Source organism: Xenopus laevis, chromosome 4L (genome assembly GCF_017654675.1).
Source record: "Xenopus laevis strain J_2021 chromosome 4L, Xenopus_laevis_v10.1, whole genome shotgun sequence".
Taxonomy (NCBI): Eukaryota; Metazoa; Chordata; class Amphibia; order Anura; family Pipidae; genus Xenopus; species Xenopus laevis.
Window position 1 is genome coordinate 82,686,471 of NC_054377.1, and position 72,089 is coordinate 82,758,559.

The window sequence follows — 72,089 nt, forward strand, 5'->3', positions numbered from 1 at the left end:
AAACTTCAGAGCCCTATATTCAAAGGTGCAGAGTACCTCAAAGAAGGATATTGACCAATACCTGGAAGACCGTGCCTTTCCCAAGGCTTGACAGAGACCAGAGGGCATTTCTAGATAATTCCATCTCTGAATTAGAAATTAGGGACACTATTCTCAGAAGACCCCAGGGCCTGATGGCTCCCTTCCTACCTCATTTTACTCAGCAATTATTATATTGATCCCGAAAGAGGGGAAGTATCCTGACTGCTGGGATTCATACCACCCTATCTCCCTTATTAATATGGATGTGAACATTTTGGCCAAACTCTTGGCAATGCAGCTTAATATAGTCATTACCTCTCTAATGCACAGTGACCAAACTGGGTTTCTGCCTAATAAAACAACTACAGTTAACATCCAGAGGCTCTAAACTCATATCCAATTGGTTACTCAAAGAGGGTATGATGGCTTGATAGCCTCTTTGGATATCACAAAAGCCTTTGACTCTGGCAAGAGTGGGTCCTAATTTTATTACCTGGATTCGTCTGATGTACAAACAGCCAATGGCCCAGATACTGGTGAATGAGACCCGTATCCATTTATGCTTGAAAGAGGTACAAGACAGGGCTGCCCCCTATCACCCTAACTTTTTGCCCTGGCAATAGAGCCGCTGGCTCTTAAAATCCCCAGTATGCCAGAGATTAAAGGATTAAGGGAATATCTATAGGTGGGATCGTGGAAAAAATTGCTCTGTATGCGGCTGATGTAATCCTGTTTCTGGCAGATAGAGATAGATCCTTAGAATTGGCCCTGGAAGTGTTGAATGAATTTGGGGCATTGAGTGGTTTATACATTAATAAATCTAAATCCACACTTTTCTCTTGAGTGGACTCACCCCGAAAGAGCAAATACATGGGCTGCACGTGGTCTCTTAATTTAAATACCTAGGCATCACTATTGCACATGACCAGTCACAATGTATTATAGATAATCTGGAACCAATTACACTAAAATTTAAAAGAGCAAGTACCCAATTGGTTAAGCTACCACTGACTCAGGGCACTTAAACCTATTTAAAATGATATTCTTGCCCAAATGTATATACCCCTTCCTACATTCTCTAGTTCCTGTTACAGAAAGTTTCTTTAAAAATTAAATTTGAGTATCACTTCTTTTATATGGGCCAATAAGATGCCACGTATGTCCTGGAAACTGCTGGTAGTGCCAGTAGAGAAAGGCGATCTAGCACTCCCTAAACTAAAGAATTATTACTTGGCCAGCCAAAGTTCATATATGCACACTTGGTTCCATCAAGACCTAGACACTTCATTGACCACCCTAAAAGCATCCACTATTGGATCATTAAAAGCCCTTTGTAATGCTCCATATAGGCGTATTAAAGATTCCCCGCATATCCCAGAGGTGATGGTACTTTCAATCAAAGTATGGACAAAAAGGTGCAAACCAGTGGTCCTGCCTCCCTTACAAGTGTATCCTAAACTTCCATTATGGAAGAACTCTAATCTTCCACATCTGAAGGATTTACCAGACTTTCAGTACTAGCCAACCTTGGGTATTAGACATATTACTGACCTAATCATTGATGGCTCATTTCCATCACTAAATCAACTAAGAAATATATTACACAACCCAACAATTCAATTCTACAGATATTTGCAACTAAGACACGCCTTTAAAGCTCAATTCCCTGAACATTATGTGGGCTAGCTTGAAAATTGAATCTAGACTTTGGAACTCTAACCCCAAAAAGTTACTCTCTGACTTATACAGGGCTCTGCTAGATCCAAGTACAGACCCTTTCACCCAAATCTACCCCAAATGGACAAAATATATTCAAGAATTAGACCCAGAGAAGTGGGAAGAGGCTACTGATAGTATTTATGGTTTTCTAATATCCACCCGGAATAAAATGATACAATTCAAGGCAGCCCATCAATTATATATTACCCCTTTAAGACTGAAACGAATGGGCAGGGCAGAAGAAGGACAATGTCTCAGATGCAAAACCCCCAATGCAGGATTTTTTCATGATCTGGGAATGTGACGTTATTTCTAGTTATTAGTCTGCAATTATAAGGTATCTGAATCAGAATCTGGATGTTCCAGGGATGAAGTCTCCGATGGTGTGCCTGCTGGGTGTGGTGGATGAGATGGTACCCTTAAATAAAACCAGGAATCTCATAAGGGCCACATTATTCTATGCTAAAAAAATTGGTGATAATTAAGTGGATGAATCCCTACCCCCCCACAGACAAACTATAGAAGTAATTAATAAATCAAACTGACCTATGTAGCAAGAGGCTCACCCGCAAAATTTGATAAAATTTGGACGACCTGGCTTGAGGCCAATCCGGAAGTCTGACTGCCTGACTCCCCAAAATAGGGGTGGTCACTCCACCACCCAGCATGGTTCATGGTACTTATGAATGTAGTGTACATGATATAAGGACTTCAATGCATAATCATTATGTTGTGTTAATGTTTATTGCTGTTGTAAAAGAAAATCATAAATAAACATCTTTAAAAAAAAAAAAAAAAGTCTGAATGGTTATAAAAAGGTCCAATAGGATTAGCACAGCTCCCATTTACTTTTACACCTCAACTGCTTTTACTTATTGATTATATATTTATTGTATTACAGTTTTTCATGGTTTTTACACTTGAATCAATAAAAAACTGAAATTTGATATGATTTGAAAATATGATTTGTAAATAAATCAGCCCCTTAAATTATTATTGCACCATTTTTTTTGAAAATTCATGAGATCCAGTTCAACAGTTATCCTTGACGCTGACATTACAATTTTGCAAACACCCTTCATATACAAGCTAAGAAGACTGCAAAAGGGATCAGTATAAAAATCCAAAGTTTTGCTCAGTCTTTGGGGATAAAGTTTTAACCTACAAGCAATAAACCCAGATAAACTACTCTTCATGGCTTACTGACTTATGGTGTTTGCTCCAAAACAAAAGAAAACAAATGAGGTTAAACTGTTGACCTCTGTTTTTGCAATTATTCTGTCATTATATATTTTGGGCAAGTAAATGTGTTGTTCTCATTTGGGGAAAATGCGATTTCCTTTTGTGTTTCCTTTTCATACATCCAAAACAGCTGTTTAGATGGTGCAAGGATTTATATACACTACTTCTGGAAAAGATGAAGGGAAAATGAAAATTACAGCATACTATATATCTAACCCTTTTGAGGCTTGCTGTTCACGACTAACCAGCCAAACCAAAAAAAATGTGTATTTTTTTATCAAGAAATCTCTATTATAATCCATAGGCATATATGATATGAGAAAAGTTAAAATAGTGTATTAAAGCAACAACACTGGGTTACAGGGTTACAACTAGTTTACAATACCATAAAGTTTGGTACTCCCCTACATTTTCTATTCCTTAGTTACTAGGCAAAGGTTCATGGGGTATATTTACCAAAGAGTGAAATTAAAGATCGCCACAGTCTGCTAGAGTGAAATTACCACACTCTCCATTCATTTCTATGGGATTTTGAAAGGCGTATTTATCAAAGGATGAACTTTCACTTTTACTCATTGATAAATACTGTTTTAAAAACCCCATCGAAATTAATGGAGAGTGGCATAATTTCACTCTAGAGGACTGTGGTGATCACTAACTTTACTCTATAATAAATATTCCCCCATGTACTAATTTCTCTTATTTACATATCTAAATCACTGGATCTTAATGATAGTAACCACTTCCTGTCACACAGTAATATAGTAATTGGAATGGGGTGGCACTTCATCTGCTGACCTAGTTGGATGTGTCTAGGGAGCCTGGTATCAACAAGGCCCAGTAAAGCTGTTTTACCCTAGAGGGACAACCCTTCTAATGAAATTCAGGAAACAGGGCCTCTTGAACAAGGAACATCTTTTGTATCAGTACATTTTAGAAATGTAAGGTAGTTAGGAAAAGCTAGAAAGAGCAGCATGTGCATCCAACAAGGATTGAGAACTGAATGCAGCTCTCCTTTAGGCTCTGCTAGCCTAAAGTGAAGGGACAGCAGAGCTGAAGAGGGATTCAGGTTGTGTTCTACTTCCTGATCCATTTCTGCTGTAGGGGATCCAGACAACTTGGCTAAGAACTAGTGATGGGCGGATTTATTCGCCAGGCGCAAATTTGCGGCGAATTTGTGCGATTTGCCGCCAGCGAATAAATTTGCGAAACGCCCGCGAAAATTCGCGGAAAAAACGGGCGCCGGCGTCAAAAACGGGCGTCTGCGTCAAAAAAACGGACGCCGGTGTCAAAAACGAGACGCCGGCGCAGTTTCGCTAATTTTTCGCCGTTTCGCGCAAGTTCGCCCATCACTACTAAGAACACCTAGACAGGCGATCCTTAAACCTACAAGGCCATCTCCACAGTGGTTTCACAGAACCCTGCTCTACCTATGACTGCATACTCTATCTTTATTTTTACACAAAGTAGTATAGTTTCACAACACTCTCACCTTCATTCTTCTACTTTGGGAAAGCCAATCCTGGGCGAAAGAGTCAAATGGGACCTGTGTTCTATCTTAACTACCTGGGAAGGCCTATTCTAGTCAAGATAGGGTTACATCACTGTATAATATGTAAAATAAATTCACTGTTAAATGAGTTGGTGTGTATTTTCCATTATGCTTACCCATGGTACTGTATTTGAAACAGTCTCATCCATTAACTGAATGTAAATAATTGCTTTGAGACATTTTACCCAAAAGTGCTTATTGTTGCAGTAGAAGTTGCTGACCCGAGCCACAAGACACTATTCCATTTTTTTCTAGACACTTTAGCTTAATGCAAAAACAAGAGAGTCTGTATAGCTGATTTTGACATATTGTTGAGATCCATTCTAAATGAAATCAGCTGGTCTCTCACATAACATATTCTCCACTTCTGCAAATAATATAATTGTTTGCTTTCAAAAGTCATGTTTCAGATGAATAAAAAGGAGAAATGGAACAAGATTTATATAAAATGAAGCCTCACAGAGATATTAATTGGATTCATATGACTCGCATCTGGAGGAAATAAAATTGTTTACCATGCAGAACATTTGAGATTAAGCAACAAACAGTATCTTGTTTTACAGTTGAACAGCAAAATAGCTTTAAACCCTTGGATGACACAACTCATTTTTGGCAGTAAACTGGTTAATTACATATATACTTTTTGTAAATTGTTAGTTGGAAGATAGCAATGTTGTTAGTTGAAAGAAGCATGATTCAAATTAGAAGTAATAATGATTCAGATTTAGAATAATATATATAATACATTAACAACTTACCTTCCAGGATAACATGGAAGGGCAGGGGTTCCTATGATGGTCTGGTACAAAGTAGAGATAGAACACTTGCTGTGGTATATCTCAGTAATGCAATTCAAAGGAAAAAATAAGCAAAACAAAAGAACAAAGCAATGCCACATGTTAACTCTTGCTTGTGGTGCACCACATTTTCATGAAAGTTCAGGCCTGATTGGTTTGCACGGTTTATTTTGGTGACCACAAATTTGTAATCAGGGTTTTTGTGGGTATGAAATCCTTTAGTGCTTTTGTTTATAAACCATAAAGGAACAGTTCAGCATAAAAATAAAAACTGGGTAAATGTGCACACAAGTAAACAAGATGAATATTCAATGTAAGAAAACATGTCATCGCCATCTCATTGTTTCACATGAATTTCACTACTTAGATGTGTCTGAATGAAATGCTGGAAAACCTCTTGGTTACTGAAAGTATAATACTAAAATGTCAGTGATATCAAGGATTAATGATTATTACAAAAAAGACAAACCAGTTTGTATTGGAATCAGGCGTGCACATATCTAAGGCTAGCCAAAGTACAATATTCATATTACCAAATTCAGAGGCTTTGTAATTAATCTTTTATGCTACCCGAGAGTCAAAAACAAGCCATGTGTAGGCCAGGAGTGCATTCTATTCTCAATAAAACAAGCCACCCATTTACATCAAATACCAGTTCCAAGTCCTATGTTATGCGGGTTCATAGAAGATTTCCATAGAAAATCATTCAGTCACCAGCAAACCATGAAATTTCACATCTGGAAACAACCAAAGCTCACACCATCATTATTCACTGGGTTCATGGGCCTTCTTTGAAAAAAAAAAAATGGAGAAAATTGATGTGTTGATTCACTTGTATATTAAAGTATGTTTGAACATGAGAAGTTTATTACCTTTTTACTGAAACTCGTTAAAAAAAAAGTGCTTATGAAGCTTTAATAATTGACTTCCTTAAATGGATCCAGCTCATGTTTCTTGTTTTGGCTTGGTATATTGTATATCACTGACTATTGGATGATACACTTATATTAAAATACTTATATTAATACATTAAAGCAAACAAAAAGTCCATATAAATAGCATTTTAATATCAGAATATACAGTAAGGACTATACAGTATATGTCCAAACTGATCATTTTGCATGCTCTTTTGTTTATGTTACCCTAGATATCTATTTTTCATTAAAACGCAACGGGATCTGCTTTAAAGGAGAAGGAAATTCCCTGGGCGCAAAAACCCTCCCCCCTCCCCTATGTTGCCCCCCCCTCCTGGCCTACCTGTCCCACCAGGCAAATGCCCCTAACTCGTTACTCACCTCTCTGCGCAGGTCCTGTCCACGGAGCTCACAGGCGCCATCTTCTCCCAAGTGGTCTTCTTCCTGCTTTGACGTTTTTGGCGCATGCGCAGTAGGAGCATTTACCGGGTAGGGATCTACTGCGCCTGCGCCGAATGTCACGAAGTGAAATCGGAAAACTTTGTGACATTCAGCGCATGCGCAGTAGATCTGTACCCGGTAAATGCTCGTACTGCGCATGTGCCAAAAACGCCGGTCAAAGCAGGAAGAAGACCGCTTGGGAGAAGATGGCGCCTGTGAGCTCCGTGGACAGGACCTGCGCAGAGAGGTGAGTAACAAGTTAGGGGCATTTGCCCGGGGGGACAGGTAGGCCAGGGTGGAGGAGGGAGGGGGGCAACACAGGGGAGGGGGGAGGGATTTTTGCACCCAGGGTGTTATCCAGAAATCTCCGAATTATGGGACAGCCATCTTCTACAGACTCAATTTTAATCATATAATTCAAAATATTAAAAGCTATTTTTATACGTTTTCTCTGTAATAATAAAACAGTACCTTGTACTTGATCCCAACTAAGCTATAATTATCCTTATTGGAGGCAAAACAATCCTATTGGGTTTCTTTAATGTTTAAATGATTTTTTTAACAGACTTAGGGCAGATTTATTAAGGTTTAAGTTGTTTTTTCCACAAAGATTCTAGTTTTTGAATTATATTTTTTTGGTCAAAACTTGGGTAAAAAAAACTGGAATATTCAATATTTACTGTATTATCCCCCTGACTCTGGAAATAGCTCAAATCCAAAAATACACCATCTAAAACCTAACGCAGTCATGTAGGAGTCAATGACAGAGGTCCCCTGAAACATTTGAGGATGTTAACAGCCTGTTTGATACTCTAGTTTTTTTTGTGACACATTTGAAGCAGCTTTGTATAACTGGGGGACATTGTCAATATTCTACTCTGGGAAAAATATGTTACCCACATTATTGCACCTACTTGAGCTTTACCATGCTGATTCAGGCTTCACCTTGGCAAGCAATGCTTCACATATTTATACAGTTTAAAGGAAATCCCAATGAAATCATCAACAGTGCAATCATAACTTCCCTATAAGACAATATGTTTTATTTATAGAACTTCCTCAGTAATAACAATCATGTAAGGTACAGATGAAGCCACTTGGATTTGTGAGTTAAATGCGTCATGACTCAGAGTTAATTGAAGAAACTGTGTTATCTAAAGTTATCTTAACTCATTTAATGCATTTAACCTTTTCATTAGCATACCAAAGCACCATTGTTCACAATGGTGAATGCTTTAATTAGATGGGATGTTGTGTCACAGTTTTCTGTGTTAAATGAGATAAATGGGATATCTGTGTTTAGTTATTCTGTGTCAAACAGACAAACCAAAGTGGCTGCATCTGTAGGAGATTTCTCAGATTAAGCTAAGAAACACAAATCTGCACACATGATGAACTACATGTAAAACTGGAAACATATTTAAGCACATTTTATTTATATTACTGAATAGGAACCCTACTATCATTTGAATTATTATTGAGAGTCAATAGACTTATAGGTTTGCTTTTAGTTTTTAGGTGATCTTCCAAAACATGCTTAGATATATTACTGTGTGGCACAGTAGGGTTCTCTCAGTACTCCAGTTTCTCACCCGACTCCAAAAATATAATGTTATAATAATGTTGATTATGTTCGTGCAAATGCATTAGTGAACTTTGATTCTAAATTCTACTATATATATATATATATATATATATATATATATATATATATATATATATATATGATTTTTTTCAGGGTTTTTTTTCACATGATAAATGGAGCAACAAATAAAGACTGTAGGTGCTCAGTTTGTTTACTTTGTCACTAATTCTCCTTGCCACCTCAAAATATATCACAATTTGGACATTACCAAATGACTCTGGAAATAGCTCAAATCCAAAAATACATCTATTTTGGACTATAAGAAAATCTATCTATATAGACCAATTCAAATTCTAGCCGTGTGGTACATATTCAAGCTGTCACATAAATGCATTTTTCCTTTTTATTTAGGTAGGTGCTATCATTAGGAAAATGGTAATTAATCCTTGGGGAAGAAGAACTAAACAGCACCAGCCATGGGTTTCCATTTCATTTTCCATTTAATGAAATTTAAACAATATCAGAAATGAAAAAAAAAAATCATTTTAGTAGGTTTCCCTACATAAAATACTCATTTTGAATGCAGTTAAATAACAGCATGCATTGCTAGGAAGAAGCCAAGAAACACATTGAAAAAATGTACCTCTTTGAAAAGGATACACCACATCCTGAACTTAGTGGGCACAAGTTCCAGTTTACATCACAAATTTACCCTAACTATTCTCTGCTTGATGCATGTGCTCTTATATAGGCTAAATGTGTGATACATGAAAGGTTTTTGATATTTAATAAACAGCTTGTTTCCTTCCTGAAAAATATCAGCAGGTGTTAAATGGAGGACCTACTGTGTCTTGGATATAGCATTAACCACTGAAGGGAATGCTAATTGGGTACAACTCATGGGCCTTTATAAAATGCAACAAATATATTTTCCACTCAAAAAAAGAAAAAAAGAATACAATCACAGCTCATCTGCCATTGTTTTCTTGTTTCTTCTTGGCTTTTATAATTGTGCTTATTCTTTTAATTAGATTCATTCCAAAAATATCTTGTATAACCATCCAAGAAATGTAACAATTGTAAGGTAAAACATTTATCAAGTTCAACCATTCACAGAACTACTTTTGCATTATTGTATTTGTTTAATGAAATATAAAAAGTGAAATAAATTCTCACTTGTTTACTTCTATAAATGTTACTGCCCCCCCCCCGCTTGCAAATATTTCCTTTTTAAGGCTCGAAGGCTCGCTGAACCTCAGATTGCACACAGTTTATGATAAGTATACATAGCTATTATGTATCATCACAGCCCCTTTTGGGACATTCAAGAAATTACCAAGTGGAGATAGATTAATGAACTTCTCACCATGTTTTATTAGTGAGTTATTCTGTACCATCACTGTAGGTTTACAGTAATGGCATAGCTTGGCAATTTCATTATCATAAATATGTAAATACAATCCCTGTTTTTATAAAAAAAAATGAAACATTTGCACACAATAAATTAGAAACATTCAGAGGAAGCCTCCTACTGGAATCCTAATAAGATGCCCAAACCACCTTAACTGAAGAAGCATAGCTCTAACTCAGAAGAAGCATAGCTTTACTCCTCATCCAAACCACCATAACTGACTCCTCTAACTATGAAGAAGCATAGCTTTACTCCTCATCCCTCTTAATCACTGAACTCCTCATACAGGAGTGAGCCAAGCAACAATACAGAGAAACTTAGGGGGGTGATTTATTAAAGTCCGAATGCCAAAATCTTTTTCACAATTTTTGTGAAAAAAACCAAGATTTTTTGGGGATTTATTATACCCCGGGGACCTGCTGAGGTTGTATATAAAAGTCAGTGGGAGAGGTCCCTATCCTGTTTGGAGGTTTCTGTGGTCTTTGCTGAAAATCTGACTATTTCTTAAAAATCAGAAAAATTTGTGAAAAAACGCTGAAAACTTTCTACCATTCGGTTGTTTGCTTGATTTTAACGAGTTTTCCCCCAATCCGATTAAATCGTGCTTTTTTGTAATACTAAATAAGGTCCAATCTTGGATTCTAGTTTGCTCTGACTTTTCAGAAAAAATGGGATTTTGATAAATAAGACCCTAGTTTCTGCTGCTGCATACCAAAAACTCATAGCCACAGCAACATAGACTGACCAGTAATTTAACATGACCTCCAGTAAAGATGCACTAATCTTCATTCCTGCCACTTTGCACCTGGCAGTTAATTATGTAGCAGCGAGTTGGAGGTTATGATCAGATAAGGGCAAAACAATGATATCATTCACATTCCAACTTTCCATACTTCACACCATCCAACTGAGTTGGTTTTGTAAAATTACCTGTAACTTACAATATCCATTTTCTTTCCATAAAAAGATTTGCGAAATGTTCTTATCTCAACAAGTAAACCCCAATGATGTACTTATGATATTATTATTATTAGCTTCACAATCAGAACTACATGAGAATCATTAAATTAAAACACTAATTAATTGACTGCAGTGTCTTTAAACCATAAATAAATCCCTTTTTCATTAATTATTACAGATCTTTGATTAAAATGTCCCTTTAAATTGTGATCTTATACTGTATGCTCTGAAAAAAGAGATTGATATTTATCTGTAATGGATAAACAAGTTAGTATGAAAATAAGATTAACCTGAAACTGCTAGAGATGTATAGTATCAATTGTTCAATTAGTCTACCCATGGCAAAACAACTTTAACTTATTGCATGTGACTATTTCTTAATGACCTATAATTACATCAGCCAACATTCATATGCAGAATGATTTCAGTGTTTTTATTACAGCAGGCAAATTTTCTATGTAACTTGCAATTTACTTTTGCTTCAGAAGCCAAAATGTGCATCAAACAATCTATTTTTTATCGCTACTAAAGATCATCATTTCACCGTAATGGCATCTGCATGGAAAAATACATGTAAAATAGTACATTATACGTAATTGCATGCAGACTGGTATATGCGTTCAGTAACACAAATTCTGTCAGAAATTCTTGACTCTCGTATAAAAGCTTGCTATTTATTAACTAAAGTAAATTGCCCTTTACTAATTGTTGTGTCAAGAGACTGGACATAAACCATTTCTACACATGCCAATTTACTCTTTCCAGCTGAGTGAGCCTGCAAGAAAAATATAAACTGATCTGTTGGTGACAATGTCAAAGGCATTTCTAAGTGAATGAACCAGACTGAGGGACTCATTGACAAATAAAAAATCCTTCAATGCTGGGTACTGCCAGAAAAAATAACTACTTATTTTGAAGCAAAGGCAGTGATTAGGTTCCCATTGGGTACTTCCAAGAGCTGCTATGCAGCACTTTCCCTTAGTGAATAGAGGAGTGACATAGTTTCTAAAATATAGCAGTAACTGAGATAGTTTGACAATAACCTGCTCATTGCTTGAATACCAGTGATAGTACCAGACCAGGGGTTATATTCAACTACTCCTTTGTATCTAACCTATTTTGAACCCTCTTAAAAACATAGCAAAATCTTTCCCTTAGATTTAAGGCTAACCTTCCCATTCAAGAGCACTCCTTCAAGAGCACTCCTTCATAACCTTTGTGTTGTTTAACAGCACACATTACACTAGCTGGGATGATGCCATTAAGGGGGTTATTTACTAAATCTCAGTTTTTTATGAAAACAAAGTTGACCAAACTGACTTCCACAAATCAACAGGAGCAGATTTCTCCCTAGGGCTCCCGGAGGCCAGTGTCCTTTGGCGCCCGCTCCCTCCCACAGGATGGTGTGCATGCACATCCTTTTGTGCTGGAGCACTAATCGTCTTCACTGTGAAAACGCCATTTTTTTTTAATTATCGGACGTAAACCCATACTTTATAGGATTATCCAGCACAGATCACAATGTCAAGAAATAACTTCAGGGGCTTCTGCCATTGACTTTTACTTAACCTCGACAATTTTTGGATTGTTAGCAGTTTTGGGTCATAATAAATCTCTAAAAATTCAAATTTGTTTTTTCATGAAAAATTCATGTTTTCCTGCAAAAAGCTAAATTCAAGGTTTAATAAATGGGCCCCTACATATGCTGTGCTGAGTTACCATGCATATGCATTTTACAAGATTTTTCACACTATGCCATTGTAATATATTTTGGCAGTCTGTTTGCTATAAACAACTTAAAGCCCATTTACTTAGCAAGTAAAAAGTACAATATTCATTCCTAGAATTACAGCATAATTGTGGTGAAAGATACGCAAAGATTTGCACCTTTTTCATGAATTTTGTGCAAATTGGCTCAACCTGAGATTGCTGGGAAAGGGATGGAATTCAGGTAGATCAATGACAAAGAATGGCATACTTCACCTGAATATACCAAAAGGTGTTAAGTACAGGGGTCCCTTGCTCCTCATGCACTGTAAAGTGCAACTGGTATATACGCTATTGTGCATACCATTTAAATTCATGCAATTCGCTGCCTATTTTTGCTCCTAGCAATGTGACTGCTTTTTATAAATGAGCCATTTTGTCTCTAATTAGAATAAATGTTTAATACACTGATAACCTTTTGTAGGAAGCAGTAATCGTACCAATTAAACATGATTACACTGGGCAGGTTTTTTCCAGAGGAACTTCTGACCTGGACTGAACTGAGTAAATTCAAAGTATAAACACTTCAAAGCTACTACAGCTAAGGTCTGGGTGCTTGGCTGTATGCTATGAAGCAGATTTCATTACACATACTGTATACATTCAATATAATCAATTTGCATCAAGATAATGGACTTTGCTATCATTGTTGCTATCATTGCTCAAGAGAAAATTTAAATAGAACTGATGATCCTGTTGGTTATATATTGCAGTAATGTACAACAAACCTCGCTAGATACAGTATTTGTGAATATTTCCCAAAGCTTTTGGATTTACAGAGCAGCTCATTGTTCTCCTAGAGGATGATGTCAAAAGTAAAATATATAAAGAGATAATTAAACATCTGACTGTTCCAAATAACTTGGAGGGATGAAATGATAATTAGTTAGATTCTGATTAACTGATTGATTAAGCTTGCTATTGCAATGTCTAAGGGAGGCTTTGCCATTTATCAAGAATAATGTATGCATGATTTGTGGTCACTAATGTCTTCTGCCACTTACATGTAAACGTTAGTGACTTATGCTGCTCATTCTAAAACAGATCATTGACCTTTGACTGTTGCCAGAGAAAGAGGAGCGATTCAACTCTGCAAACCTTTTCCAGAAACACAAAACCAATGAACTGAATAAAGTGGCAAAAAAAACAATGACTTTGGGAAAATATTTATTGTATTTGGAAAAATTTTCCTACCACACTTTTAAATAAAAAAAAAACATTGTTAATACTCCTTTTTCTGTAACAGAAGTCCCATCCATACCAAATTACCCACAAATAAATGCACAGACACCAATTTTCTTGGGTGAGAATCAGCCACAGTTTTACTGAACACAATACAATACCTTGCCGATCCATGATTATGATGAACTAAATATGTAAACAATGATTAACCCTACTATGGATGCCAGTCACTAAACAGTGGACATGTAAACAGTGGACATGTAAAAATGTGGATATTTTCCAGAATACTAGCAAGGATACTGCCATAGCTGTGACCTTACTGAAATTCTACAAACAAAAAAATAAGGCACAAGAGAGATAAGAAGCATGGGTGGTGAGACACTGGACAAAAGACAAAGCTATACATTGTGCAAGTTGGAACAAAAAGGGGGATCAGAAAGGAAAGTAGGTCTTTTAAAGAGGAAATGGGCAAAAAGGAGGCGCAACACCTTTTGGTTATTTGGCCAATCCAGGCAGCTAGCAGGAAAGCATCAGAGTATGGCACTACTAGCACCACTAAACTTCAAATATTTCACCTTCATTATAACACAGGAGTTTTCAGATGATTAGAGAGTTCTCTTGAATGAGTTATTTGCTCTACCAATAATTGTACTCAGATACTAGTAGCTAGTGATGGGCGAATTTATTCGCCAGGCGCAAATTCATGGTGAATTTTGGCGTTTCACCGCTGGCGAATAAATTCGGAAATTTGCCACGAAAATTCACTGGCGTCAAAGTTTCAATGCTGGGGTCAAAGATTTTTCAACGCTGGGGGCGGTTCCGGTGCCAATTTTGATGCCAGCGATGATAAACGGACACCCATTGACTTTAATGGGTGCCTGCGTTACCTTTGACGCTGGCGCCCATTCTGACACCAACGAATTGTCGCAGGCGTCAAAACCCCTGATTCACAAATTTTTCGCCAGTTTCGTGAAAATCATGAAATTTGTGGCACAGCGAAAAAGGGACAAATTCGCCCATCACTACTAGTAGCTAAATGTATTTACAAACCCATTGATAATACTATTCAAATGCTGCATTGATCCATATTTCATAAAACAAGAATCGTTTTGGACTTTTTAAATGTTTAAAAGTTTTTTAGCAGACAGGCTACTGCCACACATGTATATTAGTCACCCACAAGGCTGCTTCTGACAACATGGGAAAAACAAAGTGATGCATATGTTTTACCAGCAATTTACATTATTGCCAGCAACAAACCATTTGCAGGAAGCTAATCCCCCACAGCAGAGGAGATTATGGGCAACTTATATTCATGTGTGCCAGTAATACACTATATATGTCAGCCTTATATTGTTATATGTATATACAGTATCTTGTGCGTTGGTCCTTAAGATCAGGTGACTGACAACAGTACAGAGCATGTGCAGTTAATCAGCAGAAAAGAATATGTGGAGCTACTGGAGTATCTTGAGAGGCACATATCTTCCCTGCTAAAGGTCTGTGGTTGTCTTGGGCTGGTAAAGAAGCCCAAAACATAATGCAAAACATTCCTGACTTTAGTTAAGCTTTAATTCTCCTTTGCAACATTTTGAAGTGCAGAGTGTCGGACTGGCCCACCTGGATACCAGGAAAACTCCAGATGGGCCCAGGTGTCAGTGGGCCTCTTGCTTCTAATAATTTGGCCTATTTTCATTCCCTATTTCTTTATGGGAACAAAGAGGTTTAATAGTGGAAGAATAGAGTATAGTATAAAAAAAGACTGGGAGAATAAAGAGGTTGAGTGAGGAGAAGAAGTATAATAGTTTGGAAAGTGGGCCCTCAGCCTAAGGGTTTCTGGTGGGCCCCTGGCATCCCAGTCTGACACTGGAAGTGCAATCCTTTTTGGAATATGCAGAGGCACAGTCACATTAGCAGTGTAGTGTTTAGCTAAAGAAAATTATTCTTTAGGCTGATAGCAACTCTTTCACAACAAACTCAGGTACAAGAAAATAGGAATAATCACATTGGCTCTGATATTTACCGTTATGTTATTGGGATCTATTTTACACTATATAGAATGTGTGTACAACCGATTTAAGAAATACGAGAAAAATTTAACAGAAGCATAGTCAAACAGGCAATTGTCAGAGTAGATTGAAAATATTTATAGAATAAACTGATCAAGGTCTGTTTTACAGGAGCTGGGTCAACACTAATACAGGCTAGGGTCATAGACAGTAATAGCAACATAGATAAGTGGTCCAGCAGATTGCTTAGATCAAACAATAAATGACAGGTAAATAGGTTTAAAGAACTCTTTAGGAGGTGCCACCATTAAAGAAATAAATGAGTTCAATAGGGCTCCAATGTCTTAATTGCATTCTACAGGTAAACAATTCTTAGAAAAGAGTGCCCAAAGATGCAGTATCCCATTATGTCATTTCTCACCTGCACAAAAAAAACCTCTCATGGGCCCCAGAGGCTGGAAAAGCAACTCACTCACTCCGGTTGTAACTAAAACTGCTATGAAAGATCTCAGATTTATTTTAAATAATAATTAACTGTACTAAGCTTTCAATGGAAGTGACTTGGTCTGCTATACAACTCTGCTGAATGTAGGGCAGGTTTTGACTGATACAAATATATTATATCCTGAAGGGAAAGAGGCAGGGTCGTCTTTAGCTCTTGTACTGATTATTGCTTGTATGTATTCTTGTACGTTTAATGTATACATCCATTAATTATACAACACTGTCGAATATGTTGGTGTTTTATAAACACATATAACAATAATAAGAATAACTTTTTAAACGCGGGTTTTTTTGGGTTGTACAAATTGTACATATGTTCAGTGCAGGTCTACTCACGCAGTCATTTGCCTTGTATGACTATACCATGTCCATTCTACCATTTTTGTATGAGAATAAAGAGAAGAAATAGAAGAAATATTGATAATAATATGTAAGGAAAAGTAATAAAGTGAATGAAGAGAGAAGGAAAAATTGTTTGAAAAATGGGCCTGTGGTCAGAGGTTTTCCTGGGACCCCAGTCATATTTCAATAACACTGCCCATCATTTCTATAGGAGAATACTCCTTTAGAATCCTTCTTTCATGAAAAATACATTTTGGTTAATTTTATAGTGGGAAATATTTAAATATGTTGATCTCCCAAACCTGAAAGTACAGAGTTGCTTAAATCAACATATTAATTGTCTATTTATATATAATCACCAGCTTATTCAATTTAAGACATTATAATACTATATAATTATTCTTTTGCTCTAACAATACATTGTTTGTTAGTAAAAACTAAATCGAGAACCAAAAGTGAAGTTTCAGTAAAATATTGTAAAATATTTTAAATGGCCTTTGATTTAACTAAACTCTTTAAGGCACTGATTAAAATATATGCAAGTATATGTGAATAGGGGATGCAATAAATTGTTCCACCTAAATAAATAAGACAATTGTAAACCATACAGATGCATTCTATACATGTGATTCACCAAAAACAGCTAGATTAATTGTGCTACTTCAACACCAAACAGATGTATAATCTTCCTAGTTAATCATATGCACCCCCACTAGACAGCAGTTCACCCAACTACAAGAAATATTATGTGTATAATGTATATAATTCCTGTCCACCAGTGGTCCATCTATCAACAGCTTTTAGAGGGGCCATATACAGTATTTTTAAATTTCAAGATGCTAGCAATTCTTACACTGATAATATCAAGTATCAATGTATCCTAAGTACCCTCTGCTATTAGGCTAGGGTGGCCATTTTTTCAGATAATAGATCCCTTAACTGTACCAAAAAAAATAAAACATTTTGTGGTATAGACTTTAGTTAAAAGCACATCTTGTATAATTAATATATCATCCTTTTCAGTTCATTTGTTTGCCAGCGGTAAGCAGTATATGTGCACGTTAATGAATCACCACACTTTAAATTGACTAAAAACCATTTAAACATTAAGTAAACCCAACAGGATTGTTATGCCTCCAATAAGGATTAATTATGATCATAATTAGGACCAAGTACAAGGTACTGTTTTATTATTACAGAGAAAAAAGAAATAATTTTTACAATTTTGAATTATTTGCTTAAAATAAGAGTTTATGGGAAATTACCTTCCTGCAATCCGAAGCTTTCTTGATAATGGATACTTTACCTGTACTTTGTAAGTCAAAAAGTTTATTCCTGAAACATGTGCTGAGGAATATGTAAGCGCTATAACAATAAAATAATAATAATAATAATAATAATAATAAAGTGAGAGTGCCATTTGCCTTCTTGCAGCGAAAAGATATGAATGGTTGCACAAGAGTTACTGAAAATCCAACGTTTAGAGATAATAAAAACTGAAGAAGAATAAGGTTAAGCTTATTATTGCCATGTTAGGATGAAAACAGCTTCTTAATTAGTTAAATATCTCATGCAAAGCTTATCTGTCTAATAGTACAGACATTAAACACAAGCTCTGCTTTTTGTTTCTCTCTGTGACGCTGTAAAGTACTTTGGCCTTTGATTTAACTAACTTGCTTAAGGCACTGATGAAAATATAAGCAAGTGTGCGTGAATGGGGGTAGAAATAAATTGTCTCGCCTAAATACATATGGCAATTGTTAGTCATGCAGTGCATTACTGCAAAGATTATGCCAAAGTGCAGGGTTTTTTTTTTAAATTTATTTTGTTCTTTTTGTCACCATTCCAGATTTGTGCTGCTTGGGTAAAGCACCAAAAGCTTTGCAACAGATGAGGGGATCAGAAAACGCCTAACACGGTTGGTAAAGTATATTGCAAAAACATAAGAAGCCTCCTGGGGTTGTGTCCTGCCATGCAAATTGATACATCCTGACAAAATCCTAATTGTACACATAATTTTTCACAGATTGTTTGCAAAAATGTGCCCCATTATAAAGGTAAAAGTATATTTTTTTTCTTTTAACCTGTAATTTAGGAACTCTAGTCTTCTTCCCCCAAATACAACTTTTTTACACAGAAGAAATAAGCATTGCAGATATTTATATATAAAGGATTTGTAGAAATGGCCTTTGCTTATCAACATCTCATGTGATGTAAAATACAATAAACCCCCCATTTTACATTGTTTAGGGGACCAGAAAAAAATGGTGTAAATCAGGAAAATGTAAAATCAAGGAACTGCATAATGCAGTATGTATATGCATTATAATCTACATTAGTGGAACCACAGTAAAACAGTGTAAATGCAGGAAAATGAGGGTATGTAAAATGGAGGATTCACTGTATGACTTTGCTTAAAGGGGCAATATTCAGTACACTTATAGGCTAAGTAAGCCTTTTTGTTTTGAAATCCCTAAAATGACTCTAAACAACCACCAAAATGACATTGGGCCTGATATAATTTCTAAAGGTGGCCATACATGCACAGATATTCAGTACATGTATGGTGGGAGAAGAGCAGACCAATTTAGGCAAAAGAAGGATATCGGTTGGCTTGTCAATCTGGCAGGTAGGAATATTAAGGCGCTTGAACATCGGCCAGTGTTTACTGATGCAATGTTGGATACAGGTAGCATTCTATTGTTTCTACCTGTATATCTGACAATTGACCTCTAATGTCTGTATTGAAAACAAACGATCTTTCCTGCGACCAATGGTTGCTGGAAAGATCATTATTGTAACATGTTTGGCCACCTTAAAGGAGAAGGAAACCCCCAGGGCGCTAAACCCCTCCCCCCCTCCCCTGTGCTGCCCCCCCTCCCTCCTCCCCCCTGGCCTACCTGTCCCCCTGGGCAAATGCCCCTAACTTTTTACTCACCCCTCTGCGCAGGTCCTGTCCACGGAGTACGCAGTCGCCATCTTCTCCCACGCGCGTCTTCTTCCTGCTCTGATCGGCGTTTTCTGGCGCATGCGCAGTAGGAACAGGTACCGGTACGGCTCTACTGCGCATGCGCCGAATGTCACGAAGTGAAATCGGAAAACTTCGTGACATTCGGCGCATGCGCAGTAGAGCCGTACCGGTACCTGTTCCTACTGCGCATGCGCCAGAAAACGCCGATCAGAGCAGGAAGAAGACGCGCGTGGGAGAAGATGGCGACTGCGTACTCCGTGGACAGGACCTGCGCAGAGGGGTGAGTAAAAAGTTAGGGGCATTTGCCCAGGGGGACAGGTAGGCCAGGGGGGAGGAGGGAGGGGGGGCAGCACAGGGGAGGGGGGGAGGGGTTTAGCGCCCTGGGGGTTTCCTTCTCCTTTAAGATAGATGTTAAAACCTGCTGTGGAAACCAGTCATTTCTTAACTAGTGTAAAGCCTCACCCGTTTAGTATACTGAGCCTTCCTTCTACTTTGAATGAGAAGCCGGTTAAAGAGCTGTCTACTGTGTATGCCAACTGAGCAACTATGCATTTTGACATCAGTTTTCTGGTTTGAACAACAACTACAGGGGCCGTCCTCTTGCACAAGAAGTGGTCAACAACTAATGTTTCTGTAAAATAGATCAGACACTGGCTTGTGATGACTGTGTATTTCAGGTTTCTGTAGTATTATTTCATGTTACTCCATATATTAATTTGGGCATGGAATGCAACAAAACATTTCAGGGACTGTCCTCTCATCCAATAGGATGTCAAGCACTACTTCGGTTCATAAAACATAAGGCGGTGGCTTTCATTGTGAAGAGGGCACAGGATGTTTTTTGTGCAACGCTTTAAAGAAACAGTGAATGGCAGTGTTTATAAGTAATTCCAATATAATGTACTGTTGCCATGCACTTGTAAAACTGATCTGTTTGTTGTATATAACCAAATTGATGTAGCAATGGAGGCAATTGAAATACAGTAGGGCTAAATGACACATGTTAAATAGCAAATTACAAATCTACTATGTAGAACACTATTATATTCTACAGAGCTTAGCTGTTATCTGCTCTGAGCCTTTTCTCCATTTAATCACTGCCCTTACACAGCAGCAAACACACCAGTTCTACTGGTGCAGGACAAAAGTACATTATATAGTCAGACATATTTTTAAATTACCTTGGATTTGATCTATTTACTCACATACCTTTGCACGAATTCTTGTTTCCCACAAACCACCACCACATGTGTGCGTAGGGGAGCTATGTATACTTGTCTCTCCTCTGTGTTGTTCTGTGCAAGGAGTGGGAGGAGCTACACCCCTGTGAGCTGACAGGAAGGAAGTGCTGCACAGGAAGTGTGGGGATAGAGAAGCGGCAGAGTGAAAGCAAGGTGCTGCAAGGTCCCAGATATTACCATACCTCTCAAATTTTCCATTTTTTGCAGGACAGTCCCAATTTTGACAGCTTAACCCACAGTCATGGATTGTTAGCAGAGATGCCCCAAGTTTCTCTTTGATCTCCTGCACTGAACAACCAGAAAAAGATACAATGCTTCTGAAATGTAATTATATAAGAGGGAGAGCTTGAACTGGAAAAGTGTGACAACTGCTGCCATGGCTTTGACCATATGTAAATAAACTGTCCCTACCTTTGTACTTGTCTTACCTTTGTACTTATGCAGGCAAACTTGTTGAGCAAGAATATTCATTGTTTATATCAATCCACACAACTGAGTTTAACTGCTTTGCAAACTTAAATATTTTAGGTACATATGCTTAATATTTAGATGTATATTTGATATAGCACTGTATACATTCTCAATTCCAGGAATATAGATAAGGTGAAGTAATGTGTTTTTAAGCTAGAATATGTTAGTAATATTTACATTTTAATAATCTATGCTTGCCAAGTTCATTGTTATTTCAACTATTTCTTTTGGAGCATGAAGATCGGATCCTGCAATAGACGTAGTTGCCAAATGTAAACATAGTTTTAGATGAAAACTTGTGCAAAACAGTTAAAGTTATTGCACTTTATTAAAATGCTAATCCATTTATAGCAGAACTGGAGATCTATGGGAGTTCAGTGCTAAAACCAAACCATGATCTCTCTGTAATAAATCAAGGCAATACAGGTATGGAATCTCTTATCCGAAAAGCCGATATCCAGAAAGCTCTGAATTACATCACGGCTATAGCGTTCATTTTAAACAAACAATGCTTAGTTTTACAAATGATTTCCTTTTTTTCTCTAATAATAAAACAGGACCTTGTACCTGATGCTAATGAAGCTGCATAATTCCAAACTGGTGGCAAAACTATTCTATTGCCATTAATGTTTAAATTATTTTCAGTAAACTTAAGATATGGTGATCCACATTACAGAAAAAACCCTTGTCCAGGTCCCAAGCATTCTGGATAATCTGTACCAACAATGCATAGAACCTGTAGTTCAAGTACCTAAACACACACATATGTTGATGTTTGCAGTTAGACATAGGGCTGAGTTACCCATTTTGAGAAACGTTAAGAAATGTCCTGGCTATTAATGCTGTTTAGTTTGCTTAGTGCACTTGTCTATTAGTACATAAGTTATAAATGCTTATGAATCATCTATAAGCCATGCAAGCAGCTGCCATATTGCCATTTATGTCATCTATCCCAAGATCTGCTATTCCACAAGCACACTTTAAGTTCATATATTTTTTACCAGCAAACAAGTCATTTGTCTGCATGCTGACCAGCTAATTAAATTGTTTCATGTTTGTTCACCTCTAGTAAAGTTCTCTCTACATACTTTGCCACCCATGAAAATACCTTATAGCAGGGGTGAAATAAGAGAATGAGAAGTTTTAGTAGTGGAAAGGCCTTTAAGATAATTTAGTAAAATGCTTTTAGAAGTTTCTAAACTGAAGTTAACCAATTGGAATGGTGAGGCCATTACATTAATTTTGATGCATGATCAAGTTTTTCTAAAAGAAATTGCTTTACACCTTGATCAAGTTTCTTTTGAGATTGTGAATAATTAGCTCGGTCACTAGCACATTTACAAAAAAACTTCAAAAAAACTGGGGAAAAAAATCACATTGTTCCATTCATTTTTCTGTTCCAACAGATTTGACTGTTTAAAAAACTTAAAAAATAAGTTAGCTTGAGTGTTTAAAACATACCTCCTATAGAAGCTCACTGTTAGGATGTCTGTTAGGATTCACAGACAGAAGCCAAGGTGCTGGGTTACTTAAAGGTATTTATTAAACAAAAAATAATCACAGACCTTTGCAGAGCAATATAAGGCAGCAGAAAAAACATGAGTCCAGAATCAGGCTGAAATTCGAGGGCAGGCGGCAGACAAAGACAGAATGAGGTACAGGCAAAAAGGTCGGGACGGGCAGAGTTCATGCAAAGTCAAATATCAGGCTGAGGTCAAAACCGGGAAGTCCAAAAACAGAGCAAGGAGGGATACTAGGGAACAGGAACAAGGCAGGGACAAGACAAGATTACCAGGATATATTCAGGAAATCAGGATCACCAGGCTTGGAGTAGCAGTTGAGCTAATAATCCAGCACAGGGTGTTGGGGAAACAGGCTTAAATAGCCCTCAAATTCATAATTGCCCTCAGCTGGATCAGGGGTGTGTATGCATTAAGGCTGGCCTGGAGTCAGCAAGTGCAACAGGTATCTTAGAGCCAGGCTACTACCACACTGCCTCCTGTGGCTCAAGCAGGAGGAGCAGTGCCTGGAACACAACAGGTCCCTGGTTTGAAACCAGGGAGTGCCTCACACTCACCAAGTTTTAATTGTTGAATGCTTTCTATTAAATGTTTGATCTTCTTTATTGATACATCTTGAGAATTTGACTTTGGGAAACTTAAATTAGGACCCAACTTGGCCTGTGTCTTGAACCCAAATTAGATGTGTGTTTTCAAACAGCTGACCAGTAAATACTACTTGCTGATTGGTTGCTATGGAGTACTGGACAAGTTGCAAACTTTAGACTGTTTATTACATTACTCCTATAGTCTCTTTTTTCTGGCATGTCTCTAGGGCCAATTCCTGTCTCTGCATTTCTTTCAACCGTTCCTTAGATGGACATATAAAGAGCTGACAGATGTAGATGATAATGGAGAATTCCTATCATACTTACCGTAATTCTCTTTTCCTGGAGTTCCTCCATGGCAGCAACTAATGGGTTAATTCCCCTATCCCGAGAATGGACAGGCTTAACAAGCAATAATTACAATCCTTTAAGAACCCACCCCAGCCTCCTGTGCGTTGTCTTTGTTTAAAGTCCTAAGGGTGGGAGCGCGTGCTGCCATGGAGGAACTCCAGGAAAAGAGAATTACGGTAAGTATGATAGGAATTCTCCATTTTCCTGGGTTCCCCATGGCAGCAACTAATGGGAAATAAAAAGCTATGGGGGGGAATAAACACATAACACCATCTGCATTATAAAAGTTTACTATTGAGTATCTAAACCAAGAACTGTTGAGGCAAAGAGAACAGCATCTTCAGTATTAACTTCCAACTTGTAATGTCTCAGGAAGGTTCTGGCTGAACGCCAACTGGCTGTCTTACAGATGATGTCAGTAGGAACCTTCTTCTCTGCTGCCCAGGATGTAGACACTGCCCTCACCGAATGCGCTGTGATACCCACAGGAATTTCCAGCTTCTGCTCTACATAGGCTCTCTTAATTACTGAAACTAGCCATCTGGCTAGTGTAGCTTTTGTAGCCGCATGACCCTTCCTTATGCCAGCTGGAATCACAAAGAGATTGTCTGATTTCCTCCAAACAACAGATCTATCCAAATATATCTTCAAGCTTCTTACTGGATCTAGAAGGTGGATAGAATCTGAATCGTTGCCTTCAATATTTGAAAAAGCTGGTAAAATAACCTCTCTCTTGAGATGAAACTGAGAAACCACCTTAGGAAGTACTGAAGGAAGTGGTCTCAAAATAGCTCTTTCTATATCACAAATTGTGAAGGGAGGATTAGCTGCCAAGGCAAATAGATCTGACACCCTGCTAGCCGAGGCCAGAGCCACAAGGAAAACCGTCTTGAGAGTTACAAAATAGTCCGAGACTTGTTCTAAAGGTTCAAATAGAGCCTTTGCTAGCCCTTGCAACACTAAAGGCAGACTCCAAGGGGCGGACAACTTCCTATTTGGAGGTCTTAACTTTAAAACAGCCTTGAGGAATTGAATTATTAATTCATTCTTTGCCCAATGAGTATTTGTAAGGGCTGTAAGAGCAGAAATCTGCACCTTTAGTGCACTCAAGCTCAACCCCTTTTTAAATCCAGTCTGAAGAAAAGATAATATGCTGGTGACTGATGGGGAAAATGGATCCATAGATTCTTTTGCAGAGAATTGAATAAACTTCTCCCAGATACGATGATACGTAGTATTAGTAGAGGATTTCCTGGATTTTAAGAGCATAGAGACCACAGGCGGAGAAATTCCCTCTTTCAATAGTCTTGACCGTTCAATTTCCACGCCATTAAATTCAGGCTCTGAGGGTCTGGATGCAGAATGGCTCCTTGTCTTAACAGACCTATCTGACCTGGGAGTTTCAGGGGAGGGCGCATTGCTAAACTTAAAAGGAGAGGAAACCATGGTCTCCTCGGCCAATATGGGATGATGGCAATAACCTTGACCTTCTCCTGACAAACCTTCTTCAATACTGCCTGTATTAAAGGAATTGGTGGAAAGACATAACCCAACTTGAAATCCCATGGTATCGATAGAGCATCCGAACCCATCGCTCTGTGGTGAGGTTTCCAGGAGTAAAAGTGGGGAACCTTGGCATTCCATGGAGAAGCCATGATGTCCACCCATGGTTTTCCCAGTTTTGAAGTTATCCAATAAAATACTTCCTGGTCCAGTTCCCACTCGTGACGATCCACAAATCTTCTGCTGAGCCAATCTGCTTGATAATTCTGAACTCCTGGAAGATAGACTGCTGTCAAACTCCTGACATGAGTCTCTGCCCACTGCATGATCAATGCGGTCTCCTCTAATAACTGTTGACTCCTGGTTCCTCCTTGCTTTCTTACATAGGCTACTGCCGTAGAATTGTCTATCCTCAGTTTCACATCCTTGTCCTGCAGGTGATCTTGGAAGGTCAGAAGAGCATTCCTCGCTGCTCTCAGTTCCAGAATATTGGACGAGCTTTCTATCCTGCCCGAGTTCCATCTGCCTTGTATATTGAATTGTAGATAATGCGCACCCCATCCTACCGTGCTTGCATCCGTGGTCAGCAGGCTCCAAACTGGCTCCTTGATGGGTAAACCTATCTCGAGATTGTCTGTCACGAGCCACCACTCTAACTCTTCCTTGAGTCTCCTTGGAATCCTGATCCTTTGGCTCATCGAGCAACGGTTCCAACACTGTAGGAAGTGAAACTGAATGGCTCTGGTATGCCATCGACCCCATTTCACCATCTGAAAGGTTGATGACAGAAGACCTAAAAGGCGAAGCCACTGCCTTGCTGACAAACACCCCTGTGCAAGGGCTTCCTCCACTGTTTGTTGAATCTTCACTAATTTCTCCTTGGGAAGAGAAACTAGATCTCTCTGCGTGTCTAGGTGAGCACCCAAGTAAATTAATTGCTGAGAAGGGACTAGGTTGCTCTTTTGAAAATTCACCAGCCAGCCGAACTGCTGCAACGTCCGAAGCACTTGACCTGATATGGCCAGTAATTTCTCCTGAGAGGAAGCTAGGAGAAGCAGGTCGTCCAAGTAATGGTAGATTCTGATATTCTGTTCCCTTAAAAAAGCCACCAGTGCCACCAGAACCTTTGAAAACACTCTGGGGGAGGTCGATAGACCGAAAGGTAGACATGTGAATTGGAAATGACCCTGCAGGGTTGAGAATCTCAAAAGCCTGTGATGATGCTGGGCAATAGGGATGTGTAGATACGCATCTAGAAGATCGATGGACATCATCCAATCCCCCAAGCGTAGAGCTTGAATTATCGTTGACAAAGACTCCATCTTGAAATGTTGAGGATTTATGCAACTGTTGAGCTCTTTTAGATCCAAGATTGGTCTGTATTCTCCTGAGGCCTTTGGAATGAGAAAGAGAGGTGAATGAAAACCTTGAAATTTCTCTTCTTCTGGCACTAGTTGAATCGCCTTCTGGTAGAGGAGTTTCTGCACATAAAGATGAATAGCCTCTTTGCTGGATCTGAAGGAATAGCTGAAGGGACATAATGCGGGGTTGGAGGTCTTCGGTTGAATTCTATTGAATACCCCCTGCTTATCACCGTGCAAACCCAGTTGTCTCGAATTGTTCCAGTCCAAACCCCAGCAAATCTTTTTAATCGACCTCCTACCTTCTGGGGTTGGACTGGCGGACCTTCAGAAAAACTTGGTGTTCTTCTCTCCCCGAAAGGAAGCAGGCATTCTTCCCCTATCTGACCTAACCGAGGTTTGACCTCCTTTCCAAGCTCGAGATCTTCCATATTCTCTTCCAGGTCTATAGTTCTTCTGATCATTAGAAAACAGGTTTTCTCTAAAGGATCTTCTGTTTGAAGAAAAATAAGAACGTCTAGGTCTACTTTCCTGTGGTAAAAACATGCTTTTACCCCCAGACACCTTCTTTATAACTTCCTCAAGCTTTTGTCCAAAGAGCTTCTGTCCTGAAAAGGGAAAAATGCATAAATTATATTTAGAATTGTTGTCCGCCTGCCATGGACGGAGCCATAAGGCACGCCGAGCTGAAACCGACAAGGCAATATTTCTAGCTGAAAGTCGTATGAGGTCTAAGGAAGCCTCCGCCATGAAATCTGACCCCAACTTGAGTTCCACCAAGGCATCTATAATCTTCTCTCGACTGACTCTACTCTTCAGAGCTTCTTCAATATTTGAAATCCAGGATCTAAAGGCCCTGGACAAAGAGGATAAGGCTATGGCTGGCTTGAGAGCCGAGCCAGAGGCCAAGTATGCCTTCTTCAAATCATTATCCATCCTTCTCTCCATTGGATCTCGAAAACTAGTGGCATCTTCTACAGGAAGCGTTGACTTCCTGGCTAACCGCGCCAAGGCTGCATCCACTACTGGTGGGGAATCCCAATCTTTTGAATCCTCTGAAGAAAATGGATAAAGTTTAGACAATCTGTTCTTAATTGAAGTTTTCTTCTCCATCTTGCTCCACTCTGAGGCTATTAATTCCTTAACCTCTTCAAAGATAGGAAAATAATTATTCCTCTTGGGCTTTGACATGAACAACTTCTTGGAAGTAGAAGCTTCTTCCTTCTCCTTCTCCTCCTCACACTTCAATGCTTCCTTAATGGCTCTTACTAAAGGATCCACCATCTTAAAGTCAAATAGATGCGCAGCATCTTCCTCTGATTCTGCCTCAGACAAGACCAGGTACTCATCTGTCTCAGACCCTGAATCCTCCTCACTTCCTTCTTTCTCCTGAGACCTAATTCTAGGTCTTTTTCTTGATTTTAAGGATGAAGAAGCCTGCACAGCAGACAACATACCCTCTGAGACTGCTTTTTTAATCATGCCCAAAACATCCGAAGTCTCCTGGGAGGTTTCTCCAGCCACTTCCGTGAGGCAACTTCGACATAAATATTTATCCTTTAGAGCCCTATTAGGGCATGCTTTGCATCTGGGTCTCTCCTCTTCCCTTGTGGCTGCTGGTTCCTTTGAGATCCCCTGAGCTTCTTGATGAGCCCGAGATCTCTTTGAAGAGAGCCTAAAAGACAATAGTGGATGAGAGAGTGAAAAGGAAAAAAGAGAAGAATCCAAAAAAAAAAAAAAAAAAAAAAAACTTTTTGTGCTCTCACCTAGAACCTGAGCGATGTGAATCATGGGCAGTGGGAGAATCCTCCATTGGAATGGGTGAATGCTCCTTTTCAGACAAGAGCTAGACATGGTAGCCAAAAAACAACAAAAAAAAAAAAAATCAACACCCAGCACTTACAACTACCATGCCAAGGAAGAGGTACCTACCAGAAGAGCATGAGAGAGAGACCAGACAGCCAAGAGTAGCCAGTGGAACCAAGAAGGACCAGCAACAGAACTGACACCTTTAGCGTCCTTTTAAACCCTTCTTTGGCGCCAGCAAACCGGAAAACCGGAAGTGACGTCACTTCCTCCCACTGGAACGCATAGGAGCGCATTTGGAACGCAAACCGCAATGTACTTCTCCCACTGTTAACTTTACCTCTAATGTCTCCCCCATACTGTCGATTGAAGAGAGGGGTGGGGGGACCCTCTGACAGGCAGAGCGCCAAGCGGTTACCTTTGCAGAGGCTTCACATGTGTGGAAAAGGGCCAACCATGACCCAGGTGAGAGTAAAGAAAAAAAGCCTATCCAAACCAGCGGACAGGAAAAAAAAAAGACAACGCACAGGAGGCTGGGGTGGGTTCTTAAAGGATTGTAATTATTGCTTGTTAAGCCTGTCCATTCTTGGGATAGGGGAATTAACCCATTAGTTGCTGCCATGGGGAACCCAGGAAAGATAGATAGATAGATAGATAGATAGATAGATAGATAGATAGATAGATAGATAGATAGATAGATAGATGATAGATAGATAGATAGATAAATTAAATTGAGTCAGATTATGGTAATATAGCTCTTTAATACACACTCTAAGGGATAGAATGTCAGGGAGAGAAATAGTAGACACTCAATCATCCAGAACAATTGTGACATTCGCACAAATATAATATTTTCAGTTTCTGAGAACCGTATTCCTTGTGTGCCATTGAATGACGATTCTAACAGATGGTAGAGAACTGCCTAGTAGAATAACAAACTCTGAAAACAACTATTAAATAGTCTTAATTAGATTTTAATGTGTTTTTCCCCATAACTGAAGTATTACAGATATCACCTAAGCTCAGATCATATCTCTGTTGGGAAACTGAATGCAAGAGGCATCTACTTTATGTCACTGAATAAATATTTGTTCTGGAATGCAGCAAAATATAATTCACATATGCAAAAAACATTTAATGCATCAAATGTCAGTGATTGGTATTTGATAATGTGACATGTGGGGTTGAGCAAACGGTGGCAGCCATGGAAAGAGCTATCTAGAGTAGTTGAAAATTCGTAATCATAGCTAAAGTACAATATCAACTGCATTGGCATATAAAATAATCATTGAATATAACTGTCTCGGAAATATATATATATATATATATATATATATATATATACATACAGTATATCCATTTTCAAGAATCCGCACTTATAACTGTGCACCTAGGCACATTAATGGTTTTGTCGAGAATGGCGGTATCATGACAATATGGATTTCGATCCATCACTGACAAATCACTGGGCTGGTGTGCCTTTTCTATAAAAAAACAATCAACATAATGAGCTGCCTTGTTTTCAAACCTGGCAGCTCCATTTTTCCTCTTCTCCCACCTGTCCCTTGCTGTGGGTTCAAGTGGGCTCATACATGTTTAAAATAATTTTAAAATAACTACTATACTGTGCATGAGCCTAATCAAAGTCTGTGCAAGGTACACGTCAGTGCTTGCACCATGCACCAGTCAAGTACATATACCCTTTAATTTAAACATTTAAATGCTAGTGTAAACATTAGATCAAAGTGGCAGGTTTATCTGCATATGAGATAAACTGTTGATACTCATACAAAGAGATCAAAACATTGTACATCTGTTGCACAAAACCAAGTCCCCAGATGTCAGTTTTGTCATTTCTAGAACAATGTTTTCCATTAAGAGCAGTCAGGAAACTGAACCAAATGTTTCATGCAAAGCGAATCATCTCTTTTTTTGGGAACTCTTAAATATCACTAGCATAAGTGGCTTGTTAAATCAAATCAGCTTCCAATCAATGTTCAGGTAGGTTTTGAACAGTAAATCAAATTACTGCAATTCTAGTCACTAAAAGGTCAGTAAAAGATCACACATCCCTATACCACAACCAAATGGTAAAATAATTCATCATTATTACAATTATGTATATTGCTTTACATATTTCTCTTAAACTAAATTCCTATGTTATTTTCAGATTATAGTAAAATGTCTTCCACATTTTCACTTCCAAAATGCTTAGTTCTGGATACACTTGTCAAAAGTAGGGATGTAGCGAACGTCGGAAAAAAAGTTCGCGAACATATTCGCGAACTTGCGCAAAAACGCGAGCGGTTCGCGAACCCCATAGACTTCAATGGGAAGGCGAACTTTAACATCTAAAAAAGACATTTCTGGCCAGAAAAATGATTTTAAAGTTGTTTAAAGGGTGCAACGACCTGGACAGTGGCATGCCAGAGGGGGATCAAGGGCAAAAATGTATCTGAAAAATCTGCCTGTGTGTGCTTGGAAGAGATAGTGTAGGGGGAGAGCTGTTAGTGATTTCAGGGACAGATGATAGTAAGTTTGCTGGCTAGTAATCTGCTTGATACTGCTCTGTATTGGAGGGACAGAAGTCTGCAGGGATTTGAGGGACATTTTAGCTTAGGTAGCTTTGCTGGCTAGTAATCTACTGTTCTCTTTAAACAACTGCCATACGTTGACCTTGTAGGCATTGTTTGCCCAGTTTTTTTGGACGCAGCCACTGAAGCACAGTTGCCAGAAAAAATATGCCATATAAATGCTGAAAATAGTAATTTTTCGCCATACGTTGACCTTGTAGACATTGTTTGCCCAGTTTTTTTGGTTGCAGCCACTGAAGCACAGTTGCCAGAAAAAATATGCCATATAAATGCTGAAAATAGTCATTTTTTGCCATACGTTGACCTTGTAGGCATTGTTTGCCCAGTTTTTTTGGTCGCAGCCACTGAAGCACAGTTGCCAGAAAAAATATGCCATATAAATGCTGAAAATAGTCATTTTTTGCCATATACGTTGAGTCAACGTATGGCAAAAAATGACTATTTTCAGCATTTATATGGCATATTTTTTCTGGCCTCTGTGCTTCAGTGGCTGCGGCCAAAAAAACTGGGCAAACAATGCCTACAAGGTCAACGTCGTTGGCATTGTTTGCCCAGTTTTTTTGGCCGCAGCCACTGAAGCACAGAGGCCAGAAAAAATATGCCATATAAATGCTGAAAATAGTCATTTTTTTGGTCGTAGCCACTGAAGCACAGTTGCCAGAAAAATTATGCCATATAAATGCTGAAAATATAATTTTTTTTGGTTGCAGCCACTGAAGCACAGAGGCCAGAAAAATTATGCCATATAAATGCTGAAAATATAATTTTTTTTGGTTGCAGCCACTGAAGCACAGAGGCCAGAAAAATTATGCCATATAAATGCAGAAAATATGAATTTTTTGGTCGCAGCCACTGAAGCACAGTTGCCAGAAAAAATATGCCATATAAATGCTGAAAATAGTCATTTTTTGCCATACGTTGACCTTGTAGACATTGTTTGCCCAGTTTTTTTGGTTGCAGCCACTGAAGCACAGAGGCCAGAAAAAATTAAACCAGTAGGGTTTGCACCCTAGTTTGTAACGGTGGCGGAGGGAGGAGGAGGACGCTAAAGGACAGCTGTGTGTGGAGTCATGAGGCTTGAAGAGAAGGACAGCTGCATAGAAGTCAGAACAAGTCTTCCGGCGTGCAGTAACCCTCCGAGATCCACCCCTCATTCATTTTAATAAAGGTCAGGTAATCGACACTTTTGTGACCTAGGCGAGTTCTCTTCTCAGTTACAATCCCTCCTGCTGCACTGAAGGTCCTTTCTGAGAGCACACTTGAGGCTGGGCAAGACAAGAGGTTCATGGCAAATTGTGACAGCTCTGGCCACAGATCAAGCCTGCACACCCAGTAGTCCAGGGGTTCATCGCTCCTCAGAGTGTCGATATCTGCAGTTAATGCCAGGTAGTCCGCTACCTGCCGGTCGAGGGGTTCTTTGAGGGTGGATCCAGAAGGGTTGTGGCGCTGCCTTGGACAGAAAAACATTTGCATGTCTGACGTTACAGACTGGCCAAAGGGCTTTGTCCTTGCAGGTGTGCTCGTGGCAGGATTACTGGCACCTCTGCCCCTGGAATGTTGATGAGTTCCTGAAGTGACATCACCCTTAAAAGCATTGTACAACATGTTTTGCAGGCTGGTTTGTAAATGCCGCATCTTTTCGGACTTGTGGTATGTTGGTAACATTTCTGACACTTTATGCTTGTACCGAGGGTCTAGTAGCGTTGCGACCCAGTACAGGTCCTTCTCCTTAAGCCTCTTGATACGGGGGTCCTTCAACAGGCATGACAGCATGAAAGACCCCATTCTCACAAGGTTGGATGCAGAGCTATCCATCTCCGCTTCCTCATTATCAAGGACTGCATCATCCACGGTCTCCTCCCCCCAGCCACGTACAAGACCAGGGGTCCCCAAAAGGTCACCACTAGCCCCCTGGGAAGCCTGCTCCTGTTGGTCCTCCTCCTCCTCCTCCACAAAGCCACCTTCCTCCTCTGACTCCACTTCTGGCACCTCTCCCTGCGTTGCAGCAGGTGCCTGGGTTCGTTCTGGTGATTCCGACCAGAAATCGCGCGCTTCCAGCTCCTCGTCACGCTGGTCTACAGCCTCATCTGTCACTCGTCGCACGGCACGCTCCAGGAAGAAAGCAAAGGGTATTAGGTCGCTGATGGTGCCTTCGGTGCGACTGACCATATTTGTCACCTCTTCAAAAGGTCGCATGAGCCTGCAGGCATCGCGCATAAGCACCCAGTAACGGGGGAAAAAAATACCCAGCTCTGCAGATCCAGTCCTACCACCCAGTTCAAAAGGTACTCGTTGACGGCCCTTTGTTGTTGCAGCAGACGTTCCAACATAAGGAGCGTTGAATTCCAGCGAGTCTGGCTGTCAGAAATCAAACGCCTGACTGGCATGTTGTAGCGCTGCTGAATGTCAGCAAGGCGTGCCATGGCTGTGTAGGAACGTCTGAAATGGGCCGACACCTTTCTGGACTGGGTGAGAACGTCCTGGAATCCTGGGTACTTGGAGACAAAACGTTGGACTATTAAATTTAACACATGTGCCATGCAGGGCACATGTGTTAAATTGCCCAGTCTCAACGCTGCCAACAGATTGCTTCCATTGTCACACACCACTTTTCCGATCTGCAGTTGGTGTGGGGTCAGCCACCGATCGGCCTGTGACTGCAGAGATGACAGGAGTACAGATCCGGTATGGTTTTTGCTTTCCAGGCACGTCATCCCCAAGACAGCGTGACAACGGCGTACCTGGCACGTCGAATAGCCTAGGGGGAGCTGGGGGTGCACAGGTGTGGAGGAGGAGAAGGAGGACCCAGCAGCAGAGTAAGAAGAAGAAGAGGAAGAAGACGAGGTAGAGAGCGATGGAGGAGTAGAGGTGGTGGCAGAACCGCGTGCAATCCGTGGCGGTGACACCAACTCCACTGTTGTTGTTGAGCTACCCATTCCCTGCTTCCCAGCCATTACCAAGTTCACCCAGTGGGCAGTGTAGGTGACATACCTGCCCTGACCATGCTTGGAGGACCATGCGTCAGTAGTCATATGGACCTTTGGCCCAACACTAAGTGACAGAGATGCGGTAACTTGGCTCTGCACATGTTGGTACAGGTGTGGTATTCCCTTTTTAGAAAAAAATTGCGGCTGGGTACCTTCCACTGCGGTGTCCCAATTGCTACAAATTTGCGGAAGGCCTCAGAGTCCACCAGCTGGTATGGTAAAAGCTGGCGGGCTAAGAGTGCAGACAAGCCAGCTGTCAGACGCCGGGCAAGGGGGTGACAGTCAGACATTGGCTTCTTACGCTCAAACATGGCCTTCACAGAAACTTGGCTGGTGGCAGATGACTGGGAATGGGAACAGGTGGTCAAGGTGGAAGGCGGAGTGGAGGGTGGTTCAGACGGGTCAAGGAGAGCAGAGGTAGAGCAGTAAGATGCTGGACCAGAAGGAGTGTGGCTTTTAGTTTGCCTGTTGCCTTTGAGGTGTTGCTCCCAAAGTGCTTTGTGCTTGCCGCTCATGTGCCTTCGCATAGAAGTTGTACCTATGTGGCTGTTGGGCTTACCAAGGCTCAGTTTCTGACTGCACTCATTGCAAATTACAATGCTTTTGTCAGAGGCACACACATTAAAAAAATCCCACACTGCTGACTTTTGGAAGTGTGCGATCTGGCGGTAACAGTAGAAGTTGGCGGCATTGGCGGCAATGGCGGGTGCGTTGGCCGGCTGAACACAGGTGCCGATACATGTTGTTGCCCTACTGATCCCTGCGGGCTGTCCTCCCTGCTTCTTCTAAGTCTTATTCTCCTACTGCCTCTCTGACTCTCCGTCTCTCCATCTGAACTACCCTCCTCTTGCTCTCTTCTACTAGGCACCCACAAAACATCAATCTCCTCATCATCATTCTCCTCAGATGCATCAATTTCTTCTGACACATCACAGAAGGAAGCAGCAGCGGGGACCTCCTCCTCATCACTCATTATGTCCATCTCTATAGTGTTCTCTGCCAGAATTAAATCTGGTGTAAGGTCCTCATCTCCTTCATCTTCTTCTGGCAATAATGGTTGCGCATTACTCAGTTCAAGAAACTCATGGGAAAATAACTCCTCTGACTCCAGTGAAGAAGGGGCACCGGTGGAGGAAGTGTTACGTGGGGTGGCCATAGCAGTGGAGGATGAGGAGGATGTTGTGGTAAAGTTAGAAACGGTAGAGGATGGGGTGTGCTGTGTAAGCCAGTCAACTACCTCTTCAGCATTTTGGGAGTTCAGGGTCATTGGCTTTTTTAAAACTGGGCAATTTGCTAGGGCCACAGGATTGCATAGCAGCACGGCCCCTAGCACGGCCTCTGCGTGGCGGTCTGCCTTTGCCTGGCATTATTTTTAAAAAAACAACAACAACAAAAACTCAGTTGGTTTTTCTGGAAACGATAATACACACAGCTAGATGGCAGTTTGAAGAAAACAGTGTGCAAATAATGCCTACAAGGTCAACGTATACACTACTACAGTGGTGGATACGGATTACGTAAAATATATGAATGCTGCTTGAAAAAAAGTAACTCAAGTGGTTTTTCTAGAGACGATAATATTATCAATATTTAGACAAAATGTGAACAAGCTCACACAGCTAGATGGCGGGTTGAAGAAAACACTGTGCAAATAATGCCTACAAGGTCAACGTATACACTACTACAGCGGTGGATACGGATTACGTAAAATATATGAATGCTGCTTGAAAAAAAGTAACTCAAGTGGTTTTTCTAGAGACGATAATATTATCAATATTTAGACAAAATGTGAACAAGCTCACACAGCTAGATGGCGGGTTGAAGAAAACACTGTGCAAATAATGCCTACAAGGTCAACGTATACACTACTACAGCGGTGGATACGGATTACGTAAAATTTATTATGGCTGCTTGAAAAAAAGTAACTCAAGTGGTTTTTCTAGAGACGATAATATTATCAATATTTAGACAAAATGTGAACAAGCTCACACAGCTAGATGGCGGGTTGAAGAAAACACTGTGCAAATACTGCCCACAAGATCAACGTATACACTACTACAGCGGTGGATACGGATCTCGTAAAATTTATTATGGCTGCTTGAAAAAAGTCACTCCGGTGTTTTTTCTGGAGACGGTAATATTATGGATATTTAGACAGAATGTGAACAAGGTCACACAGCTAGATGGCAGTTGGTTGAATAACACACTGGGCAAAAAATGCCTACAGGGCAAATAATGCCTAAAAGGTCAACTTATACACTACTACAGCGATGGATACGGATTACGTAAAATATATTATGGCTGCTTGAAAAAAGTCACTCCGGTGTTTTTTCTGGAGACGGTAATATTATGGATATTTAGACAGAATGTGAACAAGGTCACACAGCTAGATGGCAGTTGGTTGAATAACACACTGGGCAAAAAATGCCTACAGGGCAAATAATGCCTAAAAGGTCAACTTATACACTACTACAGCGGTAGTAAAATAAAAAAAGTAAAATAAAAAAAAATGAATATTAAAAAAAAAAAATTAAAGTTGGTGCTGCTGAACTACTAGGAGCAGCAGATTAGCACACCAGTCCCACTCCCCAACACTGCTAGACTAATAGCACTGGGCTCTTATAGTAGTAGTAGTAGTAGTAGTAAAACAACAAAAAAATAAATAAAAGCAGTCCTTACAAGGACTACTGTTATTGCAGCAGTCAGCAGATGAGATCAGAAGCAGGACAGCTGCCCACTGCAGCTACATACAGAGCACTGCAGTAGAAGGTAGATTACTAGCCAGCAAAGCTACCTAAGCTTAAATGTCCCTCAAACCCCTGCAGACTTCTGTCCCTCCAATAACAGAGCAGTATCAAAACGATTACTAGCCAGCAAACTTTCAACTGTCCCTGAAATCACTAACAGGCAGCAGCTCTCTCCCTACACTATCTCTTCAGCACACACAGGCAGAGTGAAAAAACGCTGCAGGGCTTCGGTTTTTATAGGGAAGGGGAGTGGTCCAGAGGAGAGCTTCCTGATTGGCTGCCATGTACCTGCTGGTCTGGGGTGAGAGGGCAAAAAAAAGCGCCAACAATGGCGAACCCAAAATGGCGAACGTCGCGCGACGTTCGCGAACTTCCGGCGAGCGCGAACACCCGATGTTCGCGCGAACAAGTTCGCCGGCGAACAGTTCGCGACATCTCTAGTCAAAAGGGCATCTGCGACAACAGACAGAAGAAGGTAAATAACAGTCTGTCTCCTCCATCTCCAAACATATATCCTATTACAACTGATTTGTATTCTTGTAAAACCACAAACCATAAGGCTTACTATATCATTTCAAATGTATGTCCAAGCCAGAGCTACCTATGCTTGTTTTCATGTCAAACCTTATGATTTCTCCTGACTCACAAGGTATGTTACATTAATGGTTAAAGGTAAACCATCACGCTTGTTTTAATGACTAGTTATATTTTGAAAGGATGATTACCAGTTGACTGTGATGCATTCTATAGCAGGAAGTGGCAGGGTTAGACTGGGCCAGTGGGACATGGGGAAAAAATCTTGTGGGCCCAGCAAGCCCAGACCTGCACCATGCACTCACTCTCCTAATCCTCCTTCAAGAGCCCCCCCCCCAGTCCAACATTGGACAGTCGTTTCTATGCCACAACACACTGAACTTCTTAACAAACAATTAATCAGAATTGCAGCATGATTATAGACATAAAGATATTGGTTTTCAATGGATGTAATTTCCTGCATCCCTTCAAATGTGGAAACATGAAATATGAATGCTTTATCTCAGGCATTTAGGTCAACAGCATATACCCCTTTTGTGCCTTACTCTATATCAGTCCAATATATTATATTACCCAACAGTCTGGGTTTGAGCCTTTCTTACAGGCTGCCTACAGCTACAGTACATTTCTGCAGGATTAAGCTTCAAATCATGGCCAGCCTTCACATATACTTTCTCTAAAACTTCACTTGAATTCCTTCTGGAATGCATAATATGTACAAGAGTTGTGATTAACTGCACATTTAAGGTGGGTTGCAGTCTGGGTACGGCTCACACAATGAAGGGTACACCCCAGAAATGTTGTGCTTTTTCTGTGTACCAGCATTACTTTGAATTTGCATTTTTGTACAGGTTAACTGTTTTCTTTGCCAGTTTGTTATTTTGCATTAGCGATACTTGCAAAACTAAGGGTGTTACTCATACAAAGAGATCATCTATTATGTGTGAGCTGATGCTCACCATATTTTGAAGCATTAACCCTTTCAGTGGTACAGATTGTAGATTCCACGATCTGCAGCATAGTTACATAATTACATAGTTAGTTAGTTAGATAGTTAAATCGGGTTGCAAAAGGACAAACTCCATCAAGTTCAGCCCCTCCAATTGAAAACCCATCATCCATACACACTCCCCATCATACTTTCACATAAATTATATATAGTCATATCTATACTATCTATAGAATGAGTATCACAATAGCCTTTGATATTATGTCTGTCCAAAAAATCATCCAAGCAATTCTTATAGGCATTAACTGAATCAGCCATCACTTTCGGGTTGGGCTTTTAAAGCAACCTGCTCTGTACCCACTCGTTCCCCTGCCCGTAGGCAATGAACAGAAGTGTGTATTTAGTGGCCCCTTGTGCAAAATCACCCAGGGACCCCTAAAAAGTAGCAGACATGTGAAATATACATGCCTGCATGCACAGGTAAGTGACACTACACACTTATAAACACTTATATTGCAGCAGTCAGAGTGTTATACGTGAAAATTCATATGCACTATTTTCATTTGGGTGCCTCTGTACACCCCACAATTTGGTAAATCTATGCATATAGGGCATCAATGTGTTTAGTAGAAACCCAGCGCTCATATATAGTTTTATGCTTTGTTACAAAATGTGGGGCATACACTGAGGTAAATTGCAAGCTTTGTGGCCATTTTCAGGAATTTCATAAAAAGTTTAGCATAGCTTTGCTGTTTGGTAGTTTGCAGTAGAAAGACATAGTTACCCATTTGGAATTTGTTAGAATGTTTACTTTGTGAAAATATTTTGTTTTCTTGGGTCTCCATACTGTTAGGGGGTCTTATGGCACATAATACACACAGAGTATATTGTATTGTATTGTAGCAGTCAGCTGTGAAAAAATATATGCAATATTTTCATTTGGAGGTCTCTGTACACCACATAGTTTGGTAAATATATGCATATTGGGCACCAAACTGTTCCTCTGGCATTCATATTTAGGATACAATTTCTTAGTACATGATGTTACTGTATATGGGAGATAAGATGCTAGAAATTTGAAGCTTTGAGGTGATTTTCATCAACGCTTTTGGAAAGACATTGCTACGCAGTAGTTTGGAGTAGAAAGACATGGTTACACATTTTGGATTCATCTGAATGTATACTTTATAAAAAATAGATGGTGTTGGGGGGTCAATATATATCTTTTTATTTTTACCGTGCAAAAAAATGCTGTAAATGTGTTTCTTATTCGGTAGCTGAAGTGACTTCCTAGACAATTTGTATGCTCTAACTTCATTTTGGGTCTCTAAATGTCAGATACTGTACGTTGGTAATCCTATGCACAATGGGTTTTAAACTATGCAGTGGACCACTGGCATTCATATTTAGGATGTTTTTAATTGGTACCTAATGCTATATGGAAGATAAGATGTTAGAAAATGGAAGCATTGATCTAATTTTCAGGTATTTCATCAAAACCAACAAATTTGGAAAGCATTGCAACTTAGAAGTTTTGAGTAGAAAGACATGATTATCCATTTTGGCTGAATGTGTACTTTCCAAAAATATATGTTTTTGGGGGGTCAATGTATTTTTTGGTGTTCTTACCCAGTGAAAAATGCAGTAAATGTGATGATTATTCAGTAGCTGAAGTGACTACCAGGACAAATTCTATGTGTTAACTTCACTTTGGGGTCTCTAAATGCCAGATACTGTACTTTGGTAATCCAATGCACAATGAGCATCAAACTGTTCAGTGAACCTCTGGCATTCATATTTAGCATGTTTTTTTGGTACCTAATGCTGTGTGGGAGATATAAACTTGCAAAATGTTTAGGTGATTTTTCAGAGCTTTCATAAATTTTTATATAAACTGCTACATTCAGAAAAGCTTTGATGTTTTGTAATTAGAAGTAGAAAAACATAGTTACCCATTTTGGATTTGGCAGAATGTGTACTTTTCAAAGATATATGGTTTCCTGGGGTAAACCTAATGTTCCAGAAATCTCCATAAAACTTATATATCTGGTATTAGAACATTCGAGACACATGAGGCTTTCCAAATCAGTTGAATTTTTGTGCATAAAATAAAATAATTCTGGTATAAATCCTTATATCGTGAAAAATTGGATTTTTTTTATTGTGGTATGGTGACAAAAAGGTCCCCAGTTTCCTGGAGAAAAGTGATTGATGGAATGTATGTTGGGCCACAGATTCTCAGACATTGTTACTAAGGTGAGACCAGTAGTGCTGTTAGCAGAGAAACACTTTGGGGCTCATTTATAAACACCGGGAAAATTTGCCCCTGGGCAGTAACCCATAGCAACCAATCAGTGATTAGCTTTTTTCAGCCAGCTGTAGGTGGAACACTGGAAGCAATCATCTGATTGGTTGCTATGGGTTGCTGCCCAGGTGCAAATTTGCCCAGTGTTTATAAATAACCCCCGTTGTCTCTCTGCAAGGTTTTTGTAATTGATGATAATTTATGATCCGGGGCTGGTCTTACTGGGAATCCGCAAGAGTAGGGTGGGACGGATTCCCAAATCCATAGGCCAGGTTTTTCAAGAGGCCCTAGGGCCTAGGCCCTATTTAGTACACCTGATGCTGAGCAGGGCTGAATGCGTGTGAGACAAACTGCTGGTGTTCTCAGCTTCAGGAGAGAAAGAAAGATTTATTTTGTTTTAGCCAGGAGGCTGGATATTTCTGTTGAACTGCTATTTTTTGGTTATCTTCCCTCTGCAAGGGGAAATTTCTGGAGTCGCTGGAAAATAAACGCGGGCAGGAAGCCCTTAAACCGATCCTGTTGTGTGAAGTCGCCTCATTTGCAGCCTAACAGCGAGTGAACCCCCACAATTTTTAGAGCTCTAAATCCACAAAAACTCAAGTAGATTTAGAAAGCTCAGGTTCAAAAACAATGTATAGTTTTCCTAGGTAAACTAAAAATCTACTCCCTAAAATGAGAGAGCACAAAATGTTCAAAAAACATCTGGCAGTAAGTGCAAATGAACTGCAAAATTCTGCTGGCACGTAAAGGTTTTGAGGGCCACGAGAATCTTAAATTTTCCTGCTGCATAGTTTAAAGGAATGTTATAGATATTATAGTTTAATTATATTGCACAGGCTAAAAAAAACTATAATGTTGCCATTATAATGAAGAGTTCCATTTATGACCCAAGATGGTTGTCCACATCTAGTAATATCACACCCATTAATGGGATTATGTTTTTTTTGTTAGAGGATTATAGGATTTCAGTAAGAGGCTGGGCAAGATTAAAAACAACAAGCTGGAGTTGTTAGTGCCTTCACAGAAGCCAGAGGTGAAATCCAGGATAAGATCAGAATTCGGAGAAAGGCCGTATCCCGTAGAGTCCATTTTAAACAAATAATTCTAATTTCTAAAAATTATTTCCTTTATCTGTTTAATAATAAAACAGTTCCTTTTAGTCGATCACATGTAAACATGTAAAGATCTTGGAGCATGGAAAAAAAGACTGGTGACTTGTGTTTAATGACAAAAGAATATCATTACAATATGACTATACAATAAATGGCTTAGCTGGATATTAAAATACAAACAGAACATTATTAACCTGTTTCATGCCAAAAATGTCTGCAAATTCATGCTACATAATCATTGCGTTACTTAATTTATCATTTTGGTCATATTGTTATGCAGTTTTTTGAGTCTATGAAATACACAGCTGGTTTGTTATATATAAACTAGTTACAATATATTAATCAAAGCAACAGTTGATGACATATGTTAATAATAATGAATAACCCCATAAAACAATTAGAAAGATATTCATGGCTAATTCTAACAAAAATGTATTAGCATCATTATGCAACACTTTGATTGTATGTTGTTGTCTGAATTACTTTATTCTTTGTATATTGCTATGTTATTCTATATTAATGTTTGGACTGATAATTGAAGTATATATAAAGATGCGATGGAAAAAGGTAAAAGATGGAAATGCCGGATGAAGTTGCAGCGTTCATCTGACGCGGCACAACTATCGGATGCAGACGCAGCGTGCAGTGTTTATCCAACTTGACACCTGTGTTTTTGCGTAGCGCGTCGGATCGCGCCAAAATCTACTGTGGAGTTTATATGGCTGTAGTGCATTATAACATTAAGATATATGCTATAATTATATGATATAATAAGAGCACTATTGGAATATAGAACAGAATTTAAGACACACTCTAGAGATTGCCTGAACTTGTGCATATGAGGATACAGTGGTACAGTGGTATAGGGATTATGGTAAAAGCATAATAAGAGATTAGGAGAAAAAGTTGAGCTGAAGTATAAAATGTTATAATGGAAGGAACGTTTACTTCACTTGCAGTGACCCTTCGCAAACAACCAATCAGTAGGTAGCATTTACTGGTCTGCTGTTTGAATGAATGCATTAGATGCTATCAAGCACTAGATCCAGAATAAACAGCACATTATCACATAATCCTGTGTTATGTCATTAAGAAGGTAAATGGATGAACAATCTCCAATTTGTTTAAACGACAGGGCATTTTTTAGCAGCTAAATGCTAAAAAATGTCTTTATAATGGGTGATTGCAAAGGATCTATGAATACATTTTATGGTCACCACCTCTTGCCACACTTAATTGTAAAAACATTTTAGTGGTATGCACAATTTTCCTTTTTTGCTATAGTTTATACAATAGCAGTGGCAAGCCCCATGTTGTAGCTTCCATCATTCCCCAACTACAGTCAGGCGACCAATAAAAATGGGAACATTTTGGGGGTATTAACCTTTGAAAACAAAGCTTCAAGGAAAATTTAGTCCCTGTCCCTGTGTGTATGATGAAGCAGTAAATGAATGAATCAGATAAAAGTAATTGTAGGACTGGTCACACTTTGAATGACTTTGACATAATTGGCCAGCTTGAATATATTGCAATATATGAAAAAAAATCAATCTAAACAATCCAGGGCATTTGCCCTTTTTTACTTAGTATTAAAGAGGAGGAACCCATTTTTAGCCACAAAGGGCAACTAATAAGCAAGATGATTGTTCATAATGAACGAAGTAATATTTTATGGTAACTGAAAGGGATTGGAACCTTTTGTTTCTCAGTACTTTGTTTTGAAGCTTAGCATATGCACAATGGTTAACATTATCCTATTTTTTAATAATTGATCTCCATTGTTCCCATACTGAAAGAAGAGCAATTTGATCAGTTTTTCTATAAGGGACCACTCCCAGACATTCACAGCGGGCTTCATACAAGGACAGAAAACAACTCTTTAACATACATATACACTGAGACTTTAAACTTAAGCAAATATCATATGATGTAGCATAAAAAGCAATTGCTTTAAAACTACAGCATTCCTTTTTTTATATTATATATAATAGTTCAGCATTAATTCCACTTGATACTCTTTCAGATATTTTGCATTTCTTTAGGACAGAATACAGATTAAAATACATTTAATGATTCACTATATGCATATATTTATCATTCAAACATAACTATCCTAAAGACTGTTGATGACTACAGCTGCAACGCTTCAAGTGACAGCAGGACTGCCATCAAAATCCCAGTTTTTGCCCAGTGGCCAGTGCAAGTGAGACAATTTACACTTCTGTGACATACCGCTAAATACTATAGTTTAGGGCCCCACCTCACAGGGCTCCCTACAGTTGAACTATTTGCAACCGCTGATGCATGTCTAAGCTCAAGATTCCATATAACATACCACTGAATGCAACATTTTGGCCCCCCTTGCCAAACAACTACTGTTAAACAACTACTTGTTATAAAACAACTTATTTTCAAATGCAGATGTACAGTTACATATTATTTCACAAAACATAGGAAGAAAATTGTGGCATATGCAAAGGTTTGAACACAAAAGAATCAAGTTTGGAGAAGCATTTGATTTTAAAAAATAAAAAAACACCTAACTAACTGTTAAACATGGGGGGATATCCATTATGCTTTTGGGTTGTGTCACACAATGAAATAATGCACATGTAGAAGGGAGAATGGATAACTGAAAAGGGGGAGTCTCCTATAGCAAGACAATGACCCTAAACATACCTCCTAAATTAAACATCACTGAAAAGCTGTAGGTAAGATGTGGGCAAGATGGCCCAAGAAGATCAAGAAGTGATCTGCAATGAACAATAGGCATAAATCCTTACAACAATGAAGGACTCTTAACTAGATACAAAAGGTGTTTACAAGCTGTGATCTGTGCCAAAGGGGGTGTTACTTATTAGGGTGTCTAAAATGTTGCACATGCCACAATTAATATTTTATTTGTTCCAATGTTTTAAAGCTTGTGAAATAAAATCTAACTGTGTATTAACCTTTGCAAATATGTTGTTTTTTTAACATACTGATTCCTGCAGTAGTTGTTTAGTACTTTTTACTTTAACATTAACCATAAATTTTATTTGGCAAGTAGTGCTCAAACCTTTGCATTCAACTGTATCTTTTATGACAAGCATAGCAATTTCAGAAGTTTTGGAACACAAAATATTTTTTAGCTTGTGAGGTGGTGACAGAATGTCCCAAACAGACCTTGTTGACTACTACAGAAATCCCCTGAAATTCTTAAGCAATCGCTTATCAGGCATTCTTCAATTGGCAACACAGACTACCACATTTGGAAGTGAAGATTACATCATAATTGTTGTCTTTGGTACTTCCAGGCAATTTCAGTAGCAGTCAAGGAGGGGCAGTTTTAACTTATCCTGTAGAGCTAATGGTGACACAGCACCAAAGATTACCCCATGTGTGCAGTTAGTTTTAGGACCAGAGAATATAACCAAACCCACTCTACCAGCTGCATAATAAAAACACAGAATAAAGACCACTTATGGAGATCATCCAATACAAATTCTAATAAACTGTACAGATATACTCAACTTCTGCAGTGGGAAAAAAACATGTTTTCTGTAACTGCTAATGGGGTCAGTGTTATGACCCGTAGCTATGTTGCTCACACCCCTTACAAATTAAACCTTCTATTCTCTTACCAAAATAAATAAATAAAATATAAGATATTATCAGAGACTTGCATTCTGACACGTGTCACATTTAAGATTTCCGTCTGTTTTTTGCCACGGGCACAAATGTGTGCAAAATACTTGGGAAACAGAGCGCAAAGGGTTAACAAGTTAAGATGAGCTGCAGCCAAAGAAGAAGTGAAAACATCTGCTTTTTATTTGCAGAGCCCAGGAGTGTTTGGAGTTTTGGATAACATTACTACATTCCATATAAAGAGAAAGGAGACCTCATAATTTATGCAACAATATGCTGGCACATGAAAAATGGGTTACATTTTTACTTAATGAGAGAAATGAAGTATGATTTCCTTCACGGTGAGAAGGAAGGGACCCTGTAATAAACGCCAAATGGACACCACTTGATTCATTTATATTTAAAAGAATATTGGCATAAGTTTACATTTGTACCCCTTTGCAGTTGTTAAAGAGTTGCTGACGAAAGCAGATGATGCTTCTAATCCAGCTTGCATGATTTCAAAATGAATGGTTCCTGCCTTCAACTGCTCTGTAAACACTCAGATTTCCATAAGCTGTTTTATGCCTTTTAAAGGAAAATACTTACATGGCAGAATACAAAACAAAATTAAATCCAATTCCTGAGGCTACAATTCCTTATAAAATACCAATTCCCCTGATTTTCTATGGATATGGCATAATGAAGGGTTTTGTATGGTGTATATGTTGAGCTCTTTTTTTAATTAAGAAAATGATTCCAGTATAACATTTATTTATAGTTTGGGAGGCCTCCTTCCTCCAACACAGGCCTGGCTTTTCTAGTTTTGATAAGTGCAGGCACTGAGGATGCCACAAGGAAAGTGGGATCTGGACTGAATTTATTTTCTATAGGAAAGGGGTAGTGATTTGAATGGGACTGGAGAGAGAAGTTAGATATATGAGTAAAGGAAAAGTCAGAAATGTAAACTTGTATGACCATATTGTGAGCAAAGTTAGCAGAAATCTAGAATTCAGGGTGGATAGAATAGTACTAATATCCAGGTTTGGTGTGTTGAAATAGTATATACAGTACCAACTGCTTCTCTGAAATGAGACTTTTCGGTCAATTTAATTGTAGACTAAATACAGTACCCAGATTAATTAAGCAAGCGTGGGTGGGATGGTAGAAACCACAGGAAGTTTTGAACAAGTTTCTAAACAGTAAAAAAAACTACTCGATAAGTGGCTTGAAATTGCACAACAAGTCTAATTACAGAAAAGCTGATATCTCTGTATGATGTAGAAAATGCCTAGGATTTTGCACAGAGATTTGTATTAACATGACTGTTAACCATATATATTTTATGGCTTTATGGTACAGCTAAAATAAATAGTTGTAAATGTAATGTAGCAATTAGAACGTATTAAGACATTTTATGAGTTATTGTTGGAACTAATTTGGCCAAAATATTTAAATGAACTGGATTGTTTAAAACAAAAGTCACCTTTGATTAAAATATCTATAATAAGAAATGTCTAAATTATTTAGAGATGGTGTTAGAGATATATGGTGGAATGTAATAAAAGTTGCAAAGAGCAAAACAATTTGCATAGATAAGACTAAAATTCCGCATTTTGCAATGTAATACTCTTTCTTAAACTGTTATTGCATTGTGCATTTTCATTACACATTGTGAATTTTCATTGCTCATTGCCCACTTTTAAGAAGTGGTTGAAGGTGAATTTATATACTGTTTAAAACGCCTGTTTTCAGGATCAGTTGCTTTACCCCTAGATAAAGGGTCATTAGGCAAGGTTACACACTTTTTCATGCTTTTCAACTTTCCTTATTCTTATATGTGCTGTACAGTTAGAGCTGTATTATTTCTGGTCAGGTGATCTCTGAGACACAAAATGGTAACGCAAGGTAAGAGATGTAAAAGGGCAATATTTACTGATATATATTCCATTTTGGCAAGATTATTGCACGAAGTATGGCAGAGTTTCCCAAAGTGAAAATTCACACATAAGTAAATATGCCCCTATGGGAGATGGCCTTTCCATAAGTCAAAGTTTTCTGGATAATATATATATATGGGATAATATATGGGATTCTATACCTGTACCAAAATTTGTATAAGAGAAATGAAAGCTGGGAATATACAGTAGAGTAACCCTTTCCTCACATGTGCTTCTCTTGCTCCCTTGTTACCACTCATTCATCAGTTAAAAATTCCACATTCATGGTTTCAGCACATTAAAAAAAGGTATAATATTGTGACATAGTTATGCTCCTCTACATTATTCAATTTATTTGTTTGCTAGGCTTTATCCCAGTATTTGCATATATACACTTAGGTCCATAAATCTTTGGACAGAGACAACTTTTTTTCTAATGTTGGTTCTGTACATTACCACAATGAATTTTAAATGAAACAATTCAGATGCAGTTGAACTGCAGACTTGCAGCTTTAATTCAGTGGGTTGAACAAAAAAGATTGCATAAAAATGTGAGGAACTAAAGCCTTTTTTAACACAATCACTTCATTTCAGGTGCTCAAATGTAATTGGACAATTGACTCAAAGGCTATTTCATGGGCAGGTGTGGGCAATTCCTTAGTTATGTCATTATCAATGAAGCAAATAAAAGCCCTGGAGTTGATTTGAAGGGATGTGCTTGTATGTGGAAGATTTTACTGTGAACAGACAACATGCGGTCAAAGGAGCTCTCCATGCAGGTGAAACAACCATCCTTAATCGGCAAAAACAGAAACAAACCCATCCAAGAAATTGCTACAATATTAGGAGTGGCAAAATCTACAGTTTGGTACATCCGAAAGAAAGCACTGGTGAACTCAGTAACGCAAAAAAACCTGGACATCCACGGAAGACAACAGTGGTGGATGATCGCAGAATCATTTCCATCATTTCCACCATCAGCCAGCAAGTGAACAGGAGGTAGGTGTATTGATATCCAAGTCTACCATAAAGAGAAGACTGCATGAAAGTAAATACAGAGGGTGCACTGCAAGGTACAAGCCACTCATAAGCATCAAGAATAGAAAGGCTAGATTGGACTTTGCTATAACAAAAAAAAAATCTAAAAAAGCTAGCACAGTTCTGGAAAAGCATTCTTTGGACAGATAAAACCAAGATCAACCTCAACCAGAATGATGGCAAGAAAACATTGGAACATCTCATGATCCAAAGTATACCACATCTCTATAAAACATGGCGGAGGCAGTGTGAAGGCTTGGGCGTAAATGGCTGCCAGTGGCACTGGGACACTATGGGACACTACTGGGACATTATCCATGATGTGACACAGGACAGAAGTAGACGAACAAATTCTGTGGTGTTCAGAGACATACTGTCTGCACAAATCCAGCTAAATGCAGTCAAATTGATTCATCTGAACCCAATTGAGCTGCATTTCACTTGTTGAAGACTAAACCTTCGGACTGAAAGGCACACAAACAAACAAACAGCAATTGAAAGCCGTTGCAGTAAAGGCCTGGCAGGCTGTCATTGCCAGCAAAGGGTTTTCAACCAAGTATTATAAATTAACATTTTATTTTCACTTTTTAATTTGTTCAATTACTTTTGAGTTCCTGAAATGAAGTGATTGTGTTAAAAAAAAGGCTTTAGTTCCTCACATTTGTATGCAATCTTTTTGTTCAACCCACTGAATTAAAGCTGAAAGTCTGCAGTTCAACTGCATCTGAGTTGTTTCATTTAAAATTTATTAAAATTCATAAAATCCATTATGTTCATATGTTTTATGGTAATATTTATGGACCTACCTGTAAATTCTTTGGATTTTAAAAATTCTTTTGTGAGTATTCAGCATTTGGCTCATTTACAAAATATAGAATTTGGTGCATTCCTAATATTTACAATATGCCATAATCCTGTACCAGCTGATCAAGAAAATATGGACAAACACATATTATGTCTGAAACTGTACCCAGACTAAGGAATGAATTATCTTGCATTGTGGTGCTGGTCATCTGAACAAAAAACACAAACATCTCCTAATTTGAAGTCTAGTAGTTTTGAAGTAGTCAAAGAAACCTGACTACTTGTGTTATATATTATATATCAAGTTATGCTTTGTTAAAATTTGCAAAACTACAGAAATTTGCTAAACGTGAAATGGGTGTTTTTCCACATAAAATGTATTGAAGTCAATGTGTGTTTTCTCTCTTTTTTCTCACTTCAAATGCATTAAGTGACTTTGCAATAATGTTTTGATTATGTGCAATGGCTACCTAATAAATAACAAGAGCATTTGCTTTTCTCTTCTGTGTACCAAAATAGTTAACATTTGCATGACTCTTCAAATGTCTGTAAATGTGCTAAACTAAAGCTTCATAAAGCATGGATCTATACCACTCTATACTAGGCCATAGCTGTAATGTTTAATAATGGCCCATTCAAACTTCTACTAATTTATAGTAAATGCAAATATTTTTGTAGACAGTGTTAATTGCATTGAAAAATTGTAGCTACTGAGAAGGATTAAGCTTCAGATGTTTACAAGACACAAAACAGTCACTGTTTACAATCCACAAATTTATTAACTGCCGCATATCGAGATCCAAAGCTTATAAACGCATATTTAATTACACTAATATATCACACTGATGAAATTAATTAAATAATAACTAGTAATCAGGTGTAAAAAAAAGGGATAGTTTGAAATGTGTACCTGTGCTGTGCAGTCTTGTAAATACAAGAAAAATTACTCCAAACCAACGAAGTGCTTGGCACTAGCAGCGTGCCTTCAAAATGCACAGAGGCTCTAAGAAGGGATGTAAATGTAATTCCTTCGACTAGAGACTTGAATGTAAAATGCAATAGCTCTGTGCATCCACTTACTGTGTGGGAAAAATATCCACTACTTCAAAAATGGCAGAGATTTCTCAGCAAATCTGCTGGACTTGGTACATAGTACAGTGGCACATAGTAGATGCAGTAGGGGTAAATGAGATGACTAGTGATGGGCGAATTCATTCGGCAGGTGCAAATTTGCGTTGAATTCCCAGAATTCGCCGCCTGGCGAATAAATTTGCTAAACCGCCAGCAAATTTGCACCTGAAGCTGGTGTCAAAAATGAGACGCTTTTTTTTCAAAAAGCATGAATCTGAAAACCCTGGCATCTCAAACCTGTCAATGTCATGTATAAGTCAATGGAAGATGTCCCTATCGCAATTTGAAGATATCGTAGTCTGCGCTGGGTTTAGCCTGATAATCTGAAAAATTTTGGGTTTTTGGGTAATAACCTCCTAAAATCGAGCGATTCAGGAATAAAGTCCGAAAAAATTGTACGATTCCAGTTTTCGCTCGATTTTATCAAGTCTTTTGGTGATCCGAGGATGGGAGTTTGGTTGAGCTTTGTTTAATAAAAAAAATGAAAAATTCAGATTTAAGTAAACAACTCCCTATATGTTCAGTACCTTGTTCGGAATCCGTCACCTACTGTGGTTAGTCTGCATGTCTGTTACTGCTTTTAAACCCAAAGGCTTCTCCTGCATATAGATTTAAGGCAATTTATGCAATTTGGTGGTTGCCATGAAAAATCTATATAAAGATGAGTTAAAACATGTTGTAAAAATAAGCTCTAGGCAGGGTTGGCCTGCATCCAGATAAAAGCAAATGCAGCCAAATAAATGTGAGAGAGGTCCATACCTGAGTTTGAACTTTGATACTTCACTTATTAAGGCATGTGTTGTTTTTCTAAACCTTAAACTGATTCATATAATGCCCCTTTAACTTAAATCTGTGAACATGGCATCATTTATATTCCTGTCCTGAAACACTGCTTCAACAGTGCCCTGAAACTTGCTAGAAACAAACTTGGTGCTAAAGTGAAAATCTTAACTGCTGAGTCATTTATAAATACATCTGCATAAAATCAGCATTACAGTATGATCAGGTGTAGCTCACAAATGTGAATATGATTAAAGAAAAATAATCAGTCTAGTTTAGTAGAGCAAATGTATTATATAGATAGATAGATGATATAGATAGATAGATAGATAGATAGATAGATAGATAGATAGATAGATAGATAGATAGATAGATAGATAGATAGATGATAGATAGATAGATAGATAGATAGATAGATAGATAGATAGATAGATAGATAGATAATAGATGATAGATGATTGATAGATAGATAGATAGATAGATAGATAGATAGATAGATAGATAGATAGATAGATAGATAGATAGATAGATAGATAGATAGATGGATAGATGATAGATAGATAGATAGATAGATAGATAGATAGATAGATAAACATTCCTCGTCTGAATATTTATTAACGTCTGTGGATATAAATGATGTAAAATGTCCCTCTTCTCTTTAACAGGTTTAACAGTGACTAAAATTTTTCAGCCGGATTTGCAGAGAAAATTCTCAGTTTCGCTATTTTTGCAGTAACTTATCTGTTTATGAGTATTTTTGCCACATTCTTTTCCTGCTGTACTATAAGGCTTCATTGGACAGAAGCAGTGGTATTTAAAGATTACAGTACTGAATCCTCCTTTTTATGAAGACCCCCTATCATTCCATTACCTACAGTCAATGTTCCCTCTAAGTTGTGCGCTTGTCCCAGCGCACACCACAAATTGCAGTGCGCACAATTCATTTTGTGTGTAAACAACAATTTTATATTTATTCTGGCCTCACCACTCAGTTTTTGGCTAAAAAAATTATTTTTTGGCACACTTAGTTGAGAAGGAAGCAGTTTATCAGCTGTAATGTGACAAGGAGGATCACTGCAATGGGATGTTTTTTCTATCTTTTGTTTATTAGTGAACAATCATTGACAAGTGTGACTTGGGGGAAACCACCTCCAGTTCGCCAAACTTCACCCATAAATAAACCCTTATTATAAGGTGCAAGCAATATCAGCTATCATCTAAATCTAAAAGGAAATAAACTTAAACATGTATTCTGAATATATCCTTAGACCATTCTTTTGATGTACACAATTATTGTCTTTAGAAATGTCAGCTATTTCCTTTCAGCTGTGCTTGCATTCATTTTCTTCAGCAATTTTCTATCATTCTATCATTTATACTGTTATTATTTTCAACCAGAAAAAGGAAAACACATTTTAGTTGTTCTTCCTGATCATAAAATACTTTGCATGTAAACTTGAACTAATAGTTCCCATTTTCGCAAGGTGTAACGTTATGACCTCTGTCTTTTGCATACCTGCTAATTTTCCCAGTAAGCAAGACACACCAGCTAGAGAACGGACAGTGCTATTGTGCATTGCTCTGATAGGTCACTGCAGGCTTTTTCTAAATGCAACCCATGAGTCTGCTATCTCTGTTATCTGTTATCCAGAATACTCAGGGCCAAGGGTTTTCTGGATAACAAATCTTCCCATAATTTGAATCTTCATACCTAAAGTCTACTAGAAAATCATGTAAACATGAAATAAACCTGATAGGCTGGTTTTGCTTCCAATAAGGTTTAATTATATCTTAGTTTGGATCAAGTACAAGGTAACAGAGAAAAAGGAAATCATTTTTAAAAATTTGGATTATTTGGATAAAATGGGGTCTATGGGAGATGGGTTTTTTGGATAACGGATCCCATACCTGTACTGTACTATGTCGAAAACCAGATCTGCCCCATACCTAACATCCTTCAGTATTTGTTTTGCATTGTCACCAATTAATTAAAAACTTAGTTAATATATAGAATACACTATTTGTTTAATTTATTCAGATGTTGTCATATATAGTTTGATTTTAAGGTGCAAACTAATACTCTAGAGAAAAAAGATGTTATGTTAGGTAAAGTACAAGATACATGATAACCCATCTAGATAATTCCTAGAATGGTGCAAATGTGCAAACACATTCCTCTATGCTATAACAGACATGACCCTTTTGTACCCTTCAGCTAGATTAGTTTCCCTGTCCTGATCAGCAGTACTCATTATCTTGTACAGAAATGATTAAAATGAACTCTGTTAACCAAGTGCTTCATCATCAGCGTTAAACTTTGCAGTATAGGTGAAGGGTTAAATATTACGTTAGACCCTGTGCAAACGGGCAATTGCAAAAACAATATGACCCTGTGAGCTCAAGTGATTAAAGAGAAATACTTGTTTTCATTTATGAGACCCTAACAGCCTCCAGCTTCTATTTTATTTTCTAGCACTTTATGACTTCCAATCAGAGCAGTTAACCATTACACTGGAAGTTCAAAGCAAATCAGAAATAACACATGGCTTATAAGCAAGCCATTACAAGTCTTATAGGATACATAAAAGCACACTTAATGCTATTATACAATTCATCCTTATATCACAATGTACAGGGTATAGTGATGGGCGAATTTATTCGCCAGGTGCGAATTCGCGGCGAATTTGCGCGATTCGCAGCAGGCGAATAAATTCACGAAACGCCCGCGAAAATTCGCCGAAAAAATGGGCGCCGGCGTTGAGAAAACGGGCGCCGGCGTCAAAAACGGGCGCCGGCGTCAAAAACGAGACGCCGGCGTCAAAAACGAGACGCTGTTTCGCGAATTTTTCGCCGTTTCGCGAATTTCGCGCGAAATTCGCGAATTTTTGGGCGAAGCGAAACACCGCAAATCCGCCCATCACTAACAGGGTACCCTGTCCTGCATTTCTACTACAGAAATGAATGACAAGAGAACATGGAGGACATTTGTTGCTACAGATAATTTCTAGCTTTGAGCTGTCAATGTCCTGGTGCCATACCTTCAAGAAACGACAAAAAATAAAGCTCAGTGGCAGTTTTGAGTGTCCATAATATTTTATGAATTCGGGGTATATTTTGATGTTAATCAATACCAAAATAAAATCATAACTAAGCAATTAATGTAACTAATTGTCAACATCATGGTGGCTCAGTGAGTAGCAACTCTGCTCGCAGAAATGGAGATCTAGGTTTAGATTCACTTGACAACTATCTGTAAGGAGCTTGCATGTTCTCCCCATGTCTGCATGAATGACTCCACTTTACTCCCACTGATTCAAAAACATGCAGGCAGATTAATTGGCCCTTGATAATTTTAGCCCTACTGTATGTGATCAGGTCTATAAGATCAACTTGGGCATTGAATGGTTCATAATCTTTTTTAATGCAAAATGCATCAGTTGATAGCAATCCTCCACCTGAAGTCCTTTTTTTCAAAAGATTTCAACAGATTTTTTTATATTTGAAATTTGACATGGGGCTAGACATATTGTCAGCTTCCCAGGTGCCCCCAGTCTGTAAACTTCAGTCACTCTTTCCTACTGCACTACAATTTAGAGTGAAATCACCCCACTCCCTTTCCCCCCCAGCAGGCCATCAGCAGAACTATGGGAAGGTAACCTGATAACAGTTTCTTGACACCCCCATTGCTAGAAATGCTCCCATGCTCTAGCACCTAGTGGTAGATATGAGAACAGCACTCAATAATAACAATCCGGCTAACCCAACTAGCAATTGCCAATAGCCTATTTGAAAGTGCTGGCTGTTTCTGAGAGCACATGACTAGATAAAATTACCTGAGATGGCTGCCTACACACTAATATTACAACTAATATTTATTGGTTCAAGAATGCATTTTTAAATTGTAGTAATGCACACAGTTAATGGTACAATGTGCAGAGTGTAATTTAGTAATACAAATGATATCACAAAAAGCATGACAGAATCCCTTTAAATGTGTCGGTGCTATCTGATCTGTCATTACACTTATCATTTCTTAAGTGGTGAAAGTTTAGCCTTTTATTGTACACCATTATTGTACACTTTTATTGTGACCTTGATTTTTATGTGCTTTCACAGCATCTTGGTCTGAGCAAAAACGTAGTTTCTCCTACTGCAACAGGTTAAACTCTATTGTAACATTCAAAAAATTGACGAGAACCTACAGCATTTTAATTTGAACAGCCCGTCCAAATCTAGTCTTTCAAAATGACTTGTGCCACAACGATGTGAGACATATTTGTTCTAAAACTTATATTTTTTAAAGCTAAGGTTAAAAGCAGGGTGAGCCAGCTGGAATTCCAACTGCAAATAAGTTCACATGCGTAAGTGCTCCAGGTGTAATAGTACATACTAATAATACACATATTCTTTGGACCCTGTTTTAACTGTGAACTTTAAGAACACTATATTTTGTCTTCAGGAGGATCAAAGTATATAATTAGAAAGGTTACAAACCAATGTGCCCAGTCTTGTACTCTTAATTTACCTTTGCACATAGCATAGCGCTTAACCCATATATATATATCTTTGTTATTTGTTAAGAAAGCAACTTGTATTTTATTTAACCATATAATGTAAGTGACTCATTACCATGTTTACTATGCTAGCAACTCATTATCACCTGTTTCTGCAAAAATAAAAATGGAAAGGGTGGAAAATAAAATAAACATCGTAGGAGAACTATACAGGGAGTGATCATCTGGCAAACACAAGCATTGTCTATATGTTTGTTTGGAAACAGGTGATATTTAACCATATTACTGTTAAACGTTTCTGACCTTGCAGTGCATTCAGGTATATACATCTGCATAATATCCCCTAAAAGGAACCATTCAATGTAAAAAGAAAACTGGGTAATTGTCAGAACTAGTGATGGGTGAATCTGTCTCGTTTCGCAAAAATTTGCAAAACACATTGAATTCAATGGGCGGCAAAATAGTTTTGATGTGCAACAATTTTGACGCGAGCAACAATTTATATATGTGCAACTATTTTGTCCAAAAGCATTAAAGTCAATGAGCATCCGAATGATTTTGACCCGCTGCAAATTTTTTTGCATTTTTTTGCCACAGCGTATTTTTTCGATTTTTTTAGTTTCACTGCAGCTTCGTGAAAATATTTGCAGGTGTGAAACACGGAAATTCACAGCACATCCATGCTTGGTGAATTTATTCACCCATCACTATTAAGAACCGAACTTCCTCTTTTGCATCTCTCTAACCTGTTAGTTAGTCAGCAACTTAAAGGGGGGACATAGCTGTTTGGTCAGTTTACTGTGAACACAGGTCAGGATCAAAAGCTAATGAACTTAACAGTTGTATCCCAGTTGCTGACTGACTGATTTATACCTTATTTATATAGGTATATTCAAGCATCTGAAGCAATTTCACATTTTGTACCAGTGAATGGTAATAGTAAATTATATTTAAATGAATAGAAAACCCTTTTTTGGTATGGGACCTGTTATCCAGACCTAGGGTTTCTGGATAATGGATCTTTCTGTAATTTGGATCGTCATACATGAAGTCTACTAGAAAATCATGTACACATTAAACTAACCCAATAGGCTTGGTTTGCTTCCAATAAAGATTAATTATATCTTAGTTTGGATCAAGTACAAGCTACTGTTTTATTATTACAGGGAAAAGGGAAATCATTTTTAAAAATTTGGATAAAATGGTGTCTATATAAGATGGCCTTTCCATAATTCATAGCTTTCTGGATTATGGGTTTCCAGATAATGGATCCCATACCTGTATTATAGTATTAGTCCTTTAAAGGATAGTTTTGCGGCTGTTTCACAGGTACACTCTAAAGCATGAGTAATAACAAGTAGAATACAGCTCTTAACTTAATAGATTTAATAGATTAACTTAAAGGGGAACACCGGCTTCCAAACCAAAATTTGATAAAGAGGCCCACATAAGACAGAAACCCCTAATATACCCATCACTGTTACCTGTTTCTTCAAATGAATATGAATATATGAATAAATGCCATTTTCTATGCTGAAATCCAGCTATTTAATAGTTCTTCGCTTTCTGTGTACGTGGGCAGGAAATTGTGGGGTTTGGAGGATGCAGTCTAAGGACAGATGGCTGTTGATACAAAGTAACAGTAGTCAGCAAGCTCAGCAAAGTAGTCAGAGAGATCAGCAGGAGAGCTGGGACTAGGCTTAGGGAACTGTCAGAAACCATTTAAAATCATGAAAAGTTTGCATATTGTTTAAATGATGTATATTGCAAAGATGCTTGAAATTATGTTTACTTTTCAAAAAGCTAAAGTTATGTTTTTGTGGAGTTACCCTTTAATCGATTTAGCTGAAGCAAAGAAAGCTTTCCAAATCTTTACCCTTTACTTTGTCCCTTGGACTCTCGTCTCTGTCGCTTGCAGTGTTTGCTTATAAATGCAAAAGAGCATGCACAGTGACATTAACCCTTTTGAAAGGGAATATCTTCATTTGGATTCATAACTGAATTAGTAGGTGATTTAAGATAGTTTTTGGTGAGTAAGTTTAGGAAAATGTTGTGTATCACAATACAAACATTCAAACAAGTATTACTTGACCGATAAGCTGATCCAGGAAATGAACATATGTTTCGGAATGTATGTTCTATGTTTATGTTAGGTCAGACATTACTTTTTTCCAGTTTGTGTATATTCATGACTTACTAATAAAACTCATCCCTTAAAATGATGTAGAATGTACTACAAAATAGTCATTTACTGGAATTTGTTCTAACTGAAGTGACTATATATTTGTAATAAAACACCGTGTGTATTGTGAGTCATCCCTATACTGGCTCACAACATTGAGTAACGTTTATAGTAACTTCGGAAGTTTGGCTGAGAAAGCTTGGATTTGATTCTTCCACCTGTAACTATTCAGCAAGAAACAATTTTGCCTGAACTATATTCTGACACATTTTCAATGGGCAAACTCATACATTATAAATCCTTAACATTATATAAATATATAAATATATATATATATATATATATATATATATATATATATATATATATATATATATATATATATATAAATATATATTGAGTTGAGTTGAGTGCAGAGGACTCTTGTATTTGTCTATATGTATTTTGTGGTCACAGCCTCATTGCACCCCCACCTAATGTTTTTAAAAATTAGTGGTGAGCACAACTTTCCCTTTTTGTTTTATATATATATATATATATATATATATATATATATATATATATATATATATATATATATATATATATATATATATATATAAATAATAAAAGAAGTCTGGAAACTGTCACGATTGCTTCTACTGAGACTCGTGGTTATGACTTATCCTTATGCTGCGATGATATATTTGTTTATAGTTTTTGTTTTTTGATCCCTTTCCGTTTTTTTACCAATGAATGTTTATTTACCCCCCACCCACGCCACTGTGACGTCACTATCATCATTTTCCCGCCACTGGGGGTTTAAAAGGTTGGTGATTGTTTGTATTTGCACTTTGAGAAAGGCTTGAGTGTTTGCCGAAACGTTAGTCGATTTTGTTTTCTAATAAACACTTTTATACTCATTGCTAAGACCTGAGAGTGCTAGCTTTCTCTTTTCTTTTCTATATATATATTTTATATATATATATATATATATATATAAAAACACATTCAATATTTTCTCCCATAAGTGCATAGTAAATGAGCTCTAAAGAGCACAATTTTGCACCGTATTGGTCGATACAAGCATTCAATAAATTACTTTATTTTCCTAGAAATACATGACATAGTACATGTCCCAGAATTTAACTATTAACTATTTTCAAAATAATGAAAGAATACATGCTATTGCACATGCCAGGAGCTGAATAGAGAGGGGTTTTCATTTAGCAGTATATTAAATGATGACGTACTTAAGGCACCCTCAGTGAATACAGTCACATTTTTTTCCCTGGGCCAGTGTTCTTCATCATAAGATGAGTGAGATAAGTCTGTGCTGTGGACACCTAGGAAAAAATTGGGGCCATGAACAACAAAAAAATACATCTGACCATAGGTCAGAGATATAATTGAATGTGTCCCTTTTTTATACTCTTTATTAGTTTTTCTGAACCTTGGTTGCGCTCACAGTTGGTTGGCAAAAGTTTGGGGAAGGAACTTTCCTGTTTCAGCACAATAAGCTCCATACGGAATGGTTTTCCTAAGAAGAAAGAGGATACATTGACTAGCCTGCACAGAGCTCTGACTTCAACTCAACTGAACACCTGTGGGATGAATTGGAATGTTGAAGCTAGGATTGCCATCATCATTGCCCAACATCAGTAATATTCCTCTAGCTTGGTAGATGCAAATCCAACCAACAATGTTCCAAAGTCTACTGGAAACCATTCCCAGAAGAGTAGAGGTTGTTTAAAGCAGCAAAGAAAGGACCAACTTCATACCCTTAATTTTAGCAATAGATGTTGGCAGACCTGTGTCTGCATACTTTTGGCCATATAGGGGGTTATGTAATAAAAGGCACTAAGTTTGCCCAGGAGCAGTAACCCATAGCAACCAATCAGCAAACTTAGTGCCTACATATGGGGGCTAGTTTACTTTGCTCCAGTTTCAGAGGATATCACCTGCTTTGCTATCATTAATAGTGATGGGCGAATTTATTCGCCAGGCGCGAATTCGCGGCGAATTTGCGCGATTCGCCGCCAGCGAATAAATTCGCGAAACTGCCGCAAAAATTCACGCCGTTTCGCGAATTTCGCGCGAAATTCGCGAATTTTTTGGCGAAGCGAAACGGCGCAAATTCGCCCATCACTAATCATTAATGACATTATTTATTGATAAGCTTCTTTGAAAAGCTTTATATTGTTCAGGGTGACTATATACAAGCATTAAAATTATAGCAATGGATATAGGTTGATTTGTATGCATCTATTTTCTAAACTAAGCAAGCACACTTCATCACAATGTATTCTGCTGCTGTTTTACTTAATTAAAGTTCAAATTCTGTTGAATAAAAATCTAAATTACCTCATTTAAAAAGACTACTGCAAGTAATGAAATGCCTAATTAAAAATTAGAAACCATTTTTATAATCCATAAATATTTTGTTAAAGGACATGCTTGAATAACAGTAGAGTACTAATCAGAATAATGCTGCTCTTGAGTGTTATTTCCCCTTTTTTATGCTTAACTATAAGGGGGTTATTTATCAAAGTCTGAATGGTGAAAACTCAAAAAAAAATGTGAAAAAAATTCAAGAGTTAGGTCGGATTTTTTTTTATTAAACAGAAAAAAATCAGACTTTAATAAATAACACCCTATGGGGCCGATTCATCAAGAGTCGAATATCGAGGGTTAATTAACCCTCGATATTCGACTGGGAACTAAAATCGTTCGACTTCGAATATCGAAGTCGAACGATTTTGCGCAAATCCTGCGATCGATCGATTAAAATCCTTCGAATCGAACGATTCGAAGGATTTGAATCCAACGATCGAAGGAAAATCCTTCGATCAAAAAATCACAGGCAAGCCTATGGGGACCTTCCCCATAGGCTAACATTGACTTCGGTAGGTTTTATCTACCGAAGTAGGTGGTCGAAGTATTTTTTAAAGAGACAGTACTTCGATTATCGAATGGTCGAATAGTCGAACGATTTTTACTTCGAATCGTTCGAATCGTTCGAATTCGATCGAATTTAACCAATTCGATGGTCGAAGTACCCAAAAAATACTTCGAAATTCGAAGTTTTTTACATTCGAATTCTTCACTCGAATTTTGTAAATCTGCCCCTATAAGTCGGTAATTAACAGAGATTTGCTCCAAAAGGTATTCAGTGACAACACCAACAGTTTTAGGGTTTTCAATCAGAAATAGTTTGCTGCTGACCCCAGTTAGTCATGCATGTTCACATTTTATCTCCCGCTTTTACTATATGTAATAATATGGGTAGATATGCATACTTGGAATGTTTATGTAATTGTGCCTTGAAAAAAGGAAAAATAAATAGAAGGCAAATTAATGAAAGCAAATGTGCTTGGACAAAAGTCCAAAATTTAAGCAAGCTCAGAGGAGCTTTGGGTGTAACTATTAAAGCTATTTTCTTGATTTACCCAGCTGGGTCTTGTGCTGCAGTTTTAAACAGTGTGCTGATTCCTCTTATATCAGAAACTTAACAACTCGGAAAAATTTATTTTTGGCAATCTATACCTGGAATAAATAAATTCAGAAATTAGCAATCCACTTTATAAATGCCTTAATACTCAGAGGAACAAGAAAAAATGTGATTTGCTACAGCTACATTCAGATGTCCCAGAGGCTCAATGACAAGAAATAATTTTTAGCTTTATTTAAGTTACTAGTATTTAACCAGCTTTAAGATAATAACTGTTACCAAGTCGTCCATGCTTTCCCGCTTCATTAGATAATTATTCCTTTTGATACAGAAAATGCGCACATTTCTATAGTTTGTTTCCCAAATATGGTTCATATTACTACTGTTTTGATATATGCCCCTTTGGAGCAGTACTTGTTGAGGAACTATTGAGAGTACTCCACTCTATGACCACACAGAAGCTGTAGCTGTATACATGCTGAAAGTCCCCTACGCTGAACATGTGTGACCCAGATGGTGTTTCAACAGAGCTGGCAAAAATGTCAGCCCCCCTTTCGGGGAAAAGATACAAATTAAAATTAGGTGCAGGCTAACATTAGGCAAAGAGGAAGAACACTTTCTTTTCGTGAAATTCTATAGTTATACTGTGGGTATAGATGTTCAGCATTAATTCAAGCCAAATGGAAATACACACATGGGATTCTGATTAGGGTTTTGCATTTTTTTCTTAGTTTAATGTTTATTTTCAAAAACTGTAGATGTGATAAACACATTTTTTAAACAAATATTGTTAGCTAAAATACCAGGTTCAATATGCAAAACATGATTTTCATACTCTAGATTTATTAAGTCTGTTGCCAGCCATGTTGTGGGACTGAACATCAAACATCTTCTGTGTATGCTCTTTATTCTTTGCATGACATAGGCTTAGGCTTCATCAGTTTCTTTAGAAAAGCATCACTTATGTCATTTTATGAGGTCATTTTTATGTGAATTCCTCCCTTCATTTTTCACATTTGTAGTATTCACTTAGATTTAACTACCTAAAGCTTTCATAATTATTATTCTTATATCTCATTATTATTCTTATTTATATATATATATATATATATATATATATATATATATATATATATATATATATATATATATATATATATATATATATATATACACACACACAGGTATGGGATTCATTATCCGGAAACCCATTATCCAGAAAGTTCTGATTTACGGAATGGCTGTCTCCCTTAGACTCCATTATAATCAAATAATCAAATAATCCAAAAAGTGATTTCCTTTTTCTCTATAATAGTAAAACGGTAGCTTGTACTCCAAACTAAGATATAATTCATCCTTATTGGAATCAAAACCAGCATACTGGGTTTATTTAATGTTTACATGATTTTCTAGTAGTCTTAAGGTGCGAAGACCCGTTATCCGGAAAGCCCCAGGTCCCGAGCATTCTGGATAGTAGGTCCCATACCTGCATATATATTTAAATATTCAGGAAAAATCATTAATTTGCTTTATAAGCTGATGGGATTTGTGAGGGACTTTATACCATGTACTGTGGTTAGTTAAGGTGTAAATTGTATTCTATCATTACTTTGTGTACAGCTTTATGTAGAGGTAACTGTCAATTATGTTAAAGCATTATTTTATACACCATCTTTTAAGGTGAACATCCTGTTTTAAGCAAGCTGTTAGGGGCATTACCTTATTTTGTAACAATGCAGTGGATATAATTAATCAAGATATATTTTTATTACTGTAATTTGCCTTTAAACTCCATTGAGGGACAGAGGAAGCTGTTGGTAAACCTGTTGGGGCAGCTAGACTAGAGTTTTGATGTATTTAGAATAAGAAGAAATCAAGGACAGTAGCATAGGTAGGAACGGTATTTGCAAATAGGATAAACACTTTCTATAGGCATAGATAGGGTAGACAAGGCAGGTACATGTAAGGTTGGTACAGGCAGGACAGGCAAGGTTGTAAAAGTCCAAGCCAGTCATCACAATTCACAACATTAATTAATATTCAGGTTGTCAGAGTCCATGGCATGCGATTTTCAGATTACTGGCTTCACCAGCCCAGAATTGATGTGAATTGAAATGATGTTTATGCGACAGCAGCACCTAGTACACTGTAGTGACTATTGCCCATGCTGTGAAGCCTATCAACCTTACAGAAAGGCTAGGCAAGAAAGAGAGAAAATGGGAATGTGTTGCACCTGGATTCATTTTACCTACCAAAGCGTTGGTCAGTACCAAGAGATCACACCTTTATATTATACTGTATATATATATACGTAGGTCTTTAGATAATTAATTTCTCTTTTGACAGATGTGCATTAGAAATTCTTTATATGATTTTGAAGATACATTGTTTGAGGTTGTTAAAAACAATAATTTTGAATGTTTAACTTAGAAGCTAAACAGGCAATTCATAGTTACATTTTAGTAGAGGGTGAAATAGCTCAGAACCATAAAGTTAAGCATATAGCTAAAATAATTTTAACTGATATAAGAGGAAGGAAGGAAGATCAGATGAAGTAATCTACTACTATAGTCTACTGTAGAACTGGAATTAACAGAGGAAAGCTATTCTTTCTTTTAGTGACAGCATCATCATCCTTTTTAAGAATGTTTTTGGATCCCACAAGACAAGTTTAGGGGGGATAAAATGAAGAAATGTGCATCTCTTATTTTTTATTTACTTTCTTTTGTGTTTTCTTTGCTCAAAAGTATCAGGAACACCAATCTTGTTCTTTGTACTCACACCAGTTTGTGACAGAGCAGATGTTTTTAAACAATTTCAGTCATACAGAATTCCACCCATCATTGCCAGTCATGTACTGTATGTGAAGATAGTCATTATTAACAGCCCAAGTGCCTCTGGTTGCCGATGCTTGAACATAAAACTGTTAAAATGAACATTCCAGCTGAAGGAAAATCACTTATTAGCAGGAGACTCCATTTTCTGTACTTAGTAAATGTAGTTTAGTTAAATAATTGAAAGTGCCCAGTATGTCCTGGGCCCCCCTACAGACCCTGAAGCTGCAGGGGGGCCCAGGAGCTACAGGGGTTCCATGAGGCCCTAATTCACATAGAAGTTTAATAAATATTGGTAAAACAGGTGAACCTCTAGACATTTTGGGGGCATGAAAAATAATTTGCTGTGGGGCCCATTAAAATCTAGTTACGCCACTGTACTTGCTGTTGATGTAAAAAGTGAAAATAGTAACCACTTTTAATACATTTGGTATTTTAAATTTTAGTAGCATTAACCAAAATACAATGTCCAGAAACACAAAAATAAACAAAATTAATAATACATATGTTATTAAAAGACCAGTTTTTTGTATTTTACATTTTGGGAGTTAGGAAAAGGAGTTGAACTAGGGTATTGGCAAGAAACAAGGGTTGCTACGATGGGGTGCATTAGTAAAAATATTATGACTGGGAGTAGATAGCGTTTCACAGCATTGCACAGAATTCTCAAAGTATCAATTTTACTTAAATATGAGCCAAGACAGCCAAATACTCACTGCAAATTCCTTTGGTTTGAAGGCAGATAATTCTTTAAACCTGTTTAGCTGTAGTATACAACTTTGTTCAACATAAATTCAATGAATAGGGCTTATGCTGAACATATTTCCAGCCTATTGATTTATTTTATTTCTTAAGATAAAGAGGGCAAACAAGGAAAGTGAAGCCATTTCATGTTTTGTCCTTAATAGGAAGATACTTAGATTACCAGGATACAACTTCCTCCCTTCCCCCTTTTGTTAGGACATTTTTTTTAGCATTAGCATTTTTTTTGTCCATTATGACGGCATATTATCTGTGCACTGGTAATCTGATTATTACTTGTTTTTTGTAAATGATTTGTATTGGGAAAACAATGCAGCAATACAACAATATCAGAATTTACTTGTTAATAAAATGATAAACAGATGTGATACAATAAAGTTGGGTTCAATCTGAACAATTCCTTCAACCTTCCTCTATAGCAAAGAGCATAACACATATACATGTTCCAACGTTAAAGAGATATGTATAAGTTCAAACATTACCCATCCAGTCAATCCACCCTCTTCTGATGTCCCAATAAAATTACTACGTTTCTGTGATGGCGGCATATTCAATGATAATTTTTCTACTATAATCAACTCCCAATAGACAATCTTTGTTTTCCTGCCAGCTCCTCGGACATTAACCACATAATGGATCTAAATAAATAGAATATTTCTTGTTGTATTTGGGAAGATAATGTTTGGATAAAATTTGCACAAATATCAAAAAAATGTAAACAGCTCATTCTTAGAGATGAACAGACTATTTTGCCAGGTACAGTTTTGTGGCAAAATTTGTGGATTTGGCAGTGGTGAAACAACTTCTGGAAAAAACAAAGACTTTTATGTTGTATATCCTGTTCAGGTTATACTACTTATTTTGTACGGAACATATCTTTAAAAAACTAGTGTATGTCAATGGGATTAACACATGGGCTTTCGTGGCCTTTAATCTTCAAATGATGATAGCAATTAAGACAAGAAAAACATATCAAATCAATGTAATGGAGACTGTTTTGATTAGCAGATTTGGTATTCATTACATGTCCTCCCATTTTTCTTCTTTAGATGAAAGAGAATAAAGTATAATCCTTTAGATCATGACACAAAATGGAGTGTAACATTGCTCATTTTTGATTGAGCTATGTAAAGGTTGATTGAAAATACCCTTAATGTATGGCACAAAAATGATCACTTGGATTGAAAGACCAATCTTAAACCCCTTTAAATTAAAGCATTCCAGACAAATCTTTGCATAATGTAATGTCAAAATTCTAGTAATTTTAGTTAAAATAAACTTTTATTATTCGAACAAGGCTAGTAATATTATGAATAAAAAATTGATACTTCACTTTTGTAATGATGCCAGTCAACAAATAAATTGGCCCCAGTCATGAGCTGCTGTCAGAAAGAAAAAAAACACTTTAATTCTATATCCAATTGTAAAAGCATGAAACACATTCAAAACATAAAAATTATGCATTTGCCAAGAGGTCTCGTTAATAATTGACATAGCATTTATAGGTATGCATTTGTAACATCTGGTCTAAAGATGTATATATGAACTGGAACACTTCAGTATATGGGGCACAATGAATTCAACATTATAAACATTTAAAGCCACAGTTGTTAAACAACTACACATTAATATGACTGAAGAACTAATTTTTTCCTCTGAAAAAAAATGCTAATAAAGACATGAAATATTCACTTTTATGAATGATTGATGTTAACATGATCTGCCCAAACAATTAAACACAACACAATCACTAAGAGCATTAAGGAAAAACAAAAAAACAAACAAACGATAAGGGGTTATCTCTGTATTGTGTTATAACTAGAAACTGTCCCATTAATAAGAAGAATCGTGTAAATGGATTTAATAGAATGATTCAAAGAAAACATTCACAATAGACCGCTGGTGAAATAGTTTCAATAGTGTAGAGCAAAGATTTTCATACCTTTTGGATCTGGCTCTCCAGTTCACTGCAGCATTTTTTCAGCCAACCTCAATTATATGACTATTGCTGATGGCATAGCTGCCAACAGTGGGGCTAATTCATAAACATAGGTATAAAATTGACAAAGTGCAGAAACCAATCAACAAGGTAGAAAATAAAATCCAAACCAGATTGGTGGCAATTAGCAGCTGCACTACAATTTGTAAATCAGTCCCTATGTGCCATTAATTACTCTATTTATTCCCCAAGCCCCCTGCTGCTTGACGTGTTTATGATGATGTTTATGAGAAAGTGAGAGTATGTTTTTGATGTAACTTTAGTATTTTTCTGCTTGTAAGCATAATATCCTGTTGGATGAGTGATTATGGTACACCAAGGGGGTATCAAAATCTGAATTTTTAAATAAAAAAGTCAGACTAAACTAGAATCCGCTATTTTACGTTATTTATTATTAAAAAAGCAAGAATTAATCGGTTCATGAAAAAAACAGAAAAAATCGCACAAATTAAAGTTTCGGACGTTTTTTTGTGATTTTTCCAGAATCGAAAGATTTTTTCAGATTTTTGCCAGAGAAGTTTGAAAGTTTGAAACTACAATCCGCTATTTTATCTTATTTATTATTAAAACAGCAAGAATTAATCGGTTCATGAATTCACCCGAAAAAAATCGCACGATTTTTTCGGGTTTTTGCCAGAGAAGTTTGAAATAATCGGATTTTCGGGCTAATTCCAGTGCAGACCACAGAAACTTCAAAATAGAATAGGGACCTCTCCCATTGACTTATATGCAGCCTCAGGATTGAATAAATCATGAATAATTCAAGCCGTTTTTTTTTTTCACAAAAATTTTTTGAGTTTTTGGCATTCAGACTTTGATAAATAATCCCCCAAGTATCTTCAGATAGCATTAATTCGCAGAGTGGCTCAGATCCGACTAAATTATTTAAACTAAATCTTTTCTGTTAGCGCACCCTATCTCTTATTGTAGATTTGCTAGCTGAATGCTCTTGAGAATTGCTAGATGTGTACTTGGCAAACTTTCTTTAAATTATTTCTGTCTGTTGCCAGAACGGTGATTAGAAACAACAGTTATCAGGTACTGAAAAGGTTGCTTTCGTGTAGTAAACTGCTCTCTACTCCCATTCCCACAGACATCTGTGAAGTTTCTCAATCATCCAGGTCATGGTATATCTATAGTAATAAGTCAAATCAAATGGACCTGTATTTTCTTTTTCCTTGAAGATGTTTCGCTAGTCATCCGACTGGCTCTCTCAATTCAGAATGATCTATACAAAGATATTTGTGGTTATATACCCTGGAATTAGGGATGTAGCGAACTGTTCTGCGGCGAACTTGTTCGCGCGAACATCGGCTGTTCGCGTCCGCCGCAAGTTCGCGAACGTCGCGCGACGTTCGCCAATAGGCGTTCGCGTCAAAATCGTTCGACCATTCGACCATTCGATTCCTTCGATCGCTAAAATCGAAGGATTTTCGTTCGAATCGAACGATCGAAGCCATTGGATTGAATGAAATCATTCGATCGAATGGCTTCAATCGTTCCATTCGAACGAAAATCGTTCGATCGAACGATTAAAATCCTTCGATCGTTCGAATCGAACGATTTTCGGATGTTCGAAGTTCGCGAACAGTTCGCGAACTGTTCGCATTTTTTGCCGGTGTTCGCGAACGGCGTTCGCGAACACATAAACGGCAGTTCGCTACATCCCTACCTGGACTCTTACTACAATCGGTATGGGGTCAGAGACCTCATTAAGGTAAGGTGCTGATGGTATTAGCTTGATTGGAGCTATGAGGTGTTATTAAACCGCCCATGGGCAGGTGCTAAAACAGCATATATATATATATTGTATGATTTAAAGAATTGTTGAAAGTTTAAAACTCAACATTTCATTCTCGCACAGAAAACTTTTTTATGCTTGTTTTTTACTCTAGATGAAGGTTTGTTCGTGAGACTAAAACATTGAGTAAGAAACCTTTTTTTGTTGGTAATATAAAGATATAATAATTCTTAATATTTTGCTACTCCGGGATGTGGAATGATCACTAAAATGAAAAACAACAGAATAAATGAAAACAAGGCTTTTGGCTTCTCTGTGTTATATCTGAGAGGATTTAGTCACAACATCATTACATCAAAACCTGTTGTATTGTGCCAAAGACTTATGCAATCGCTGGATGTTTTAGACATGCACATCTTAACAACTAGTACTTTACAGAGCTAATGTTTAAGCTGGTTCTCAATAGAATGTATGATGTATGTTAGTATTGGGATCCACCTCATTCTTCAGCCTAGAGGTCATGAGTAGGATGAAACTAGCATTTATATAACATATAACACTCCAGCTCAGTAGAACCTAACCAACTAAAATTTTGTGTCATCCACTCCCAGGGCAGCCTCACTTCATCATCATAAATTTGTCAGCAACTAGCCCCTTAGGATGGTTCTGCATTCTTTCTCTCTACTGACTTATATGAGGAAAACTATTTATTGTATCATCATTTGTATTTTTATCCCCAATGGGCTACAACTATATCATGTTCATTTAGTGAATTCAGATCCCTGATAAAAGCACAAAGTTTTGCAGCTGAATATTCGTCAGCCTATTTTAGTCAAACTTTATGTAATGCACAGAAAAGCATAGGACTACTGACACACAGGTCCGAATCCTTACACTTTAAGACTACAAACTGTACCCAAGGCTTTCTTTCTTAGCCCAAAACCTGGTGATCAACCAGGACCCAGTAAGTGAAGCTGAATATACTGCTTCCCAGACACCATCAGTAAGGAGATCTCCACTGATATATTTAACCACTTCTTCTTGGGCCCTGGAAACCAAAGCGATACAGTCATCAGCAAGTGCTTCAGTGTTCTTACTGGCTGTAGTGCAAACTTTAAGGTAATGACATATGAAATAAGAACATTGATGAGTTCTTTCCAAAGCAGCTGAAAGGCCTATCAAATTATCCTCATTTTCAGCAGAGCAAAAAAGAGATTATAAATAAGAAGAGTAGATTGCCTGACACAGTGGACACACAGTCGCCAGTGAACCAAATTTACGAAAATTGAATTGCATTTTTCTATAATCCAAGATATTCAGGTCAAAAATAAGACAATTTAGAATTTTTCCAATTTCAAGTTTTTCCAACTTAAATTTTCGAATCTAATTAAAAATAGCTTTGTTGAGTTTAATTGGACATATTTTCAAGTTCTGAAATTTTAAATTTCATAATTTGGCTACCCCCACACCACAATACAAAGGTAAAGTGTGTATTGCTGGAATACATAAATCTGGAATACATAAATCTATTTGTTCAAGTGTGTGAATATCTGTGTGCAGGTACCCTGAAATCATACAAACTGCTAAGGTTTTTTTTAAAAATCTTAAATACTTAGCAAACCTAACAAATGGTTCAGGACCTGTCTATTGGCTAACCAGTCTGGGCTATCTAGAACAAAAAGATGAATTATAATAATAATTTAAGGTATTTGTCTCAATTTCCAGTCTCTCCAGACATGATTTGCCAATTTTTTTATTTCCTTAATATTTTTTATAAATTACATATGCCCCATTATTTTATTTTATTAAAATGGCAATTATACCACAAGTACAAAGTACTATTTTGCAGCAATGACACAATTCAGAAAGCTATTTGCACCTCAACCTGGAAGCAAATAGCCACTAGGGGTTAGTGCTCCGGCAAGAAGAAAGGATGCGCATGTGCACTATCCTTTAAGAGGGAGAGGGCGACAGAGGATGCCAGCCTCCAGGCGCCTGCAGGGACCTGATAATTATTCAGTTGCTTAACATTTTAGAAATGCTACAGTCTACGGAATTTCAAACCACTGCTTAAAAATGTCAAACTTGGTGATATTCTACCAGCAATACAACACCCACCATTTACAATAAAATAGGACTTTGATCTGAAATCATCTTGGCATGATACTAAAGAAATTCTATGAAAATAGAATTTACTAGTCTGCACATAAAAATATACTGTACATTTCTTTAGTAACATAGTAGCACTTACAACAATGGTATTGTACCAAACACCACATCATAAACTCTTCTAAGAAACACATATTGCCAGGGTTCAGACTAATCAGGGAGCAGTTTTCAAGACAGAAGGACCCCACAGTCCACCATGTTTCTTGCAAGCATCTTCAGCATGTAGGAGTTATTGTGGGGTATATTTAACATATATATCTAGGTGACTAGGCAGCTGTTATTAGAGCAAAATAATGTAAACTGTGTGGCTCCTCAACTGCTTTTTCTAGAAATCTAAAGGGATCTTAAACTGGGCCCAACTTCCAATGAAGATATACCAGTTGTTTGAAAGCACTAAAGAAATGCAATACAGAAATGTTTATCATCATAATGCCCAGCATATTCAACAACCTTTGCAAGTCTTCTGAACATGCACCTTCTATAGACAGCTCCCATAACCATTGTATATATATATATCCTTGATAAAGGCCCAGATGTGGGCCGAAACGTTGGACACGAGAGTGACTATTCAAATAAATATTCACGTTTGATTGAACAAACTGGAGTGCTGGTCCATCTTGACAAGTTATATATATATATATATATATATATATATATATATATATATATATATATATATATATATATATATATGTTTTTATGTTTCAGGCATATTTTAATTTATGCTGTAAAATGCTGGTAACATGGGAGAACTGGTGCTGGAGGGAAATTTGATATGATGGGTGTGGCCGAAACATGGCTGAATGAGTCACATGACTGGGAAGTTGATATCAGTGGATATACTCTGTTTCGGAGGGACAGATGCAATAGAAAAGGAGGAGGGGTATGTCTGTTTGTTAGGCGGGTGGTGGCACATGTAGCATTTTGGGGAGATTAGTTGCCCAGCGACAAATGCTACATGTGCCACCACCCTAAAGGAGGAGGTGATGCCTTGTGGGTGGAGCTTTTCACTGATTGTAAAGTGTACAACAAATTAATTGTAGGAGTATGCTATAGACCCGCTAATGTAAGTGAAGAGGAGGAGGCTAAGCTCTTGTTACAAATAGAGAAGGCTGCTAGTTTGGAGAAGTAATGATATTGGGGGATTTTAATTACCCAGATACAGACTGGAACAATAGTACTGCCAGGACAGTTAATCGGAACAAGTTTATAAACTTGTTGCATGACAATTTTATGGCACAGGTTGTTAAGGAGCCAACCAGAAAAAATGCTATACTGTATCTAGTGATCTCTAATGACTTAGAACATATAGCAATTATGCAAGTAATTGAACCCCTGGGCAATAGTGACCATAATGTGATCTCATTTAATGTCTGTTGCAAAAAAAAAATATACACTTGGGCAACAAAAACCCTGAATTTCAGAAAAGCAAAGTTTAGCTCCTTAAAGGCTGACCTTCAGAGCATAGATTGAAGAATTGGCAGCCCAATTAATTCCATACAGGATGCAGCATCCTTGCAGCAGGATCTTGACAAACTGGCAATCTGGGAGGCTAAGTGGCAGATAAGATTCAATGTTGATAAATGTAAAGTCATGCACCTGGGATTTAAAAATATGCAAGCCACTTATGCACTTAATGGGACTGCACTAGGGGAATCCATAATGGGAAAGGAC